The sequence below is a fragment of the Polyodon spathula genome, chromosome 13 (genome assembly GCF_017654505.1).
Source record: "Polyodon spathula isolate WHYD16114869_AA chromosome 13, ASM1765450v1, whole genome shotgun sequence".
In the NCBI taxonomy this organism is placed as follows: Eukaryota; Metazoa; Chordata; class Actinopteri; order Acipenseriformes; family Polyodontidae; genus Polyodon; species Polyodon spathula.
This window is the reverse complement of record NC_054546.1, coordinates 26,577,264-26,649,093: the sequence shown is the minus strand read 5'-3', so window position 1 is coordinate 26,649,093 and position 71,830 is coordinate 26,577,264. Positions and strand designations below refer to the sequence as shown.

The following is a 71,830-nucleotide window of genomic DNA, read 5'->3' as shown; positions in this document are numbered from 1 at the left end:
ACATGCAACCAATTTGGAGCGAACACTGCTCCTCGACGAGCCGGTTATAAAAGAAAGATAGCTGGGAAACAATATGCAGACAGTTTTCAGAAGGCAGTTCCTAGTTTTATCCAAGTTGACTACAGAGTGTTGTACAACAACCCAAACACAATAAGTTGTCTACCACATTTGAGCCACAACCGTACCTGGTCTTCAAGAGACTGGGAGCTGTGTCATCCTGGAAAAGGGGGGGGAGACAGTTGAAAAGGAATGTTTCTCAGGATAAAAAATGGATTGAATCAGAATTCAGTGGCTCAGTAAACAAACTGGAAAGTGCAGAGTTATGGGATGGATCTGAGGAGAATGTTCGCACTGAAGAGTGAACAGATAGAACCTCGGCCCAGCAGAGTCAGACAACCTCCTGTTTGTTTAAAGGATTATGTTAGATAGACACAAACTAAGTGGAGCAGAATAAACTCCGGTTCTGCCTAGGTGGCAGGGTAGTCTACCCCTAGCTATCATAGGTGAATATTAATAGTGTTCATTTATAATTGTTAATGTTAGTAAAAAAAAAAAAAAAAAAACTCCTAACATGACAATGATTATACGTTGTTTAGTATTGATAAGTTTCAGTTCTAGAAGCTTGAAGTAAAGGTTATTCATGGGGATAATATATAGGAATAATCGCAAGCTAGCAAGAGCTATAACATATGTTTCAGGTTCTAAAAGTACTGTTGCATTTTGTATTGTTTTCAAAAGATGTTAAATCTAAAAGGGGAGGGATGTAGTACTGTACTGCTGTAGTATTGTACTACCACCTACAGGTAGTGTAAGGGACATGATGTTAGGTGGGGGATGAAGATTAGCTTGGTATGGTATAGTGTCATGGCACAGGAAACAGTAACAAGCTGTGTGTGAGCAAATTGTACTACAGCAAATAAAAAGTTTAAACCTACTACCAGAGTCCCTTGAATATATTACACTGTCACGGTGCTATGGAGTCCTATTGTCATCCTAAATGTGATTACTACGTGGTTGTTCATCAGCGTGGAATACTATTCTAATATTTGAGTTCGGATGTGGTGGAGAAAAAACTCTACTATCAACAACTCAGTTGGATGCAGACAGATAACAATCTGACCATTTTATTAAAACAGCTCACACAACACTGCTCCACCTCACACACTTCCTCGTGTTGTCATTAAAGCTTAGCAATACAAATCCTTTAAATAACTTCATACAAACAATTAGAAGGCAAACACTCATACACTATTAAAGCAATACTGCACAGCAAGCTTAATGCTGTCAGGAGAGTTTAACCAACTTACTTGCTAGCCTTTTAACAGTAAGTATTTTCATTTATTATTAATATTTTATTAATGTTGTTTTAGATTAATTGTTAATTTTGTAAATATACATGTTAACCTAATTTTGAAATACTTATTGATCCTAAACAATAAAAAAATACAACAAAAATCTTGCATTTCTTCCTCCTCCTCCTTTACAAACGTCCTCATTTCAAACAAAAACTATTAAAACCTATAATCTTTAACTGTAAACAAGCGGGATGAATTAACAATACACTGTAAATGAGAACTGGAGGGTTAGTCCAAAAAACATTATTATTATTATTATTATTATTATTATTATTATTAGTTATTCATTTGTATTTTTTTTTTAAAATTTTAAGTTGAAGACTTAAAAGCGTTTTGGGGGTTTGATTTGACGTCTCTCATGATGGAATACAGAATTTCATTTGGAGCTGTAGGCCCTGAAGAGGTGGGCCAATACCCAGGTTGGCACTTGCAGGTTTAAGGAGGATCGCATGATGTTTTTAAGGCAGAACGTTCTAGTGCAAGATGATTGCTTTTGCTACTGTTTTGACTGCTTTGCTATTGCTCAAAATGTTCTAGTGCAGAGTGACTTTGTTTTGCTTTTGATGCAGCTGCGCTTGCAAAAGATTAGGGAAAGAACGTGCTCAAGGTTGCTGTATTTGTGTGAGAGTGTAGTGACATATTAGTCTGCTCAATGCTGCTCTGCTAAACATTTATTGGGTCATCTCATCTTAAAACTAAGAGAGAGTGTGTTCGTGTTACTGCTGCGGTGTGTTGATGTAACTGCTTCTCTTCCCTTGCATTCATTGTAATAAACTTCTTGAACTGCTACTGATCTCATCAGTCGTTTCATACAACAGGAGATTTTGTCCCTACTACAGAATTTGGTGATGAGGATGGGATTCACCGCAGTGTATATTCTTTCCTGTCTGATACTGGTTTGCCAAGGAGGGTGAGTATATTAAAGGAAAACACCTCCCATATTTAGTGGTTAAGCCGTTAGCAGACTTGATTGATGAAACTGCATGAGGTGAAATAAAGAATAGACTAAAGTGTGTGTGATATGACTGGTGCCTGTAGGTGAGCAGAGGTCTTGAAGTGTAGGTTGTACAGTACTCTGCTGTAGTCCAGGTTAGCTTTCCCCAGTGCTGGGCCCCAACTGGGCTGTTGTAATCCTGGTCTGCTCCTGCTCTGCTCCTGCCGGTGGAGGTGGCGGAGGCAGAGGCAGCTCCTGCTGCTCTGCTCCTGGCAGTGGAGGTGGTGGAGGCATGTAGTCTCCTGCCGGTGAAGGTGGTGAAGGCCGAGGCAGATCCTGCTGCTCTGCTCTTACCAATGGAGGTGGAGGTGGCGGAGGCGTGTAGTCTCCTGGCGACAGAGGGGGGAGCAGCGTCTAGTCTCCTGGTGGCGGAGGTGGGAACAGCGTGTAGTCTCCTGGTGGCGAAGGTGGGATCGGCGTGTAGTCTCCTCTTATTACAGGGGACTGGTGCAGCTCTCCCTCACTTGCAGGGGACTGGTGTGGCTCTGCCTCACTTGCAGGGGACTGGTGCAGCTCTCCCTCACTTGCAGGGGACTGGTGCAGCTCTCCCTCAGTTGCAGAGAAAGGTGATGGAGGCAGAGAAAGCACCTGCTCCTCGCCTCCAAGTGGTGACGGTAGGGAAAGTGATACCAGCAGGCACTCACCCTCTGCTGGTGGAGATGGGGACAGTAGGAATTCTTCCTCTGCTGGTGGAAATGGGGTCTGCAGGCATTCTTCTTCTGCTGGTGGAGGTGGCAACAGCAGTCCCTTGGGCTTTGGTTTCCCGCGGTCCCCCCGTCTGGGCGCTGGATGCTCACGGTCCCCACATCTGGGCGCTGGAAGCTCACAGTCCCCCCGTCTGGGCGCTGGACGCACGGGCTCCTCCCACACAGGCATTACTTCTGCCTCTGTATATTGCGTGGGGCAGATGGCCAACGTGTGCCATGCGCTCCACAGCCGGGGCACAGCTCCACTGCGAGGTTCTTTAAAAAAAACTCCCAAATATCATCCCCGACCTCCTCCTGCTGTTGCTGCAGATTTTTCTGCCCCTTCTCCTCACCCTCCTCTCCTGGGCCGGTTCCTCCTCCTCCTCTTGGAAGGGGCAGATAGCCACCACGTGCCCGTACACCCCGCAGGCAAGGCACCAGCCTTCGTCCTCCAGACCACTGAGGAGGTCCTCCAGGTCCGTGCAGCCATCTCTCCTCCTTTCCATATATATATATATATATATATATATATATATATATATATATATATATATATATATATATATATATATATATTTTTTTTTTTTTTTTCAAAAACTGTGGTTCCCTCTCTGGTCTGCGTCTAGGAGGCGCTGGTAATCCCACGATGACACCATGTGTCACAAAGACGGCTGGAGTGGGTGACGTCAGACCAGAAAATGGAACCAGAACAGACAGTCAGAAAATAAAAAGTTGCAAGACAAACAAAAACACAGAACACGGAACATTTGCAAAAACATAGAGATGAAACAAAATGGCCTAACACTAAACATGGTGAGCTGATATTTTTAACTATTATTATTCTTATTACTATTATCTCCGTCTCCAATCCCGTTCTCCACTCACCGAACACATAAGCCCGAGGGAGTGAAAACATGCAACTTTTATGCAGCTTTACCGAAACTCGATTGCTAATCAATCATTCAGTTGGAGTCACAGTACAACTGCACGTGAATTAATAAAGTGCAATTCCCTGTTCTCATATATTATTACTTTTTACTTGCACGTGAAGTGCTGTTCAATCCTCATGCCTAAATACACATATACATTTTAAACACTCGTGTTACACAGACCCGTTTATATCCCGTGTACCAATGACTATACACCAACATTAACACATAACATACAACACAAAATACACACAGCAGCGGTCACTTTGCCGCATTTGTGTTTATGTTTTATTGTGTTTGTGGCCGGCCATGCAAACAAGCTTGTTACAAGCTGTAACAAGCAAACAAGCTGTTGTGAAGATTATGGCATACACGTAAGACTATAGTTATATTTTAGGTAACAACAGTTGAGCGTAATATGGAGTCTCTGAACTGGGTGTTAAATATGTATGTAATGTATGTTTGTCTGTTGGCTCCGTCACAAAAGTGGATGAGGGTATTGGAATAAAACCCTAGTTAAAGTCCATGAGCGCACCAACAACGTGTAAATTTAAGGTGCAAAGGAAAACAATCCATTAATAAAACCCACAATGTAGTGTAATGCTCCGTTTTCTCTGTGTCCTATTGGAAAATTATATTGGTAAAAAGTCAGTTTAGAATGATAATTTTATTAATATTGCTTGGGTAAATTGGTTTTGCTTAAACAAAAAAGATAAAGCAACATTTTAGAAAAGGCAGGTGTTTAACACTATGTGACGTTTACATAAGTATGAGTGGGAACGCGTAAACTGTGTTCACGAATTAGCAGAGTGCAGCTCAGACTGTGAAAAGGGACATGATCTGTCACAGTTTGAGAACGCAAACCTAAGGGAGTGGATTATAATAAAATATGGATCAGAACGGCGATGCAATAGGACTGGAAGCTAGAAGTTTAGCTTGAAGAAGCAGTGAAAGATAAGATTCTGGGCGTGTTGCCAGAGAACGGGCAATATGCAGATAAGGTGCCTGGGCAGTTGTCAAGCAGCAGAGAAGTGTTAATAGTACATATTGAAGGCACAGCTCACAACTGCAAACTCACAACGAGTTTTAGAATGAATATAATGTTAGGCAATGCTCTAATTGTGGCCTTATTGATACTTAAAGAAAACTTGTTGGGAAAGTGGCAGTGGCTACAGGAAAGTCTGAAATGGCACAAGAACCGCAAGGAGATTATAGTGAATGCATAAGAATGTTGCGACAGCTGCAGGCGCAGATAGGGGAGTGACGTGCGGTGGCCTCGGTCGGAGCAAATGTTAGTTGATACAGGGGCATGTGTGACAGTCACTGATTTGGATGTGACATCCCTTTATCAAAACAATATGTAATGATTGAAGGTGTTGATGGAGGCACACAAATTGCCTTCAAAATATAGCCAATAGAAATAAAAATTGGAGATATCACTGCAACAGTAGAAATGTATCATGCAAAAAACACATGAGCAAAATATTTTAGGACTAAATGTAATGTCACAGATTAAATTAGTTATTGATAAAGGTGCATGCACTATGTCAGCAGGCATCAGCAATGAAGCGCACAGAAATGGAGCCCGGTGAAAAATATTATGATGTCTCATCTTTCCTTCTCACACTCCAGGACTTGACCGAAAAAAAGTGCCTCCTATTTTCTGTTTTGAATGCCCCTTTGTCTAATCTCCATTTGTGACCTCTGGTCTTTGTTTCTTTTTTCAGGTCGAAAAAGTCCCTTGGGTCAACATTTTAGAATTTTGAATGCTTGAATCAGGTCACTGCATAGTCTTCTTTGTTCAAGACTGAATAGATTCACTTCTTTTAGCCTGTCTGCATATGACATGCCTTTTAAACCCAGAATAATTCTGGTCGCTCTTCTTTGCACTCTTTCTTGAGTAGCAATATCATTTTTGTAGCGAGGTGACCAGAACTAACACAATATTCAAGATGAGGTCTTACTAATGCATTGTAAAGTTTTAAAATTACTTCTCTTGATTTAAATACCACACTTTTCACAATATATCCGAGCATCTTGTTGGCCTTTTTCATAGCTTCCCCACATTGTCTAGATGAAGACATTTCTGGAGTCAACAAAAACTCCTAGGTCTTTTTCAGGTCCTTCTTTAATTTCAGTATCTCCCATATGATATTTATAATGCACATTTTTGTCTCCTGAGTGCAGTACCTTACAATTTTCTCTATTAAATGTGAATCTTGTCTAGATCATTTTGAATGACCTTTGCTGCTGCAACAGTGTTTGCCGCTTCTCCTATTTTTGTGTCGTCTGCGAATTTAACAAGTTTGCTTACTATACCAGAATCTAAATCATTAATGTAGATTAGGAATAGCAGAGGACATAATATTGATCCCTGTGGTACTCCACTGGTTAGCACACTCCATTCTGAGGTTTCTCCTCTAATCAGTACTTTCTGTTTTCTACATGTTAACCACTCCCTAATCCATGTACATGTGTTTCCTTGAATCCCTACTGCTTTCAGTTTGAGAATTAATCTTTTATGTGGGACTTTGTCAGAAGCACTCTGGAAATCTAAATAAACCATGCCATATGCTTTGCAATTATGCATTATCGATGTTGCATCCTCAAAAAAATCAAGCAGGTTAGTTAGACATGATCTCCCTTTCCTAAAACCATGTTGATTGTCCCAGGACATAGTTTCCATAAGTTTGCATATAATAGAAGTCAGGCTTACTGGTCTGTAGTTATCTGGTTCAGTTTTGTTTCCCTTTTTGTGGATCGGTATTATGTTTGCGATTTTCCAGTCTGTCGGTACAAACCCTGTGTCAAGAGACTGTTGCATGATCTTGGTTAGCAGTTTGTAAATAACTTCTTTCATTTCTTTGAGTACTAATGAGAGGATCTCATCCGGCCTAGGAGATTTGTTTATTTTAAGAGCTCCTAGTCTCTTTAACACTTCTGCCTCGGTTATGCTAAAGTTATTTAAAACTGGATAGGAACTGGATGACATGTAGGGCATGTTGTCAGTATCCTCCTTTGTAAAAACTTGTGAAAAGTAATCATTTAATATATTTGCTGTTTTCTTTCTTCATCTACGATTTTGCCATTTGTATCTCTTAGACATTTAACCTCTTCTTTGAATGTTCTCTTGCTGTTGTAATATTGGAAAAACATTTTGGAATTGGTTTTAACCCCCTTAGCAATGTTCATTTCTATTTCTCTCTTGGCCTTTCGTACTCTTTCTGTGTACTTTGTTTTTGGTCCCTTTTTAAGCTCTGTAAAGTGCCTTTTTTCGCTGAATTTTTTTTTTAATTGATCTATTAAACCATTTTGTCAATTTTGTTTTACATTTAGATTTGTCTACTTTAGGGATGTAATTGTTTTGCGCCTCTAGTACTACATTTTTGAAGAACAACCATCCTTCTTCTGTGGGTGTTTTCTCTATTTTACTCCAGTCTACTTCTGTTAGTCTCTGTTTCATACCTTCATAGTTTGCTTTTCTAAAATTGTAAACCTTAGCTTTGTCATTACTTTTGGGGTTTTAAAAAGCACTTCAAATGAGACCATGTTGTGGTCTGAGTTTTCTAGTGGTTCTCTGACCTCTGTTTTACTTATTCTGTCTTCATTATTTGAAAAGACTAAATCAAAGCATTCCTTCCCTCTAGTCGGTGCCTTGACAAATTGTGTTAGGAAGCAGTCATTTGTCATTTCCACCATTTCAATTTCATCCGCCATGCTACCCATCAGGTTTTCTCATTTTATATGGGGGAAGTTGAAATCCCCCATTAACATGGTTTCTCCTTTGCTACACGCATTTCTAATCTCATTGTATAACAGATTATTTTGCTCACCGTCTAAATCTGGCGGTCTATAGCATGCTCCTATTATTATGCCCTTTGAATTTTTGTCCGTTATTCTGACCCATATTGATTCGGCTTTGTTTTCTTTGTCCAGGTTTAACAAATGGGCTTCAAGACTGTTTCTTATATATAGCGCTACCCCTCCTCCTCTTCTGTCCTGCCTGTCTTTCCTATACAGTGTATACCCACAAATATTATATTCGTCCCCATCACTCTCAGACAACCAAGTTTCTGTAACACCTATCACATCCTAGTTACTTGTTAGTGCAGCAGCTTCAAGTTCTAACATTTTGTTTCTGATACTTCTAGCATTTAGATAAATACATTTAATTGCTGTCTTACCTGAGTCCTTGTTTTGATGTGGTCTCCCTTCTGTTTTTTAGTTGATTTCTCCCTCATTCTTTCTAGTTTAAATGCTTCTGAACCTCCATGAGAATCTTTTCTCCAATTAGATTGGTTCCCTTTTTATTTAAGTGCAGTCCATCCCACCTATATAGATAGTACTTAACCACTTAAAGGCTTTGAACCAATGACACATTGGTACATCACCTCTGACTGTACACACACATCTGTAGGAGCAAGAACATGTGAAACAAATGTCTCTTATTGTATATTAGTGAACCACACAGTCACACTGGGGTCCAGAATAATACACCCATTATGGCTTCCAAAGATTGTCAAAACCTGGAGCTGGATTCGTGAGTGGAGTTTTGGTTTGGAGTTGATAATGATTCTGTTTATGTTTTGCAATATGAAATGTGCCACGAGGTGCGAACGATGTGAATGCCGTATTGCTCAAGGAGTAAGGTCGGCATTAATGATTTTAAAGAAGAGGATACCTCAAGGCAAGTACTGGTGACCTCTGCCTTGAGGTACAGAAGATGGAGAACAAATTGTACAGCCAATTTGCTTTTCTGGCTCACTGCACATGCGCAACGAAGAGATTAAGAACAGAGGATGGAAAAATGCCAGCAATTGACTTGTATTTGACTTGTACAAAGAGTGCAAGAACAATGGAAGATTATAAAGTGTGGGATGTGTGCAAAACTGTTATGGTTAAATAAAAGATACATAGATGAAGTGCTGGCATTGAGTGATGCAACCCCTGTGGAGAATGTTCAAGGTTACTGATGCAAACTGTTAATAGTGTTATTGCGAACACGGCTGCTTGCAGAATGCTACATATATTTGTTACTGATACAGACGCATAGGGTGAAGTGCTGGTAACCTCTGCCTCATGCCGTGGACCGTCTCTGTTTTGGGCTATTCGAAGGTCCAAAGGAGGGAATGAAGAGGCAGCCAATACCCAAGGTTGGCATTTGCAGGTTTAAGGAGGATCGCGTGATGTTTTCGAGGCAGAATGTTCTAGTGAAAGATGATTGCTTTTGCTACTGTTTTGACTGCTTTGCTATTGCTCAAAATGTTCTAGTGCAGAGTGACTTTGTTTTACTTTTGATGCCGTTGCGCTTGCAAAAGATTAAGAAAAGAACATGCTCAAGGTTGCTGTATTCGTGTAAGAGTGTAGTGACGTATTAGTATGCTCAATGTTGCTCTGCTAAACATGTATAAGTATTGGGTCACCTCGTCTTAAAACTAAGAGAGAGTTGTTCGTGTTACTGCTGTGGTGTGTTCATGTAATTGCCTATCTTCCTTTGCGGGCATTGTAATAAACTTCTTGAACTGCTACCGATCCAGTCATTTCATACAACAGGAGATTTTGTCCCTACTACAGTCCTCTACCTGTAACTGGGAAACAATTCAATTTAGTCCCTGGTGGTGAGTGAGTAGTCTGCTCTGATGAAACAATTGGGCAGGGGTCCCTCACTGATGGGTTTGGCTGGATCCTAGGTTTCTCAGGGACACTGCTCACAGACAGTTGTTTTGGACATCTAAAAGGCAAGGCTCCTGACAAAGTTGTTAACTGTGGCGTCTCTTTAGGGATAGATTAGTGTTCTGCCAATATCGGGGTAGACTTGGCTACATGTGGCTCAGAGCGGAACATCACATCAGCAGGCAACCTCACTTCTCTCCCATGTGTCAGAAAAAAGGAGTAAATCCAGTGCTTGAGTGAGTGCTGGTGTTATAAGCTAGAGCAACTGGGTTTAAATAGTCACTCCATTCAGCAGAATGTTCTAACAGTGTCTTTGCTAGCGGATCAATAAGAGTTTTGTTAAAACATTCAACTAAGCCATCCCCTTGTGGATGATATGGGCTTATTCTGGTCTTCTTGACACTAAGCAACTGACATAGATGGTGAACAAAGTCTGACATCCCTGGTCTGTGTGCAGACTTTCAGGAATACCAGGCTCCCTAATGTAGTTCTCAAACAAGCAATTTGCTACCGTCATAGCTCATTGGTCTGGGAGAGCAAAGAGATTCAATATTTTGTGAAATAATCTTGTACTACCAGGACATATCAGTTTCCATGATTGGTGATGGGAAGCTCTAGAATGTCAGCAGCCACTTTTTGAAATGGATCATTGGTGATTACAATACACTACACTACACTGCGATCCCCAGACTATAGGGCACATCCACGTGGAGCGCGTTTGCTGGATGCACCACTCGGGAGCCCCCCCTCTCAACATATTTCTTTTACTGAAACTTGCTTTCCTTCCCTAGGAAAAATAATTTGCTGTAGGCAGAGGTGTAAACAGTGTGCAAAACAAGAGAACCATTTGAAGGTCAAGAGACTGCAGGCATGTACAACATTGGCTCCACTGTCAGTGACAGCACATACCATTTGCTTTAAGTTAAAGCCAGCACATTTTGCAGAGAGGAAGGAGTGCTCTCCCCAGCCAATGCATTTTACAGTTAAATTCCACTCCTGGTCAACAAAGTGGCATGTCATTGCAAGAAACAGCTTTTGATTTTTAGTACAGGTCCACAGATCAAAAGTGATGGCAGCATGCAATGTAGATATTAGTTCTTGTTTTAAAGTACCCACAATGCATGCAGAGTATACACTGCTCAACAGTGTTACGGAAACTGTTTTTCTTGAGGGTGGTTGGTATAATGGACAAGGCAGGTTCAGGATCTTTCTGAGAAGATTAAAGGTTTAATCAAACACTTTCTACAAAATCTCTTATAAAAACAATGCTTTCATAAGTAACAGTAATACATTAAATATGAAGTTGATAGAATTGTTTTATGCAATATAACTAGGCTTAACAATACTGTAATTACTATTGAAAAGTTTTGGAAATTTTATTTAAAAAAGGTTAAATGTGATGAGAAAATAGTCAATAAGTGTAGTTATATCCTTCTAAAGTAAACGAAAAAGAAATAATAAACTTTAAAAAATATCTTCATTTCGGGGGGGCTCCCGAGTAGGGCATCCAGGAAAGACGCTCCATGTGGAGTGCAGGATGCACCCTATAGTCTGGACATCGCTGGTTTGAGTCCAGGCTATTCCACTGCCGACCGTGGATGGGAGCTCCCAGCGAGCGGCACACAATTGGCTGAGCACCACCCGGGGGGAAGGGCTTAGGTCGGCCAGGGTGTCCTCAGCTCACTGCACACCAGCGACCCCTGTAGTCTGGTCAAGTGCTTGTCTGTAAGCTGGCCAGAGCTGCATTGTCCTCCGATGCTATAGCTCTGAGGTGGCTGCACGGTAAGTCTACAGTGTGAAAAGAAGTAGTGGCTTGCAAAAGTATTCAGACCCCTGACCAATTCTCTCATATTACCGAATTACAAATGGTACATTGAAATTTCGTTCTGTTTGATATTTTATTTTTAAACACTGAAACTCAAGGGAAGTAATGTTAAAACTGTACAATGCACTAGTAAGACCTCATCTTGAATATTGTGTGCAGTTCTGGTCACCTCGCTATAAAAAAGATATTGCTGCTCTAGAAAGAGTGCAAATAAGAGCGACCAGAATTATTCCGGGCTTAAAAGGTATGTCATATGCAGACAGGCTAAAAGAATTGAATCTGTTCAGTCTTGAACAAAGAAGACTACGTGGCGACCTAATTCAAGCATTCAAAATTCTAAAAGGTATTGACAGTGTCGACCCAAGGGACTTTTTCTGCCTGATAAAAGAAACAAGGACCAGGGGTCACAAATGGAGTTTAGACAAAGGGGCATTCAGAACAGAAAATAGGAGGCACTTTTTTACACAGAGAATTGTGAGGGTCTGGAATCAACTCCCCAGTAATATTGTTGAAGCTGACAACCTGGGATCCTTCAAGAAGCTGCTTGATGAGATTTTGGGATCAATAAGCTACTAACAACCAAACGAGCAAGATGGGCCAAATGGCCTCCTCTCGTTTGTAAACTTTCTTATGTTCTTATATTCTTAATATAATAATTAATATTTCTTTCTATATAACAATATATATTTCTCCAAACTGGGCATATTTACTACATTAAAAAGTCTTTAACATAATAAAGCGAGATGATTTACAGTTTCTTACCTTAATAAAGGTGTTAAGCACAAAATGGTTGCAGATGAAGAGCAATCCACGCCAGTATCGCTTTTTCAACATCTCGTTGTTTTTCTGATGAAATTTACAAACTCCCAGATGGCATTCCAAAAAAAGTATTTAGTTGAGGTTGTTTTTTTTTTGTTTTTTTCTTGCTCCTGAAGAATTTTTTTGGAAATGTTTGAGTGATGTCTTTCCAGATGCCTTTTCTGATAGAAAGACTTCTCACTCGGATTCTCATGGCACAGCTTGCTTTGTGTTTTGCCCTGCTCTAATTGTTGAAAGCAACTGGCGACATCTTTATAACATTTCTCAGTATGCTCTCCCTGTGCCTCAGCTATGTTGATATGGATAATACTGAAGTGGTACTGATGCAATATGTTAAACTGGAGCATCTGGGGGTGGGGCTAATGCGATTGTCTCTCAAAAGTTGAAAAACAAGTAAACAAGTAGTGGAGTCAGGTGATTTTTGGGTTGGCCAGAAAGAGACCTTGTCTTTATTTCCTTGTAAACTTGTTTTTTTTTTTTCTGGAAGGAGAATCTGCCCATAACCAATACATCATCAGCAAGCGCATAAAAGCTGTGTGTATTATTCATTCTTGTCGCTTCTTTTTGTTTTGGCTGCTCAGTCAAGCGCTGGGAAGCCGAAACGGGAGATGACCGCTTAGAGCCTGGAGGAAGCGTTGCCCTCAGACACAGATTTCCTGAGGTTTAAACCCCTAAAAAAATAAAAAAAATATGTGAGTAGGGGGTTTTTCCTTATTTGAGTGCTGAGCAGTTCGTATTTAATAGTTCTCTGTGGTTTGAGAGGCTGGGCTCTCTCCCTCAGCTCAGTCGTGCTCTGGGGGACGGGCCATGTGTCAGCTGATGATTTTCATTAAATTCAATATTTGGGGGTGAGGTGGCAGGGTGCCTCCGTGGAGAGTATTAATTAATTATTATTATTAATTCATGGTTTGGCGGCCTTGTCTTTTTGGGGAGAGGTGGCTACAGCCACTTCTTATCTGCGGCACTGGGATGCATGTAACTGTTCATGTATTTCCAGCCAGCCTCGTGCAGGTAGCCGTCGGACACCTGAGGCCAAGACCTACAGCCAAATTTATATTTCACTCGGGCCTTGAGTGCCCCCACAGTCAACAGGCCCTGTGTACCCTTTACACCATAAATCATCTGCAATTGCAATCACTATCATCATTCATTTAGTGGCATTCATTTAAGTGGATTCTCCATGCTGAATGGACAATTCAGGTGCAGGGGGCTCCATGACTCCAGCATGTGACCTTAACTCCCTGGCAACCAAATTTTGGCCAATCAAAAGTCAGGACATCATTTCTGAAAAATGTGTGCTGTAAAATAAGGTGCACTTAGGCAGAGTAAGAGTTTGGTTAAAATGACATAATTTGAAAATACCTTCAAGAGTGTAGAGTGAAAATAGGCTTGCCGCCTTTTGCAAGTGTTTTACAAGAGCTGTGCACTGTGATGATAGAATCAGTTCTGGAACTAAGAAAGGGAAGGTGTCATAGGATTAAAATAAATAAAATTAATGTGTGATTTACTAATAGCTGGTGAGAGAACTGCATTTATTTAATCACCCCCAACACATAACCATACCTATGAAGTTGCATATTCTGTTAATTCAAGTAAACTGGACTTAATATATCAGAGTGTTTAATGTAAGGTAGGAGAGAGTGAAGCAGCTCCAGGACCTCAGATGCAGCTCCAGGTTCCTGAGTACTCTAATGATCCTGAATCCAGCTCTGCTCCAGCTCCAGCTCCAGCACTACAGCACTCCAGCTCAGCTCCGGCTCCAGCACTACAGCACTTCAGCTCTGGAGCACAACTAAAAAAAACTGGACAGCTCCGCTCTGGCTCCGGGTCTTGAAGCTGGTGCCGGGCTCTGGAGGTAGAGCACAGGCAACCCTACTCTGAACAGAATTATGTTATGAAGTAAAAAAAAAAAACTTTTATAGGACAACTTTCAAAGCTTTTTGCTCGAGTGCAAAATTTACTTTACTTTTTATAACTACAAATAAACTCCAGCTAATTTTCCCAATTTTTAAGTGAAAAAAATGAATTGCATTCCTCTGTTCTATGTTGTCTCTTACGGTACTAAATTTGCACCTTTAAACTTTTACAATTACAAAAAATCAGGAGCAAAAAGCTTTGAAAATCACACAGTTACTGTATTAGCTAAGAGTATTAGCCATCGAGATGCCAGGAAATAAAAGGCCCATTTTCTAAAGGGTAAATAATACATTTCAATCATTTTCCCTTTTCTATCAGCAAACACATTATTTTTTACAGAGTTCACTTTATCATTGATATCACTGATTTTGAATCAAGAAAAACTGGATTTACCTTCTATTCTAAAATGTTATTTGAATAATACTTGTATTATAGAATCCAGTTATTCAGGATTCTTTATTTATTGATTTAGGCACCCTATTGTTACCACCTTGGCCCCACAAATTCCGTAGTTTAATTAATTCAATCAATAATAACAAGTAGGGCTATTTCAAAGGGAATGTTTCCAGTTACCCCACCTGTACTATTTGAAAAACAAAAATCATGTCTTGTACCTTCCCCTTATTGATAAACAGGTACAAGTTTGAAAAGTGATACAGTGGTGTGTCAGACCATTCATTATTAATCCTTCCTGGATATATTCATACTAGTCTTGGCAGCTCCTTGTATTAGTTAATAGTCAAAACGCCACACAACTTCCAATATTGGTCAGCCATCAATTATCATTACTATTTCGTTTTCCAGAAACGACTTTTTCTTAATTGACCCCCTCCCCATTCTTTAAAAGTAAACATAAACAATTTTATGAACATGAACAGTCTTATTAATAAATGTCAGTACCAAACTTACCTGGAAAAAACTGAAGAGCAAGGGTAATCCTTCGAGTCCAGGGCAGGCTTGAGGCATAGAGAATTAATTGAAATGTCAAAGTCTTATATTGCACTTCATGCTTTTATCTCATCTAAGATTTCCTAATAGTTATTTTCTTTTCTGTTTAATATCCCATGTGTGATTTCAGCTCAGTTCATTATTTGCAAGGATTAATAACTGTGATGCTGGAAAGACTCCTGAAGGCTGCTTTTGGTGAAGTGAGGCATAGAAAAACATCATTGGTGGAGTTTCCATGCGTGTTTTTTTTTAGCTTGAGAGAAATGCTTTTTTTGTTTACCATTCGCTTTTCACCCGATGTCATGCAAATAAAGGGGAAAGGTGGGGGTTTATATGTAAATTAGCTATGCTTAAAATAATCATGCTGTTTTTGAAGATTACTAGTGAAATTTTGTGAAAATATGGTTTCCACGCAGAGAAGTGGTACACGAGTGAACCTAAGCTGCTGTAATAAAGCAAAATACTTTGTGCCTGGTTGGTTAATAATGTGTCTTACTGCTTGTAACAGGGCGGTAGGGAAGCCCTGTGGTTTAAATGTATTGTTTATTTTTAGAACTGGGTCTTCCCCTCCACCCTGTCATTTAAATATGACGGCGAGAGCAGTGTTTTTATACGTATTTTTATGATGGCGAGAAGCCGTGAGTTTGTTTTGTTTGCAGCGTGGTTGGGTGGCACCATCCTCGTGCAGAAGGTGGTCATCTCCCTAGGTTGATTAATTGGTTAAGTTGTTAATTGGGAGATGACCACCTAGATAAAAAAAGCCTGCTGTTTCCCCTGTTCGAGATGGGTGTTCATAGGAGCGAGAAATTTTAAATACCAAACAGGATCAGTGAAAGCAATCTGCCCAGCATGACCTGTTTGCTTGTGTGTTCGTAATTTGTTTTTGTTTACCTGTTTTATTTTTGTGCTCTATGAGCAAGTCTTTTTTGTTAAAACCTTTTAGTTATTTTTGTTATTTGAAAATAAAACAGCGCAAGCACCATTGCACCGTACCTGCAGTGCTCTATTATTCTTCCTGCATCTGGCCTGACGTCACCACTGGTCAGCCTGTCACACTGTTCTTGCCCAAATTGTTTTTTAAATGTCATTGGCAGGGTGGCATGTCATTAGTATTGGATCCATTCAACTAATTTAACTTATGATTCATTTATTAAAAATTAACTGGGATGTATAAAATTAAACTGACCAATTACAGGTATTGTAGATCACCATGGCTGAAAACTGGCTGAAAAAGCTCTGTGCCACACATCTTCCAAGTATGCTGCCAAGACTGTCCGGATTTGGAAAATTGATGTTTTCCCTTTATTTCGGGAGCTAGAACCTCCAAACACCTTCTACCAGCAAATCCTTATGCCTTGTTATCTAACGCCAATGGCTTGCGAAAGGACGGTTTGGACACATACCCGTCCATCTTGCTGATGGGAAGAGGTTGTGCTGCATCACATCTTTCACAGATCTGCAGTGGATAAGAGTCATTTTGTGTCACCAGGGCAACATTTAGCATTCTAATGGAACTGGTAAAGGAAGATATGTTGCCAAATAGAAATTCAATAATATACGGCCTCCTGTGCCAGTGGAAGAAAGAGTGGCAATTGCTGTGTATAGGCTGGCATCCTCAGCTGAGTACAGGGTAGTTGACAATGCGTTTGGGGTGCATAAAACCAGTTCATCGCTGCATTTTTAATTTTGTCAACTCCCTTGTTCAGAGGCACTGCAACACACACATAGCTATGCCAGATGTAACTGAAGTAAAAAGCATTGTTCTGCGGGACTGTCCTGCTTCTCCCGAATGGCACCTCCTTGCTCGTTCCTGCAGGTAGGACTGTTTAATTATTATTTTTTTTATTTGTCCCTAGCTTGTGGGCCTGTGCACTCTATTCTGAGCTGGCTCAACACATTCAAGTCACTAACTGTAGTTATTACTGCTCTGGGTTTCCCCCTCGCTCCAGTGATTTTGAATGGAGGGCACACGTGTTGTCTTTGAACATATCTGGGATCAAAAGCAAGGAAATTTAGTTACATTTAGTAAGCAGCTCACCTGCTCTTCGTGTTTTGCATTCCGACATAATTCACCCCGCCGGCGTTCACTGGTGTGGGTGGCAGTCAACGATGAAGTAACAACGGCGCCAGAAAGGTTCCAATACGGTGACGGCCTGCATTTCCAGCTGACCCAGAAAGCTGACAAAAAATAAATAAATACTGGCCAAACGCTTGACTTTTTAACAAAATCAGCACAGCAAGACGCACTTGTTATGTATACAGAGCCTTGTTAATTTGAGTAGTTCCGCTTTAAAGATAAATAAGCTCATTAACATTTACATGTGAAATGCGGGTTTCCATGTGAAACTGGCCATGGTTTTTCGTCATTTACACAAATGAGATATACCCAATACCTCTCTTTTGACAGTGTTTTCTGCCACAAACCTGATTTACACGAGTAATTCTCCCAAACGTGCACGCACGTCGCCATTTCACGTGTAAATAGCCTGCATAGAAGTTTCAGTACATAATGCTTTAGTTATGGGCTTAAATGCACAGTGCAATATGAATAGGATTCCCCTTACCAATTTTCAGAAGCAGTTTATTCCTGGAATAGCAGCAAACCTGGACAATGATTTGAGCAGCTACAGCAATATACAATCACACAGAACAAGCATAACAGGGTATCTAACAGGTAAGAAATGGAGAAGATATAAAGTACCTCTTCAGTAAAATCACTTTAATCAAACACAAAGAACAAACAGACAAGGAAAAAGCAGACACCGTTCTCAAATTGAATTTATTACAAAGTTTGTGTGTATCACAGAATTTTCTAGTTTGTTTTTATTATAATTTATTACTTCAACATAGATTAATAAATTCCAACTGTTTATGGTTACAATAACAAAAGCCCTATTCCATTACTTTCTAATTAAAAGACTCCTCCCCTCGGCCCCCCTAAATAAATAACTCACCCTGCCCCCCTCCCCCAAATTATACAAAAAATAAAAATCCACCACTTGAAATCTACAAATTATAAAATAGCCATTCCAAAAAAAATAAAAAGTAATGCTTTTACAAAATGTTACATTTCACTACTTTTCTTAAATAGCTAACGAATGGCACAGCTCTTTACAACACCACGCAACTTCTGTAGAGGAAAACCGACTCAAATGTCTTATTCATTCAACGAATTCCAGCCGATTCTAAAGCTCAAATCTTGGTTACAAAACAGCTTAGTGTTTAATTCCTTCCTCTCTCATGAGTTACACTAGCCCGAACGGTGGACCGCTTCACTCCATGTCTCAGAGCACAGTGGAGCGACTACGAGGACAGCGTGTATCACAGCGTAGGCACAAGGAGTTTCAGCAGCCAGGATTTCAGCAGGGAACGTAGGCATGTTGGAATTATTAAACACGCTGTTTCAATCAATTACTGGGAAGAGAAAATCAAGAAAAGGACCTACTGAATATATTAGAATAACAATTTATATTATATTAATCATATCATTGTTATGCAATATTAATAATTATGTTTTGTTGTTGGCCATAACATTAGTAATAATAATAACAACAATAATATTAATAAATCATTAGTAGAGTGTAAGACCAGAGCTAAATTAAATATAAGCTGGGTGATTTAAGCTTTCGATATTACAATTGGAAGTGCTTGTATATGGAAATCATGATTTTCTTAGTTATTATGTTTTTGCTTTTCACCATGACATGCACTTTTACTTATTACAGTGAAGCCTGCAACACCTATCAATCAAAGACATTTCACAGCAGAAATACAGCACTGCCCATGCTGCAGTAGCAGTAACCGCAAGGGGTGATAGGAGCTATAGTTCTTTATACAGAAAAAGTTAGCAGTTGCTGACACAGGTCTGTAATAATAATAGTATTTAAAATGTGCTATTTTTATGTCATGTGCGAACCAAAAAGTATAATAATTTTTAAACAAAAGAAATCTGTATAAATAAAGCAAAAAATAAAAGGGCTTTTTACTGCGGTCCACTGTGTTGTCTATGTTCTCAATGACACAATCCCCTGCAGTGCTGCAGCTGCATGTCCAGGGGTTCGTTCAACTAGGCGAGCATTCACAGCAAACTGTGTTAGGCTAGTTGAACAGTTTACTGAACACAAATATTTAAAAATGGCTCTTAGATCAATTTCAGATTTAGCTTCACTAATGGCTTCATTAGTCATATTAGACGAATTTATGCATGATAGCATCCTTAGTAGCGTTGTTGGTTGAAATTTTTAACATAACGTCACTTATAAAAGCATCCACCTAATAAATTTTGTAGCGATCTACGAAATGAGCAAAGCGAGACAGGGATTCAGAGCTAACTCAATTTTTATTTGCCAACACAGAACTGATCAAGTTGCGCTGTTATATGACTCTCCGGTTGCTATCAGCTGCAGCCACGCTCTCTAATCCAGTTCTCTATTTCTCAGCACCGGTCCGTTTGTCTCTAGTCGAGGTTACACGCCGAGAGGATACCTCCCATTTTTCAATAAGAAAACCTGACTCCTCTTTTCTAGCACCCCTCCAAACCCTTCTGCTCTTTTACTGTGTGACCCCCTATTTGGGAGAGTGCTGCTGGCCTCCCCAGACAGGATTGGCTCTCCAGTTCCTCCGTTGATACAATGTTTTATATTGAGTAGCCTAATAAAACATGAGAAACTCTACATGACTTTTGAAATAGTTTAATAATCGTATAATTCAATAGCGAAACCTACAACGCAATACATGACGGCTCAGCAGTAGCGGTGCTACACATATTCTGCCATTTAATGCCAGTTCAGTTCAAGGATGTGTTTTGAGTAGCCTATTTAAATCATCCTTAGTCACTTCATTTAAAAGTTATGGGGAAAGTATGTCAGATTATTATTTTTTTGTATTGTTATTCTTTTATTTGACTGGATGCTGAGAAATTTGGCTTTCTCTTTTCTTTCTTTTTAAATTATGTAAACGGACCCTTATACAAATTAGATATTAGCGCACTTAGCCTAATTAGTTAATATTTATCATCAGCAATATACATAGGACTATATATTTTACCATTTTTAAACATATTTTACCAATTTTATATTTAAAAAAAAACATGTTTTTAATACACATTATATTATAAACATAACATATAATATAAACATATTGTAGCGGTTTCAAGGGTTGTGTTATGGATGGATGTTATGTGCCTGCGAGGTTTCTTTGTTTTTTGGCTGCCAGGACCACGGACAGCAATGTGAAGTATTCCACAGAGGCAGGACCACAGACAGCTCAGTGGAAACTTCTAGACTGCAGCAGAACAGCCACACCTGTCTCCAGTTGTAATCAGAGCCAAACTGCAGACAGGTGATACTAATCAGTTGCTCTATTTAACCGCACCCTGGATTTCTTTCTTTGTCTTTTTGACCCTGGCAGGTGAAGGAGTAGGTGGTGTTTAGAGAGAGAGAGAGAGAGAGAGAGAGAGAGAGAGAGAAAGAAAGAAAGAAAGAAAGAAAGAAAGAAAGCGGTGCACTCAAAGAAATGAGTTAGTGTCTCCTCCAGAATGGAGGTTTTACATGAGTTTCTAAAACTTTCCTTTTTCAACAATGATGACCTCTTTGAGGTTTTACAGAGATAATTACAACAAGGATTTGAACACTCAACGACAAACTAGGACTGGACTGGAGAACTCGAACGGCACTTGGACCCACCTTCTGTATGAAAACGACCTTCGGTAACAAACCCCGGCTTGAAAAGACAACGCTTGAAGGACCTCCCACTGGCAGCGGATTATTTACTTTGGTTGTTTTGATTTTTATTTATCAAGAACGCTGTCAAAGCCTGAAAATAATAAACAGGTTTTAAAACCTTTACTTGGACTTGTGTTGTGTGGCTTTATGTGTAAACCTTGCCTTACAAAGAACCCGACCCAGAAAACGTTACAATATCTGATGTAACTCTTTCTGCTTCTTGCTTTGTCATACATTGACAAAACTTGTCCATCGCAGAGTCAAAGAAATGTTCTCTCATCCAGTAGCTATTTTTGTTCACATTAAACTGCCTCTTTAGAGTGTTCGCCACCGTTGTCAAACGTTTCCGATGAACAGACCACAAACACAAACAAGTTTGCAAACGTTCGTCTAGTTGAACGCACCCCAGGTTCACTCACAGCACTGTGACATCACAATCCCCTGCAGTGCTGGAGCTGCATGTCCAGGTTCACTCACAGCACTGTGACATCACAATCCCCTGCTGTGCTGGAGCTGTATGTCCAGGTTCACTCACAGCTTTCACAACTCTGCCACATTGCAGTTGATGTCTCTCTAGCACTTCTACACAACTACTCTGCCCTTTAAAAATTAAATTTAAATTAATGTCTTTATGTTAAGTAAATCCCTGTAATATCCTGCTGTGTGGGCCCTGTCTGTTCTCTTTGATTCTCTGATGCTGTTTCTACTCAGATAGTTAGTAGCTAGGCTTACTATCTATTCCAGCTAAATGCTTCTGAAGAGACTCGCCAGGGCTGCAGAGAAAGTCAGGGGAAGTATTTCAGTGTTGCGCTGCACACTAAGCCTGTCCAACGCCTATATGCTTCCCCACAAAACTGGAATTGTTAGTAAATTTGGAAAAGAATGACCTGAGCATAAACCTAGATCAGACAGTACATGAAGAATAATAATAAACAAGCAAGAAATGAAACATGAGCTGAAGTAAGACAATATAACCAGTTGAATCCTGGAGAAAGACAGATTGGACTTTTCTTGAAAAGGCTGTCTGAAAAAACAGCAAAAAGAAAAAAAAAAAGGCACAAAATATAAATGCAATAGTAGAAGGAAAAATGTTTTAGTACTATTAATATCAATAATAAATCATGTTGGTGACTGCAAACTGATTCATGTATCAGATGAATGGTTTCCAAACAACAATGCAGCATCTGATCTCTTAGTCCTCAGCAAATTCACTCTCAACACTGTCAGAGAGGAGGGAGGAAGGGGCTCAATTCTGTGTACCTGCAAATAAAAAAGACATGATGGAACACACACACCATCACACACCTCTTATTAGCACCAGCAGCATTATTATTGGCATCCCATCCCCCTTTTTGTATAGTTATTTTCTTGTACTTTGGAAAATGCTTGTAAAATTTGGAATATGCTTGTGCTAAAGAATGTTCTGACCCAGTTTCATCACAACTAAACAAGTGACTCTCTGAATATGCACACAGAAATTGTGACAGGAAAACAGCGCTCACCGTGGGGTTGTGTGTGCTGCACGCATCTCACCAGTCATAGCGGCGGGAGGAGGGCTGTCTGTCATCATCCTGCTGGCTGGGGAGGGCAGTGAGGGCCAGGCGCCCCCCTCCCCCCGCACTGCGCTCCCGCTGGTAGTCCAGGGAGCGGGCCCCAGGGGGGGGGTAGCGCGAGGCTGCACCCCTCCACTCTTCATCAAACGCAGCTGCTTCGCCTGTGACACACGGACAGGAAAATGGGGGACGGCTTTATCCCCCCCCCCAGTACAAAAGAAGCTCAAAGTACCCTTTCCTCTCCCCTTGAGGTTAATGAGGTCTAACCCCCTGTCCCCCTTCTCGCTCCCACTGCTGTCTCTCCTGTCCTCCCTCTTTCACTACTCCTCGCCTCACTTACTCTCCTCCAGGTTAATGAAGTCCTGCCTCTCTTCACGGTCCCCAGTCTTCCTGTTCCTCGATCGTTCCATCACGTGGCCCCTCTCTCGGATGTGGTGCCCGATGGACATGCGCTCCAGACCGCTCTCTGAGTCTCGCATCGTCTGTCTGGTTTCGCGGATCTGAACAGGGAGAGGAGAAAGAAGAGGTGACAAGGTGGCAGAGAGAGTAGAGAGAGAGAACAGGTGACAAGGTGGCAGAGAAGAGGTGATAGCGTGGCAGAGAGGGGAGAGGTGACAAAATGGAAGAGAAGAGAGAATAGGTGACAACATGGAAGAGAAGAGGTGACAACGTGGCAGCGAGAGAAGACTCAACAATGTAGCAAAGAAGAGAGGTGACAACGTGACACAGAGAAGATAAAAGAGGTGACAGCATGGCAGAGAGGAGAGAGAAGAGCGGTATGTACAAAGCAAAATGGAATAGAAACAAAGGAACAATGTAAAAAACTAAATGTAGAAAAAAAACATTAAAAGTAACCAAATAAAGAATCATAATGAATCACAACAACCAAGTTATCAAAGACAAGTGCAAAACTTAAACCTAAAAACTTACAGTCAAAGTAGCACAGCAAGGTCAGGACAGACAGGTACACAGTATACCGACACTGGAGATGCAGATCGAGTTGAAATAGACAGACAGACAGACTAACAGACAGATAAACAATGTACTGACCCCCTGGGTGCCAATCAGATCTCAAGAGGTCACACACACAGACAGTTAAACACACAGTCTCACACAGCACTGACTCCCTGGGTGCTGATCGGATCTGGGAGGTCTGCTGATACACAGAGCTCTCTCAATTCAATTCAATTTCAATTGAAAAAGCTTTATTGGCATGACAAGAATAAACAAGTTTTGCCGAAGCAATTACATTGTATGAAAACACAGAAACAACAAACGTACAAACAGACAAAATGTATAGATATAAATTCAGTGCAGGTTAGTTTTTGTCTCTCAGACTGTGGCAGACAATCACATATTCTGCAGTTAGTTGATATGTTGTCCCCACCTCTCTTAAAAATTTGTAATTTTTCTGTTTCTGTAAGGTGGGTGAAGTCATTATGTGACTTATGAATTTGGGAAAGAATGTGTCCCTGGCCAGCTTGTATCTGGGGCAGTGCAGTAGGAAGTGGAGCTCTGTCTCTATCAGGCCTGGCTCACAGTGCTCACAGTCTCCTCTCTCTGCAGTGGGAAGTGGAGCTCTACCTCTATCTGCCCTGGCTCACAGTGCTCACACACTCTCCTTTCCTTTTAATTGCTAAATTGTGGTCACTCTCTCACACGCACGCATGCACACACACACAAAACACTGACCCCCCCGGGTGCTGATCGGATCTCGGAGGTCTGCTGGTACACTTTTGGCGCGCCGCTGCCACTGCTGGAGTAGGAGATCATCGTCGAGGAGGAGAAGGTCTGGCAGTTCGGAGAGCCAGCCATCCTCTCCTGAAACACAGAAGGATGAGAAAAGCAGACACGTGAGAAAGACCATTAGACCGTCCTCAGCACAGGCTGATTCTATCAGTACAGACCCTGACAAACACAGGCTGAACTAGAGCTTTTCACAGCACTCGGGAGTGTCCCTGGACTGCATCGACCACTGACTTGGGGGCAAGACCACAATAACCGAGGCTGTAAAATGCTCCAATACAATCCAGCTGTGGCTGATCCAGGTGGGGTTTAGATTGATCAAATCAGCCCCTTGGTATGTCCTTAATTCGCTCAACATTTTTTCATAGGTTGAACACGGTAACTGCCTTCATTTTGCACCAGTCTTCACCAAACATTTATGACACAAGCCTAGCCTCCTACAGACATTTCGGATTGCATTGGGATATAATCCCATAAACCTTTGACTTGATATGAATATTTTACCCCTGAACATGCACTCATTCACTCTTACCTAAAGCATTACATCATCCCTACACGCCGTTTCAGCCTAATGTGCGTGTGCAGAAGCTGTGTGTTACCACAGGACTATGAGGACTCTGTGTGTCTGCACTGGTTCTCACTGCAAGTTCATCAGTCTAGATCAGTGGTTCTCAAAGTAATTTGGGTATGGGCATAAATTGATCTTACAGTGCAGTCAAAAAGTATTTGCCCCAAGTCTGACTTTCTGCATTTTTGCACATTTTTCACGTTGAATTTGGTCAGATCTTATTGTGGGTTGTAGTAGTATATAGACGGAGTCTGAGAGAAAAAATGTCACCAAAGTTTGGTGCTTCTTTCATTTGTTTGGTGTGCAAGGTAAATTAAACATGCAATCTTCAGGTGTGAAAAAGTTATTGCCCCCCTAGTTAACTCAACCGAATTAAAAGGATAGTTAGGGTCAGCTGTTTGAATACTTTGGTTAACAATCAGGCCTGATTTTGGCCAGCCCTGCCCGATATAAATCTGACTAACTTTGGCCTTTACCATCAGAGTGAAGTTGTCAGCACACAGGTTCTAGAGGCACATCATGCCACGATCAAAAGAAATTCCTGAAGACCTCCAGAAAAAGAATTGTTGATGCCTATCAGTCTGGAAAGGGTTATAAGCCATTTCTAAAGCTCTGGGACCAAACCACAGTCAGAGCCATATTGTCCTAATGGAGAAAGTTTGGGACAGTAGTGAATCTTCCCAGGAGTGGTAGTACTGCCAAAATTTCTCCAAGAGCAAGGTGTAAAATTGTCCAGGAAGTCACAAAGAATCCTAGAACAACATCCAGGGATCTGCAGGCCTCTCTCGTCTCGGCTAAGGTCAGTGTTCATGACTCAACCATCTGAAAGACTATAGGCAAAAATGGGATTCAAGGCAGAGTAGCAAGGTGGAAAACACTGCTCACTAAGAAGAACATGAGTGCTTGTCTCAAGTTTGCCAAAAAGCACCTGGATGATCCTCAAGAGTTCCAGAACAATGTTCTATGGACAGATGAGTCAGAAGTAGAGCATTTTGGCCAACATGGGCCCTGTTATGTCTGGTGAAAACCAAACACTGCATTCCACAGTAAGAACCTCATAACAACGGTCAAGCATGGTGGTGGTAGTGTCACGATTTGGGGATGCTTTGCTGCATTAGGACCTGGACGACTTGCCATCATTGAAGGAACCATGAATTCTGCTCTGTATCAGAGAATTCTACAGGAGAATGTCAGGCAATCCATCCATGAGCTGAAGCTGAAGTGCAGCTGGGTCACGCAGCAAGACAATGATCCGAAACACACAAGCAAGTCTACATCAGAATGGCTTAAGAACAAGAAATTTAAAGTTTTGGTATGGCCTAGTCAAAGACCTGAAACCACCTAAATGTTGTGGTAGGACCTGAAACGAGCAGTTTATGCTCAAAAACCCCCAAATGTCACTGAGTTTAAGCAATTCTGCATGAAGGAGTGGGCCAAAATTCCTCCACAGCGCCATGAGAGACTGATCAATAATTACAGGAAGCGTTTGGTTGCAGTTATTGCTGCTAAAGGTGGCATAACCAGCGAGTCTAAGGGGGCGATTAATTTTTCACTTGGGGGCATTGGGTGTTGTATAACTTTCTTTAATAAATAAATGAAACAAGTATCAAAATTTGGTGTTATTTGTTCATTCAGGGTCCCTTTTATCTAATATTAGATTATGGTTGAAGATCTGATAACATTCAGTGACAAATATGCAAAAATATAGAAAATCAGACAGGGGGCAAATACTTTTTCACGGTACTGTATATGGCTGTTTGCAGGCGCGCTTACTGTTACATAGGTTCTTATCTTAAACACTGCCTTCCTGCGACATATACAGTGCGTGTGTGTGTGTGTGTGTATATATATATATACATATACACACACACACACACACACACACACACACATATATATAGTGGTTTGCAGAAAGTCACCCCCTACCAATAACGTCACATTTTGTTGAATTACAAATAATTTATGCACAGTTTTTCAAACAAACTTTTTTTTATTCAAATCTGTAGTGGTTGAACTGAACACTTAAATGATGAGGAGGAGGTGGTGGAGGTTAAATGTCAGTAAAACTTGCAAAGAAAATGTACAAAATGAAATTTACTGGTTGCATAAGTATTCAGCCCCTTAAGTCTGTACTTTAGAAGCACCTTTTTGCATCATTTACTGCTATCTGCGGTCATCTTTTTGTCTACGTCTCTAGTAGCTTTCCACAGTAGGACACTGACATGTTTGCCTATTCTTCACAGGAAAATTGCTCCAGTTCTGATAAGTTTGTTGGGGATCGTTGATGGACTGCAATGTTCAAGTCTCGCCATAAATTTTCGATTGGATTCAAGTCAGGACTTTGACTGGGCCACTCAAGAACATTAATTATCTTCTTGTTCAACCACTCCAGTGTGACTTTGGCTTTATGATTTGGGTTACTGTCCTGCTGAAATGTGAATTTCCTCCCCAGTTTCAGAGGCTTGGATGACTCAGACAGGTTTTCCTCAAGGATTCGCCTGTACTTTGCACCATCTATTCTCCCCTCTATCCTGACAAGCTTCCCAGTCCCGGCTGAAGAGAAGCATCTCCATAACATGATGCTGCCATGTTTGACAGTTGGGATGGTGTTGACTGGGTGATGTGCAGTGTTGGGCTTGCGTCAGACGTAACGTTGGAATTTAGACCGAAAAGTTCAATTTTTGTCTCGTCTGACCATAAAGTCTTTTTCCACATGTCGGCAGTATCATCTACATGCTTTTTGCAAACTCCATACATGCTTTAAAATGAGGCTTTTTGAGTAATGGCTTCTTTTTTTCCACCTGTCCATACAGGCCAGCTTTGTTTAGGAACCGGCTTATTGCTGATGTGTGAACACTGACTCCCATATCAGGCACAGAACTTTGCAGATCTCTCAAGGTCATTGTTGGCTTCAGAGTGACATCCTGAACCAGTTTCCTGCTTGCCCGGCTGCTCAGTTTGGGACAGCGACCTTATCTGTGTGGTGTCTGGGTGGTATGATGCATCTTCCACTTCTTAATGATGGACTTCACTGTGCTGAGGGATAAGCAGCAGCTCTGAAATTTTCTTGTACCCTTTTCCTGCTCTGTGCCACTCTACCCATGACTTGTTTCCAAATGTCCTTGGTCTTCATGGCTGCTTTGTTGGTTCACTATGTAAGTTGCAGCTTGAAAGTCTTTACATACCTGAGGGAAATGATCTACAAGTTAAACCACTTTGAGTAGACACAGGCTGAAACCATTTCACCAATTTTGTGACCTTTCAAATAATTCATTTGCTCCTGAGCTCATTGAGGGGTGCAGTTGAATACTGATACAACTGAGATTAATCGTTTTTTCTCTGTAAATCTTAGTTATATGTATATTCTATATGCATGTTTTAACTTTATCAATGTGGAGTAGATTGTGTAGATTCTACATGTAAAGTCTAGAAAAGCCAACAAAATGTGAAAACTTTGCAGGGGTGTGAATACAGTGTAATATATATTAAGAGTTTTAGTGGGAGTTACTCTTTGCTCACTCTCATAAGGCCAAGTCTCCTAGGCAGTAATTGTGCGTGCTGCGCTTTTTCTTTAAATAATTTATATAAAATACACAATGCAAATATTTTTAAGTAGTATGTTTAAACAGATAACTATAAATAAACTAAGAGGGTAAATAGCATCTCACTTTGTTTAAATTGGGCAAATTTGTCAACACTACTGTTTTAAAGATATTTCATCTCCAGTACAGTTATTCAGAGAAAGTGGATTCGTAACTAAATCTTCTACTATGGCGTTTCCCTTTTCTGACAAAATTGTAATATATACACAGAGAGAGAGAAGATGGTGAAATTCAGATCTTTCACTTTCCAACTGGCTTCTCAATCGTCTTCAATTTTCATGCAGAATGCCGTGAACGGCATCTGCTTGCTTATGATTGGACAGCTGCGTAAAACTTTGCAGATATTTGACTCTTCTATTGGTTAAACTTACTGTCAGTAACTGCAACTGAAACAGACACAGTTTATGTCCCACCCAGCTAACTTATGATTAGGCTACCACAGAGAAAATGCAGGTATTCAATTTGTTGACTGTATCGCAGAGGCCCTTTAGGGAAAAAAATAAAAAAATAAAAATAAAAATGTCTAGTATGTATACAAGCACAGCACAAGCGAGCAGCACTGTCAAAACACTGCTGTGACACTTTTGTTGGAAAACGTGTTTAAAACTTTACTTATTTTCCCATGCTACGACCCGCCAGAAATATGTTCACGACCCATATAATTTAATAACAGTTGCCGTGGGCACAATAGCCTGGCTTCGCGGGCACCACTTTGAGGACCACTGGTCTAGATAACAGGAAGAGGTTGTGCACATCTACTTTGAATAAAGCTTGCTTTTGCACAGCAGGCAAGTTATAGTAGCTGTGCACTAGATGGCCATGGCTCTTTCTTCCATAATGAATATGGCTGATCTAGCCTGTGTTACACATGTCAGTGTGATATAAAATGGTAAGGAGCAAGTTAGAAAAAAAAAACAACACATTATGGTAAAAAGTAATTTGGAGCTGCTGCCTCTGTTCGAAATTAAACAGAATTGGACATAACATAGTTTAAGTACGGATATACTTACACTGCCATCTGCTGTTGGGATGTGGTAATGCTGTGAAACAAAAAAAAGACAGTTTAGAAGAGGGGTTCTCAACCTTTTTTGCTTCTGAGCCCCCCACCCCCTAAAAACACTCCATATATATATATATATATATATATATATATATATATATATATATATATATATATATATATATATATATATTTTTTTTTTTTTTTTTTTTTTTTTCATACATACTAGTGTTGGGAAAATTAATCGAGTTACTTGACTACTTGCAATTATTTTAATATAGCGACAATCTTTTTAGTACTTGAGTACTCTATGCATGCATTCCAATATGACGGTGTACATGGCAATGTATCTGCAGCGCTTGGAGAAGAATCACATGTTCATTGTAGAGTCTAAAGGCAAAATAAAATATCATCACAACACCACTGCTTTACTTCAACACCTAGAAAGAAGCACCCGACCGTGTTTCTGAACAAAGGACGAGCAGAGACAAGCAAGGAAGAGTCTTGGGAAGTAATATTTATAAGAGAAGTCGCTATAATACAATGTTGTTTTGGGAACATCTATTACAATTTTTCATTTTGATGGCAACAGGAATTACATGTTTATTTTAGCACATAGTGGGGAATATAATTTTCTGATTTAGAAACCTGAAAATAAACTATACATTTCGCTCTTACAATGTTATTGAACAAAGCACAGTAGGCTCCGCTCCTGTCATTTTAAACTCCTGAACAGAAATAAAGTCCATTAGAAGCTACGTTATCCTGTAAGTGTTAACACCAAGGACTAGTCTAATATTAAACTTTTACTACTGTGTGTTATCAAACTTGTTTTCATTGCAACAAGTGCACAGAAGTGTCTTTTTTCTAATAAAAAAAACGCTGTATCAGCCACAGATAGCTTTGTTTCAATCCTCTACACAGCCTGAAACATTTCCAAAGGGGGACCCAGCAAACCCCTTTAGAAATGTTTCAGGCTGTGATACACACACACATATATATATATATATATATATATATATATATATATACATATATATATATATATATATATATATATATATATATATATACATATTATATATATATATATATATATATATATATATATATATATATATATATATATATATATATATATATTATTTTTTTAAAATTTTTATTTACTTTAAAATTTTTATTTACTCAATGTGAAACTTGTTGCTAGTACTGAGCAACAATTCTGTGAAGATGTGGAGGTATCTTCGCCAAGCGCACACGCATGTCATGGTCAATGTTCTTTGTTTATCGATGTCATGGCTGAAAAAACGGTTACACATAGGTAGGTTGTACTGTGTGGGATCAACACTTTCAGTGCTCACTCCAAAATGTCTCCAGCTGCATTTCACTGAACTTGCTTCTGAGGGAGCTCTCTGATGAAATTTCAATGAGTTCTAACAGCTTTGAAGAGACAGAGGTGACAGTTTAGCTTCAATATTCTCAGTAATAGGGATTGTAGCCCACAGGCGTGTAGCGGCTTGTTCCGTCATGAGTTCAGATATTAAGTATTACATTTGTTGAGTAGACCAGATACATGCACTGCAAACTGTGTTTTGATTACGTCAAAGTCAATGTTTCGTTCCTGAATGAATGTAAGAACTCAAACAGATCAGTAGTCCTCCCACCACAGCCACGAACTTTCCAGAGTACTAGTTTCTTTTTGAATGCTGGGCAATAAAATGAGTGCTCCCATCTTGCATAATTTTATTCAGCTTATTCATTTCACTGAATATGTCTGCGAGGTAACCCACTTTTGCCAGCCACACGTCATCTTTCAGCACTTTGGCAAGTTCAGTTTTCTTATCAGCTAAGAAAGTACGTAACTCTTCCTTGAGATTAAATATACGGGTAAGCATTCTGCCTTGAGATAGCCATCTCACCTCTGTATGCATGAGCAGGAATGGTGCTCTGCGCCCACTTCCTCACAAAGTGCAGCAAAACACCTGGAGTTTGTTGCTCTGGATTTAATAAAATTAACAAGTGTTACCACTGTGTTTTGAACACTGTGAAGACCTGGTTGAACAACTTTCGCAGCAAGCGCCTCTCGGTGTAAAAAGCAATATGTCCAAAAAAGTGCAAGTTGCAACAGCTTTTTTGCATAACACCAGAATGTTTTCTGGTCATACAGTGGCTCTCAAAAGTATTCACCCACCTTGGACTTTTCCACATTTTATTGTGTTACAACATGGAATCAATTTAATTAGGAGTTTTTGCCACTGATCAACACAAAAAAGTCCATAATGTCAAAATGAAAAATAAAATTTACAAATTGTTCTAAATTAATTACAAATATAAAACAGAAAAGAATTGATTTCATAAGTATTCACCCCTTTTGCTAAGACACACCTAAATAAGCTCTGGTGCAACCAATTGTCTTTAGAAGTCACATAATTAGTTGAATGGAGTCCACCTGCGTGCAATTAAGGTGTTTCACATGCTTTCAGTTTAAATACACCTGTCTCTGGGAGGTCCCACAGTTGGTTAGTACACTTCCTAACAAAAACTACATCATGAAGACGAAGGAACGTTCAAAGCAAATCAGGAATAAGGTTCTTCAAAAGCACCAAATCAGGGGTAGGATATAAGAACATTTCCAAGGCATTAAATATCCCCCAGAGCACAGTAAAGTCCATTATTAAGAAATGGAGAGAATACGGCACAACTGTGAATCTGTCTAGAACAGACCGTCCTCAAAAACTGAGTGTCCGAGCGAGAAGGGCACTAGTCAGGGAGGCCACCAAGAGGCCTATGGCAACTCTAAAGGAGTTACAGTCTTCCACGGCTGAGCTGGGAGACACTGTGCATATGGCAACAATAGCACGGGTGCTTCACAAAACTGGCCTTTATGGGAGAGTGGCAAAAAGAAAGCCATTGTTGAAAAAACCTCACATCAGATCTCGGCTAGAGTTTGCCAGAAGGCATGTGGGAGACTGAGACCAAGTAGAAGAAGATTCTATGTTCTGATGAGACCAAAATAGAGCTTTTTGGCCTCAACGCTAAGCGCTATGTTTGGCGCAAACCTAACACCGCACATCATCCTGAGAACACTATCCCTACCATGAAGCATGGTGGTGGCAACATTATGCTATGGGGATGCTTCTCTGCGTCAGGGCCTGGAAAGCTTGTGAAGATAGAGGGCAAAATGGATGCAGCAAAGTACAAAAAAATCCTGGAAGAAAACCTGCTGAAGTCTGCAAGAGACTTGGGACTTGGGAGAAGATTAATCTTCCAGCAGGGCAATGACCCCAAACATACAGCCAAAGCCACACTGGAGTGGCTTAAAAACAAAAAGGTCAATGTACTGGAGTTGCCCAGTCAAAGCCCGGACCTCAATCCAATTGAGAATAAGTGGAAAGAGTTTTTTGTGTTGCTCAGTGGCAAAAACTCCTAATTAAATCCATTTTGATTCCATGTTGTTACACAAAAAAATGTGGAAAAGTCCCAGGGGAGTGAATACTTTTGAGAGCCACTGTAGCTGCAGCTCCATCAGTGCAGACCCCAATGCAATTAGTCCAGCTGATTTCATCTAACAGTTTCAAAAGTCTTTCTTTATTCCCTTAATCCACACATACCGAACACAGGTGAGTAAATGGGACATTTTAGAAATGTCTGTGGATTCTGAGTTTTGACCAAAAATCATTGTCACACAGCCGCACTGCGAAACTATGTCTTCTGACATAAAAGCGATCCGTTGTTTGACTGTGCCATTTGACTGGTATTTTTGCCAGTTCATTGGCCTTCTGCTCTCCAAACATTTCCTTTACAAACTTTTTATTATGGTATTTGTGGATTTTATTTCGGCTTCATTACGAAGCAGTTCCTTAGATTTTTGCTCAAAAAATGAATGTTGCTTGTTTTTATATATTTCATGATAATTAAATGTCTTTGTAATTTGGAAGGTTTCAAACACTCATTGGACAGTACTTGTGCACAAACTACACACTGCAATTGAGGTATATCTCCACCTCCAGTAGAAATAAAACCTAAATTCAAGTAGCTGTCTTCATATTTCCTTAATTTTGCAGGGTTAATAACAGCTTTATGTTTTTTACTCAACACCACCTCCTCGCTGTAATTCAGCCCTTACGGTTGAACGTGTTGAAGGAAGTTCTGTATCATCATTCTGTGGGTTTTTTTTTTTTTTTATGCAGATTGCCAAATAAAAAAAATGTATCTATAGTGCCTATAGTACGTATTCACTCCCCTTTGATGTTTTCAGTTTGTTTTGTTACAACCTGAAATCTTGATGCACTTAAATGGCATTTTTTTTCCTTTGATTTACATAACCTACTCAACAGTTTGAAGGGGCAAGATAATTTTTTATTGTGAAACAACAGTTAATGAAAAAAAAAAAACTGAAATGTCTGTGTTAGATAAGTATTCACCCCGAGTCAATACTTGGTATAACCACCTTTGGCAGCAATTACAGCTGCAAGTCTTTTGGGGTAAGTCTCTACCAGGTTTGCACATACGGATCGTGCAGTATTCGCCCATTATTCTTAGCAAAATTGTTAAAGCTCTGTCACGTTGGATGGGGATCGTTGCTGGACAGCAATCTTCAAGTCTTGCCATAGATTTTCAATCAGATTCAAGTCCAGACTTTGACTGGGCCACTCTAGGACATTCACTTTCTTGTTTTTAAGCCACTCAAGTGTCGCTTTGGGTGTGTGCTTGGGGTCATTGTCCTGTTGAAAAGTGAATCTCCATCCCAGTCTCAGCTCTTTTGCAGACTGAAGCAGGTTTTCCTCAAGGATTTGCCTGTATTTAGATCCATCCATTTTGTCCTCTAACCTGACAAGCCTCCCAGTCCCTGCCGATGAAAAGCATCCCCATAGCATGATGCTGCTACCACCATGCTTCACAGTAGGGATGGGGTTACCTGGGTGATGTGCTGTGTTGGGTTTGCGTCAGACATAACGCTTTGCATTTAAGCCAAATAGTTCAATTTTTGTTTCATTGGACCACAGAATTTTTTGCCACATTTCCCACATGCCTTTTTTGCAAATTCCAAGTGGGATTTTACATGGGCTTTTTTCAAAAATGGCATCCTTCTTCCACTCTTCCATACAGACCAGATTTGTGGAGTACCTCGGCTACTGTTGACACATGGACCATTTCTCCCATCTCAGCCATGGAATGCTGTAGGTCTTTCACAGTTTTCATTGGCCTCTTGGTGGCTTCTCTGGCCAACTCCCTTCTTACCCGGCAGCTCAGTTTGGGAGGATGGCCTGCTTTAAGCAGATTCAGGATGGTGCCCTATACCTTTTCTTAATGATCGACTTGACTATACTCCAAGGGATGTTCAATGACTTTGAAATCTTTTTATACCCCTCCCCTGATCTGTGTCTTTCCACAACTTTATCCCAGATTTGTTCTGAAAGCTCCTTGGTCTTCATGGTAGTACCTTTGCTTTGAATGCACTACCCAACATTGGACCCTTAGAGACAGGTGTATTTAATCTGAAATCATGTGAACCGCTTTTATTGCACACAGATGGACTCCATTTAACTTATTGTGTGAATTCTGAAGGCACTTGGTAGCACCTGAGCTTATTTAGGAGTGTCACAGCAAAGGGGGTGAACACTTATCTAATGAAGACTTTTCAGGTTTTTATTTTTAAATTTTTTTCACCCCCTCATTTTTTCACACATTGAAAGTGTTGAGTAAGTTGTGTAAATCAAAGGGAAAAAATCCCATTTAAATGCATCAAGATTTCAGGTTGTAACACAATTGTAAAAACATCCAAGGGGGGTGAATACTTACAATAGGCACTGTATATCTGGTATTTATTGTCTGTTTCCAAAAATGTTTCCTCTGCTTTGGAATTTGTCGTGCTTCCACTGAAATAGCTCTATTACACAGAGAATGTGTTATGTAACCTGAGAACATGTTCATTTCTGCGCATTCTGAAGCCAATAGGTTTCAGCGTGTTATAAGAATGCAGGGAAAATAACACATACTTGTTTTATTTTTGGAGGACCCCTTGAAACCTCCTTAAGGAATGGGAATTGGTTGATATTTGAGAGACGTAATAATTGTTGCGATTGTTCAACTGCTTTCATTTGAAGCCAATTTCATTGAGCCACTGTAAGAAGCTCATTGAACAGAATACTGCCGATTGCAATTTTGATCAGTGATGTGTTGCAATTGATTAAAAGAGAATGGGAATTGCAATTGGAAATTGATTTTAAAAAGGGACTGAAATTGAAAACCATGAGTTTACCTGACCCTGGTCCATACCACGCTCCATCAAAAAAGTGGTTCTATGGATAACCTACAACTCTGGTAAGGAAGCCGCTATGCTAATGACATGGAAGCATTGTTGTATCGCCTGGGTTTCCGCTCCTTAATAACTGACCATCAGAATTATAGAAATATAAAAAAATACTTACACTGCTATCTGCTGTGGGGAGGTGGTACTTCAAGGAAGATAAGAGATTAGAGCCAAGGTTAAAAACCTTGGGGAATTTTGTTAAACACATGATTACATCATCCATAATCTGTGAATACAGGTGAGTGTTAAAAATAGATTAAGTGGAGTGATCTCTCCTGTACTATTAGAGCTCCCTGCAGTGTTGAGTGGAGTTCTCTTTCCTACAGACCTCTATACAGCTCTGCAGTGTTGAGTACTCTTTCCTATATAGGTCTGTTTGGTGCACTTTTACAAAATACTAAACTCCAATTAAGTTATGTATACTGTTATAGGTTCCTGATGTGATTATTAGCTTGTTTTAATTTAAAAAACATAGCTCATGAATTGGACAGGATTTATTGATTGACACTTGACAGCGGCAAATAACCACTCTGGGCTCTACGCTCTGATTGGTAGATATGGGTGGCCGGGGCGGGTTTATTATCCTAGAGATCTCAACAGGTGCCGTTAGCAAGTAAAATCTAAATATTCTACAATAATTACTGCAGCAGATTGTGCAAAAGAATTTGGAAGTGATGTGGCAAACTATATTACACCACCTGCAATGTTTAGCTGGAGTGTCGAGCAACAACCCAGCACCATTTAGACTCAGACTAGAGCCACCAAAAGACAAAGTCACTGCAGAGACAGGGAATGAATAAAGAAACAGCTGTAGGGTGCTCCATGCTCACATTCAACCTGTCTTCAGTAAGCTGCTCAGTCACCTGCTCGTTAACATCAGGGCTGTTTTCAACCCTTTGCGGTCCTGTGTCGGACCAAGTCTGACACTATAATTTCCCCTTTCCTGTCCGACATCAAAAATACGTAAAGCAGAGGTCTCTAGTTGTTTGTTTTTTTCTCCAGAAAAAGCAGAGAAAACCTTTCAATGGCCGAGTGAGACCGATAGGAGCCAAAAAAAAAAAAAAAGGGCCGTATCTGAGCAATACAGTAGCCCCATACACCACACAGATAACACGGCCACAAACAAAGGAGATAGGGTTCAAAGAATATAACATATTTGCAGAGCTTTTTGAGATGTTATAGTAATAAAATAATGACTTAGATCGCATTATTGAGGAGTTTGGTTACAAAACGAGTGATCAGGAGAGGATTTATCAGTATGCACATCTATAAAGAGATAAGTGAAAAATATAGCTAACAAGGGGTGGGGCTTGGCTGGAGATACAGTACTGATGTCCTTTTACCATCCACCTTTTACACCTGTTTTACTCTGGAAAAAATATATATTTTCAACAGCACGTGTAAAAATAAATTGGACCTGACGCCCCTGACAAGCGCTGAATAAACTGACTGCAAAGGGTTACACCATCATGAAATTCAAAATTTAAATAGCTGAGACCATGAAATTCAAGATTTAAATACTGTGAATTTGGTAGAGCCCTACAGCACAGCAGTGTCAAGAGGTGATTGAGAGATTCTTGTAAATTGTAAGCAGTATCATTGTTTCTTACCATGTTTTCCATCATGCTGCTCATCATCCCAAACATGTCCATGAACCCGCCACCCCCGCCCTGCAAACATACAAGGAAACACAGCACACAGCAATCATGATCATTAGGGCTGTGACAAAGGGTACATTTTGACCTTTGAAGGTTCGGAACACATTAGCGATAATTTACTGGTGACAGCACCATAGTTTATATTTGATTGAAAATCCTATTATCATACAGGTAATCCATATAAAAATGGAATAAAACATTAACATGTAGTTTAACCATAAGTTATATAGAACAGTAATCATGTTTTAAATACAAACATACACATTGTATACATTAAACATACACAGTAGTGTTGGACAATAAATGCTTTACAGGTCTCAGCTGTGTAAGTTCACATTCCAGGGCTCGTAAAATCGCTTGCCCGACGTTCCGGGACAACCAAAAAAATCTATTGGACGATGTCTTTTTTTTTTTTTTTTTTTTTTTTTTTTTTATCGGGCAATCCGATTTTTTTACTCTATAGCAAGATAATGTTCTGCGCTTTAATCAAACGGGAGTCTGCTCACAGATCACCCCGGTAAAACATGTTTAGAGGAATCAATGTTTTTCATTGGTAATGCTTGAGTGATTTCTGGGGTGACGTACACGTAAACATTGCTTGTAACCAAATCCCGCGAGAATTTCCCCATGTAACACCCCTGAAAACTCAAGCAACCCTATCTAGCCAACGGACTGGTATATGTCACATGACTGTGTCTTCTCCAGTGAAGCTAAGGGTAAAACGGATACTACGACACCCAAAGTATATACTGAACGCTATGATTTTTTAAAAGAAGTTACAGACTGGAATTACAAGCTACTGTACTCTGCTCACCAAGATTCACATTTTGTTATCTTGTTGTTACCTTTAATAAATCATTAACGTTATCTCCCAACCCAGGAAAATAAATAATTAAATAAAATAATCGAATATGATAGTTATTATCATTGACACAGATTTAGCACCTAGCATGTTGACATCACTTTTTTTCATTTCTTTAATGCGATTAATAAATTGTACTGGTAATTTTATTTTAAATGTATGGTGCTTGCTTATAACTTATTGTACCGAGTGCAGCAACAGCCTAGGGTCCAAACCGTCAGCCGCATGTAGACACAGTACCGTGAAAAAGTATTTGCCCCCTGTCTAATTTTCTGCATTTTTTAATATTTTTGACATGGAATGTTATCAGATCTTCAACCAAAATCTAGTATTAGATAAAAGGGACCCTGAGTGAACAAATAGCACACAATTGTATTATTACTTATTGTATTTATTTATTAAAGAAAGTTATACAACCCCCAATGCCCCTGTGGGAAAAATGAATCGCCCCCTTAGACTCAATAACTGGTTACGCCACCTTCAGCAACAATAACTGCAACAAACGCTTATTGATCAGTCTCTCACAGCATAGTGAAGGAATTTTGGCCTACTCCTTCATGCAGAACTGCTTCAACTCAGTGACATTTGTGGGTTTTTGATCATAAACTGCTCGTTTCAGGTCCTGCCACAACACCTCAAGGGGGTTTAGGACTGGACTTTGATGAGGCCATTCCAAAACTTTACATTTCTTGTTCTTCAACCACTCTGATGTAGACTTGCTTGTGTGTTTCGGATCATTGTCTTGCTGCATGACCAAGCTGCACTTCAGCTTCAGCTCATGGACAGGGGCCTGACCCTGTAGAATTCTCTGATACACAGCAGAATTCATGGTTCCTTCTATGATGGCAGGTTGTCCAGGTCCTGATGCAGCAAAGCATCCCCAAATCATGATACTACCACCACCAAGCTTGACCCTTGGTAAGTTCTTACTGTGCATGCAGTGTTTGGTTTTCTCCAGACATAACGGGGCCCATGTTGGCCAAAAAGTTCTACTTTTGACTCATCTGTCAATAGAACATTGTTCCAGAACTCTTGAGGTTCATCCTAGTGGTTTTTGGCAAACCTGAGACGAGCATTTATGTTCTTCTTAGCGAGCAGCGGTTTCTGCCTACTTGCCATGAATCCCATTTTTGCCCAGTGTCTTTCTGATGGTGGAGACATGAACACTGTCCTTAGCTGAGGCGAGAGAGGCCTGCAGATCCCTGGATGTTGTTCTAGGGTTCTTTGTGACTTCCTGGACAATTTTACACCTTGCTCTTGGAGAGATTTTGGCAGGACGACCACTCCTGGGAAGATTCACTACTGTCCCAAACTTTCTCCATTTGGACAATATGGCTCTGACTGTGGTTTGGTGGAGCCTCAGAGCCTTAGAAATGGCTGTGTAACCCTTTCCAGACTGATAGGCATCAACAACTTTTCTTTCCCGGTGGTCTTCAGGAATTTATTTTGATTGTGGTATGATGTGCCTCTAGAACCTGTGTGTTGACAACTTCACACTGACGGTAAGGGCCAAAGCTAGTCAGATTTATATTGGGCAGGGCTGGCCCAAATCAGGCCTGATTGTTAACCAACATATTCAAACAGCTGACCCTAATTATTCCTTTAATTGGGTTGAGTTAACTGAGGAGGGGAGCAATAACTTTCACACCTGAAGATTGCATGTTTGATTACCTTGCACACCACACAAATGAAAGAAGCACCAAACTTTGGTGTCATTTTTTCTCTCACTCCCTTTATATACTACTATAACCCACAAAAAGGTCTGACTAAATTCAATGTGAAAAATGTGCAAAAATGCTGAAAATCATACAGTGGGGCAAATACTTTTTCACGGTACTGTATACTATTTACATCCTCGCTATATGTCCTTACTTATACGATAAAATACTGATTTAAAAAAAAATAAAACTATTGCTGATGTTGACTGGTACAGCTCTATGCAACCGGCACGGCAAAGCAACATTTTATATATTTTTTTAAACAAGGAACCAAGATTTCAATTAACTTCACGTTAGCTTTGTTTTGTTTGAAGAAACTTCTTTGATGTTTTTTTTTTTTTTTGGGGGGGGGGGGGGTGGGGGGGTGGTGGTGGTTACTGTGACACCCTTCAATGAGTAGGATATAGCCAGAATACTGGATGCAGCTGCATGCCACAGCCACATAGGTACTGTACTTGTAATTCTACTTTTATTCACAATCTCAATGCTATTATTATTATTATTATTATTATTATTATTATTATTGCTAGTAGTGACAAATACTATAATAATAAAGAAAATCAAAGAATAAAACAATACTAACATTATTAATAACTTAGCTAATGCCTTTATCCAAGGAGACTTCCTTAACTTACTCCAGCAGCTTATATTGTTCATTTTGGATTGTCCTTTTACTATAGCGAACAAAAGGCTTTGGACCCAAACGGGGTTGTTACAGTGAGGGTGTACTGTACTTAGTACTTGACTTATATGCTTAATACACGACACTTGCACATTTTAATATATAATGCGTGCACATTTGTTATTTCATTTTTGTTAGTTTTCACCACCATTCTGTTAAACATTTAACAGAGGGTATAAAGAATCCAATACCATCCTTTACAAAAAAGTAATATAACTGACCACGGAGACAGCAAAGACAAGGGCAGGGATCTGCAGGGAATGGATGCTGTGGAGAGGATTCTTGCTATTTTGAACCAATATGTAATTAACATTTGGACTGGATAGCCTGTTAGCTAGGACATCTGCCTGCGGCATAATAGCCACTCTGATTGGATGCGATTACCTGCAATTATTACAATAACAAAAACAACAACATATTTACCATTCCCATCATTCCAAAAGGTGAGAGAGCTCCAGCCTAAAACCAAAATATACAAGTGAAGTGAGTTTGACCAGCAGTAATGCAGTTTCCTGAAATCTACTAATTTTATTTTCCAAAAGATGCAGGTCATCTTTTGTTTGTTTTTCACCCTTAAATGTTGTCCCAGCATGTAAAAAGAACTTATACAAAGATAATTCACAGCTTTACATTTGCTACACACGGTTTCTGCAGGTATGGCAATAAGACTCCTACTGCATAGTTTCAAGCATTCCAAGTTTTAATATGTGCTTGATTAGCTACAGTGTGTATAGGTTACAAGCTCAAGTGTGTCTTAAAAAACTACAGTAAAACCAGTAACGTAAGACTTATTTCAACTCTGTTTCTGTTCTGAATGAATGAATGAATGCTGGCCCCACCCCTCCTCTCCCCGCTTGGGTGATTGTGAGCTTTCTCGTACCTGGATTTGGGGTCTTCTGGCTGGCTGAATTGGAGCGCTCACAGTCCTTCCATCTGTGATCCCCAGGAATGGGTCAAACCCAAATGCCCCAAACATGCTTCTCATCTGCTGCCTGTGTGTCGCAAAGGGATCCCTGCAAGAGTCAGAAAGAGTGGGGGTTAACAGAGACACACACACTGCCTGGGTCTTACTGCGTTTAGTAAATAAACCAGGAATAATTACTCGTATCAATCAAAATTAGATGACGTTCTCTTTCCTATAGACCGCTATACAGCTCTGCAGTGTTGAGTGGAGTTCTCTTTCCTATAGACCTCTATACAGATCTGCAGTGTTGAGTGGAATTCTCTTTCCTATAGACCTCTACACAGATCTGTAGTGTTGAAAGAGCTGACTGAGCGATTCTTTTAAATGCACTGGCTTGTGACTTGGTATTTTATTTTTCTTCGATGCCAGCATGCAATTGTGCCACAACAACAGCACGTTACAATGTCGTGAAGAATCCCTATGGAGACCAGTCACTAAACTAAGTTTGGCCAAAAAAAAAAAAAAAAAAAAGCAGCAGAATGGAGAATAATGTCAGCATAGTTAAAATAAGGTGAAATCATACTTGTTTCCAACTGAAGAGAAACTTGCAGAAGTTAGAATCAGTTAGAATACCTGCCCATTATTACGAAAAATGCACATATTTTAGCCTTTGAGGGAATGCTGCTCACACCTGTCCATAATTCAGGGACTGCCTCACCCACACCTGTTCATATTTCAGGGAGTGCCTCACTCACACCTGCTCATAATGAGAAACACTTTGAGAAAGGGCAGATTTTTTTTTATTTGCCCCTAAATTAAAATTAATTAAGGCATACACTTTTGCTTAATTGATATCACTGCTTAATTACAGGTAGGCAGCAATGTAATAATAATACAATAATATTGTATGAAACATGTTGATTTACATTTTCATAACGTATTAATTCTGCAACTGTTTTTGCAGTTACATGTTTTAAATGTGCTGTTCACCGCATTCTGTTAATGAACAAAACATGCCTTCTTCACACAGACTGGCACATACAAGTCAAGTACTAAGTACAGTACAGTACACCCTCACTGTAACAACCCCGTTTGGGTCATTACTTTTAAAACCCCATTACATTACTTTTAAAAACCCCAAAAGTAATGACTAAAGCTAAGGTTTACAATTTTAGAAAAGCAAACTATGAGGTATGAAACAGAGACTAACAGAAGTAGATTGGAGTAAAATAGAGAAAACACCCACAGAAGAAGGATGGTTGTTCTTCAAAAATGTAGTACTAGAGGCGCAAAACAATTACATCCCTAAAGTAGACAAATCTAAACGTAAGACTAAATTGCCAAAATGGTTTAATAGATCAATTAAAAAAAATATTCAGCGAAAAAAGGCACTTTACAGAGCTTTAAAAAAGGACCAAAAAGAAAGTACGCAGAAAGAGTACACAGAACTGCAAACGCAAGTCAAAAAGGAAGTTAGAAAGGCCAAGAGAAAAATAGAAATGAACATTGCTAAAGGAGCTAAAACCAATTCCAAAATGTTTTTCCAATATTACAACAGCAAGCGAACATTCAAAGAGGAGATTAAATGTTTAAGAGATACAAATGGCAAAATCGTAGATGAAGAAAAAAAAATAGCAAATATATTAAATGATTACTTTTCACAAGTTTTTACAAAGGAAGATACTGACAACATGCCCCACATGTCATCCAGTTCCTATCCAGTTTTAAATAACTTTAGCATAACTGAGGCAGAAGTGTTAAAGGGACTAGGAGCTCTTAAAATAAACAAATCCCCTGGGCCGGATGAGATCCTCCCAGTAGTACTCAAAGAAATGAAAGAAGTAATTTACAAACCGCTAACCAAGATCATGCAGCAGTCTCTTGACACAGGGGTGGTACCGACAGACTGGAAAATTGCAAACGTAATACCGATCCACAAAAAGGGAAACAAAACTGAACCAGGTAACTACAGACCAGTAAGCCTGACTTCTATTATATGCAAACTTATGGAAACTATAATAAGATCCAAAATGGAAAATTACCTATACGGTAACAAGGTCCTGGGAGACATCCAACATGGTTTTAGGAAAGGGAGATCGTGTTTAACTAACTTGCTTGATTTTTTTGAGGATGCAACATTGATAATGGATAATTGCAAAGCATATGACATGGTTTATTTAGATTTCCAGAAAGCTTTTGACAAAGTCCCGCACAAAAGAGTAATTCTCAAACTGAACGCAGTTGGGATTCAAGGAAACACATGTACATGGATTAGGGAGTGGTTAACATGTAGAAAACAGAAAGTACTGATTAGAGGAAAAACCTCAGAATGGAGTGTGGTAACCAGTGGTGTACCACAGGGATCAGTATTAGGTCCTCTGCTATTCCTAATCTACATTAATGATTTAGATTCTGGTATAGTAAGCAAACTTGTTAAATTTGCAGACGACACAAAAATAGGAGGAGTGGCAAACACTGTTGCAGCAGCAAAGGTCATTCAAAATGATCTAGACAAGATTCAGAACTGGGCAGACACATGGCAAATGACATTTAATAGAGAAAAGTGTAAGGTACTGCACGCAGGAAATAAAAATGTACATTATAAATATCATATGGGAGATACTGAAATTGGAGAAGGAATCTATGAAAAAGACCTAGGAGTTTTTGTTGACTTAGAAATGTCTTCATCTAGACAATGTGGGGAAGCTATAAAAAAGGCTAACAAGATGCTCGGATACATTGTGAAAAGTGTTGAATTTAAATCAAGGGAAGTAATTTTAAAACTGTACAATGCACTAGTAAGACCTCATCTTGAATATTGTGTTCAGTTCTGGTCACCTCGCTGTAAAAAAGATATTGCTGCACTAAAAAGAGTGCAAAGAAGAGCGACCAGAATTATTCCGGGCTTAAAAGGCATGTCATATGCAGACAGGCTAAAAGAATTGAATCTGTTCAGTCTTGAACAAAGAAGACTACGTGGCAACCTAATTCAAGCATTCAAAATTCTAAAAGGTATTGACAGTGTCGACCCAAGGGACTTTTTCAGCCTGAAAAAAGAAACAAGGACCAGGGGTCACAAATGGAGATTAGACAAAGGGGCATTCAGCACAGAAAATAGGAGGCACTTTTTTTTACACAGAGAATTGTAAGGGTCTGGAATCAACTCCCGAGTAATGTTGTTGAAGCTGACACCCTGGGATCCTTCAAGAAACTGCTTGATGAGATTTTGGGATCAATAAGCTACTAACAACCAAACGAGCAAGATGGGCCGAATGGCCTCCTCTCGTTTGTAAACTTTCTTATGTTCTTATGTTCTTAATCACACCATCAGGTCTGATCAGCAGATCACCGGGTCTGAGCCGACACAGACTGGCACAATCACACCAGCAGTGCTGATCAGCGGCTCACCGGGACTGAACAGAAGCAATCTGAGCAGCTGGGGTCAGCAGAGAGTAAAGCAATCCAAATAGGTTAATCAGGACAAAGTCAAACATTAACACATCTTATAACAATGAATGTTTCAGTGACTCTGTGGTTAAAGATGTATGACAACCTGTCTCACAGTTTGTAGAATAAGGGACTTGGTGTAACCCCAGTGAGAGCTCTGATGTTTCTATTAGGGATGCACCAAATCCAAGTTTTTGGGATTCGTCTGAATACAGAAACCATCTCAAAAAATTTGGCCGGATACCTAACCGAATACCAAAGATTTTACTTTGAAACATACACAATTCACTACTAGTCCCCTCCCACCCACAACAGAAAAGTAAAAAGAAAGGAGAGCTGCATGTTTGCCATAACACACTATTTTCTTTTATGACGTTTCAACCTGTGTCACCTGATCAGAGCTATGAGGAAAAAAATACCGTGAGCAACCTGAATATCTCTGTTTATTCATTTAGCAGTTGCGTGACGTGTTTAGTGCGTGCGCCGGCAGTAGTTCAAGGAGTTGAGTGCTGCGACAGAGTTCATCAAAAGGGTTCTTATTCCTGAATACCTGTTATTAAATACAACTGTTACGTTCAATACCGGATTTGCGTCTTATTTAAAAGAAGAACTGCACACATTGGAGGGATATAGTATTCGACCAAATCCGAACCCTGCTCAAAAAAAAATACGTATTCGGACCAAATCCGAAACCGAACTCGGTGCATCCCTAGTTTCTATTAACCTGAACTGGTAACCCCTGTGACAGCTCTGGTTTCTATTAAACTGAACTGGGGTAACCTCAGTCACAACTCTGGTTTCTACTAACCTGAACTGGTGCAACCCCAGTGAGAGCTCTGAAGTTTATTAACCTGAACTGGTGCAAACCCAGTGACATCTCTGAAGTTTCTATTAACCTAAACTGGTGCAACCTCAGGAGAGCTCTGAAGTTTCTATTAACCTGAACTGGTGCAACCCCAGGAGAGCTCTGAAGTTTCTATTAACCTGAACTGGTGCAACCCCAGTGACATCTCTGAAGTTTCTATTAACCTAAACTGGTGCAACCCCAGGAGAGCTCTGAAGTTTCTATTAACCTGAACTGATGTAACCACAGTGAGAGCTATGAAGTTTCTATTAACCTGAACTGGGGTAACCCCAGTGACAGCTCTGAAGTTTCTATTAACCTAAACTGGTGCAACCCCAGTGAGAGCTATGAAGTTTCTATTAACCTGAACTGGTGCAACCCCAGTGAGAGCTATGAAGTTTCTATTAACCTAAACTGGTGCAACCTCAGTGAGAGCTATGAAGTTTCTATTAACCTAAACTGGTGCAACCTCAGTGAGAGCTATGAAGTTTCTATTAACCTAAACTGGTGCAACCTCAGTGAGAGCTATGAAGTTTCTATTAACCTAAACTGGTGCAACCTCAGTGAGAGCTATGAAGTTTCTATTAACCTAAACTGGTGCAACCTCAGTGAGAGCTATGAAGTTTCTATTAACCTAAACTGGTGCAACCTCAGTGAGAGCTATGAAGTTTCTATTAACCTGAACTGGTGCAACCCCAGTGAGAGCTCTGAAGTTTCTATTAACCTGAACTGGGGTAACCCCAGTGACAGCTCTGGTTTCTATTAACCTGAACTGGTGCAACCACAGTGAGAGCTCTGAAGTTTCTATTAACCTGAACTGGTGCAACCCCAGTGACAGCTTGTTTTTATTAAGCCTGAAAGAGCCCTGTCTCAGGATCTGGCATTGGTTTTTAAATTGGTTATTTTTTTCATAATTTATAGTAATTTATATGGTAAACTACAGCAATGGAATTATGTGGGTGAAAATCAATGGGACATTTTAAATGTATACAAGTGTCATAAAACAAGACTGAATACTAAAGTCTACTTTTTAATTAAGTTTAAATTGCAAACATACATTTATAAAAAACGTTTGAATGTTTATCAGTATATTTACACTCTGAACCGTGGCCTGCTCTGCAGCCCCAGCCCTGGTTCTGGAGGGGGGGTATCGTAGAACTATACAAACTCATTATCGGATATTGGGATGAGCTCACCACAGAAATCAAGTGTTGAAAATCATTGGAGGGTCATTGCTGTGCAACAAGTGAAGAAACAGCAGCTTGTGTTGTGATGATGATTGCTGCTTTTCTTAGACTGTGGAGAACTGCAATCCACACAAACACAAGCAACTGTTTCTTCACTTGAAATGGTAAATTAGCCCAATCTGCACCAATGACCCTCATTTGTGGAGCGCTTGATCCAAATAATGGGTTCCTGCAGCACTAGCGAGCGGCACTGGAAACATGCTTGTAATCACACAATGAACCATGCAAGAAACTAAACTAAGACTGCACAGGCAGAACTCAAAGGCAAAACAACTTCAGCGTCTCAACTTGATGTTCTTTCACAGTGAGCACTGGCTGTTTCAACAGGAGGCTGAATGTCGATTCACGTATGAGATCACACCGGCAACATGTTACTGCACATCCTAACTTGCATCAATACACAAGTTGCAATAAATACATAGGATGACATTTGTAACCCTGTAATGACTATGTGTTCCTGCATTGGGAAAAGCATATATATCTGCAACATCAATAAGAATTACAGGATTAAAACAGTTTTTATTATTATTTAGTAGCAGTTTTCAGCTGGTAAAGAATCTAAAAATGAATATATATTTTTTTTTCCTAAACGTGCATTTACTAGTGGAAATGACACATCTTTCTTGCATTTTTACACAAGCATACACTGCAAATTGTATCCACTACAAACATAATTAACACTATTACACACTGCCTGGAAATAAGACTCAAATTGCACAGCAGTTTCTCTAATTCCATTTTTATTATGAGCTTGATTAGGCCCAGTGTATAAATATAACAAGCTCAGGTGTGTCTTATTAAACTTTCAGTGAAACCAGGAATGGATCCAACTGTTGTGCAATACGAGTCGTATTTCCATGTATTGCTAATTAGAAAGATGCCACACTAGCCAATGACAGTACTGGCAAAAAACATGCACCCGCATTTAGCCACACAAAATTATATTGTACACAAGAATATATACACAATATCATACATGAAAATGAATCATACCTATATACTATCAACATAACAATGAACACGAAGCACATTACTTATTTTTTCACACGAGACAGTGTCACATAAATAATTCTGAGGCAGGAGGTACCTCGCTTCACAACGGCAAAACAAATGAGTAGGAATCATGCAATTTCTGTGTTTTAATGCGCGATACATTTATATACATTACAATTATACTCACAACATATAAGGGTTTTCATCCATGTCGCGTAAATAGCGAAACATCCTCTGTTCGGGTATAATGCCTTTAATATATACACACCTTGTCTACCTAGCTTTTCTTAAAATAAATAAATGCAAACACCAATATAATGTTGCTAAATCGCTATAAAATTGCGTTTCCTGCGGTATGTAACTTATTTAATTGTTATTTTGAATCGCTTCCTTCTTTTCTTTCTCTTGCTGTTTTGTTTTTATCTTCCTTTCTTGACTTTCCTTCACCGACCGTCCACAGCAACAAAACCGGAAGTTGGGTCACAATGGAATACGAAAGAGTCAAATAAATGGAATTAGTTATACGGTGATTTCATTTTTTCACATTTTAAAACACAAGACATACTTATGGGGCTTAAACGAGTGCGTGTTGGTGTATTATTTTTAGAAAAGGAAACTGTTTGTTGAAACACAAACAAAAACGTGCTTCCAGAAATGGCGTCAGTAATAAAAATATATGTTTATCAGTTTCCAATACAAATACAGTATATATATATGTGTGTGTGTGTGTGTTTTAATTTCTTTATTCAACCATACATATTTAGTTTCATATTGTGTTCTGTATCCCCTTTCGTTAAGTTTATTATTGTTATGTTATGAAATAAGCTTCTTGTAAGTTTTTGTGCAATTAATGATATTTTGAATTGTGGGCAAAATTTCCCTAGCCTTCTGAATTCAGGCCGTTTGCTTGAATCGATTATTTTTGCCAGTACTTTATGGATGTTTGTTTATAGCATGCAAAGATAACATAATGGTAGTGCACACAATACAATTAAAATGAATTGCTTAAAATAAAAAAATAGAAAAAACTGCTTACCTCCCCTCTAAGGAAAATCTAAATGGGGCGGGGATATATTGTCATAGAAATAGAACCTCCCGTAATTTAAGCACAGAACTAAACCCGGATGGAACCAACGCCTAGCGTATGAACCCAGGAAGAGAAGGTGAGTGTTAGAAATAGAGTTTCTAAAACATATAAAATAATACATTTACTCTCGCTATTGAAAGTAGTAACGTGGTGAGTGTAATAATGAGATGTTAAGGGCTTAATATTCGTGTATGTGATTATTTTATCGGAGTTCCATACAATTCGGGTTGGGATAGCCTTCAAGTATTATGGGGGATGGGATGGTTAGGAAATACGAATACAAAATCTAGTAAATTCGTTCTGTCTGTAGTTTAAGTAATTGATATATAATCCACGTTGAATGTGTACATATAAAGACAAATGGAGTTCCACAGTTAGGAAATAAGTAAGTTACTAAGGCGTACCGGTGACGGCAAGTGTCTGTGTGTGTTTTAAGGAAGTGGATTTTGACAAGCAGAATTATAAAAAAAAAAAAAAAAACTTCGGTTCGATTGTATTTAGTTACAGTAAATGAATAAAAATAATGTATAATTTGCATAAAAACAGAGTATACTTCTCATGCTTGTCTTGAACATGATTTATCTTTTTGTGGGAGAGGCGGCGAAAAGAAGTTGAATGTGAGATAAATTATATCTACACTATGACTTATGAGCATAAGTACAGTGCTTGGAATTTACATTTAACGCAGTCTATCGGTTTTACTTCATTGGTTAAGGCTGACTTTTTTTTTTTTTTATAGCATCTTTCAGGAAATGGAGAGTTGTAAACTAGATCCAAACTTAATTAATTTCTAACTTGATCATTAATCACAGCATCAGTGTGTGTGTGTGTGTTTATTGCATGTTAGCCAATTGCTAGCATTAAGGTTAAACACAAATGTTAAGGCCAAATCAGTTGTTGATATACTGGTGCCCTCTTCTGCCACAGTACTGTATGCGGGCAAAATCACAAGTTGAACGTGACTGACACAAATAAAAAAAAGTGACTCTAGAAAGTCCACTGGCAGCAGCCTCTGGGGTTTTGATGCCAGTACTACTGACCAGCATAATGAGAATCCACCACAAACAATGCCTACCAGGAGTGTATCACCACCAGAGCTGAAGAAAGAGACATGGTTATATTAGCTGTCATTCAGTTTAGAGAACTGGAAATTAGTAGTTTCACTGCCAGTTTGTTTTGTGTGACACCGGCATCAGTGAAACCAACCGTCTTAGTGCTGGTAAAAACCTGACTCTTAACATTGCAACGTTCTGAATGGTAGCCCTTGGGCTGTTCATTTTAAACATGAGGCCAGCAGGCCAGGAGTTCCATGTGAGCCTAACGCGGGGCATGTCGTCTTGTGCTTAAACAATTTCTTGAAATAACTGAAAGTACTTTGACACAATACAGCACGTTGTTTTTCCCATTGCTTTGTATTGTGTTAGTCCCCATACAGGACAAACAGGCGGTTCCGTGTTAAATAATAATCTGATTCTACAGCGAGGCCTAGTGCAGCGGGTCCGTTGTGCTTTGCATTGCGAGTGACTTTGCATTGCAAGCACTGGAAACGAGAGGAACAATTGACAGGTTTTACAATAGTGATATTTAACTTGAAAAGTGATTTTTTTTGTTCTTGTAAATTTTTTTTTGGCATTTTATCGTGTTAAACCCTAAAACAGAACCTCCTAGATAATCTCAACGAGTCACTAAATGCATTTTAAAGTCAATTTAATGAATAAACCACACGATTATGTAGTTTGAAATTTAGTCTGTTTGCTGTAGTGGAGGTGATGAGAAGCTTTCTGTAAGATACCAGTAGTTGTGGTTTTGTATTGACCGCAGTGCAGTGTATATGCTTTACGCTGTGTCATTTGTTTTTGTACTTTCCCTGAGCAACACAGGGTTCTATATTATGGGTTGATTGAAAACCACATTGAAAGAATTGTTGTATAGAGAACAGTCGCTGTTTACAATCAATTCAGAGGCAAACATGCCCACTTTTGTATTGGTTCCTGTAACAGTTTAATTTATAAAAGGACTGAATCAAAATGGTTTCCTTTGCAGGATATCGTTATGTCAGTGAGATCTGAAATAAATAGCCCCTCCATTCCACTGCACATGAATGTTTCTCTTTGTTTAGAGGGAGTTTATTTATTGGAATATATGGTACCAATTATACATTTTATTCAGCTGTTTAAAATAAGAGAATATTGGAACACAGGCCTGTGAACAGCAAGGCTCTAAATTGGCCTTCAGTTCAGTATGTTTGTAGAGGGCACAGAGGCCGCTAAATTTAAGTCCAGGCCAAAGTGTAGTATGTTGTGTAATTTTGCTTATAATTCACATGTAAAGCTAGTTATTGGCTACAGAAAGAAAGTCCACAGTTTAACTTAACTATTTATTTACTAAGAAAATGCTGTGGCTTTTTTTGCCAATCCGCAGCCTAGACAGGGCTCCAGAAGAAAAAAAAAAAAAAAAAAAAAAAACTTTTGCTGGTTGCCAGTTTTGGAGCAAGTTGGTTTCTCCATTATTCAGCTGCATATAAATATAACAACTTGTTAACACTAGAACCGCCACATGGGTCACTTTGACCCATACATTTTTAAACTGCTTCGTTATGAAAATGAAAGACATACTAATGGATATAACTGAAAATTACAGCAGTATTCATGAACATCGCATCTAACATTTTCATTGCAGAAACACTGTATTTAAATGGAAAATTCAACATAAAATGTTTTATTTTTATAATGAGAGCATATACAGTATGACTACAAAGTGAAAAAATATAATAAAATAAACATTTCAAAAGAAACAGGTATGTACATTGGTTCACAGTATTTGATAGACAGTTGCGTGTCACACAAAAAGGGATGTTAGAAATGGAATGTATCCACCTATTTCGTTATCAAAGGATTTTACATTTATCATTTAAATCTCCTATTCAATATAGCTTTAGCTACATTCATAGAGAAGCATACTAATTTCAGTTTCATTCTCTATACAAAATTACAATTGCAAGCTTATAAAACACATCATAATACAATCAAAGGATAATATTAAAAAAGTTATTAGATGATAATATTCATGTAAAGCACAATAAACCCTCCATGTTTTTTGGGAAACTTACTTAAAATAACTATTACACTTGTGTCTACAAGTTATGTAATTAAAAATGATTCTTAAAGCATTTTAGCTAAATTTTAACACGGTAATGGTACAACTGCACTGTGGCTTGACTTGGTAAGTTTTATGAGACCTTAGGAGGCCAGACAATCCAGATAGCATTTTGGAAGGCGAGCTTCAAAGAGTTCACACTATGTTTGGCCTGTGCCTTGGTCTAATCAACAAGCTTTGAAGTAGATCTGGCTAAGAATATTCAGGAATCGATGTTAACAACCCAATCACCACAGCATGTCACACAGTGTAAATTAAATATCTGGGAAATATTTATATTAAAATTAATTTAACCATGAATTTCCTTGACAATGCGGGGGGGGGTGGTGACAATACAACTCCTATAGAATAGCAGTATCACTCACTCCAGCTTTTATTACAGGCTCGATTTAACAACAGTGTATAGTCAACACACTTAGTTATGTCTTATTAGACGTATAGTAAAACTAGGAATAGGTCAGGCTTTTGAAAAGCAAGTTAGTTACTCTGGTAAGTACGTTAGTTCTTTACAATCCACTTGCTAAGTTTTTATATCCTTTTTATTTATTTGGTTGTCTTTTTAGTTTTTGGCCACATATCATTCCTTAAAGAAGATAATGTCGTAATACTGTTTTAAACCGCTGTTTATTGGTGTGTGTGCTTGTGGTTCCCTTGCCTCTTTACAGCTTTGTTAACTTCATCATGTTTCATCTAGTTGGTTCTTTATGGGATGTACTGAAGTTTCAAAATGCAACACTGTGGATAAACTGCTGCATCCTGGTACCTGTGCTGTAGGTCACATTGTCGGATTGCAGCTCAGCCATTGGAGTGATTCTGAACAACAGCACAACAGGAAGCAAGCAGGTACCAGGAAACAACAGCCACTTTACATCTGTAGCTGCCTCTTCCAAACTGAAGTATATCCTTAAAGATAAGTTGCGAGGTTCTAAGAAAGATAGCGTTGCACGTCCCCACGTGTTGCTACAGCTATTTAAATAATGTACCTGGCATTTGTTATTTTCGTTAACATCCTGACAAGTTTTTAGACTTTTAAACATTTTAATTCTGCCTCAAAGGTGTTTTGAAGATTGCTGCCTAGTGCACATGTAGCAATTCACTTGCTTCATAAAGTGGGTGTAAGTTTCACCCACCTGCCCCTTTAATTAGGGTCAGTAGCCTGGCCAGGTTTTCTACTTTACTTTGATACTTTGGTTCCTGTAATTTTGGTTTTGTTCTTTTGTTACTTTGGATTACATGTGCATTGCTTCACTGGACTTGTTTAATGCCTAAATTTCATTTATCATCCATTGCCATCAAGACTGTCTTTGTAATTGTTTTCCCCATATAATTATTCATTCACCTTTGTCTTTGCCTGTCGGTGTGTTGGTTTTGTGTTGGTATGGTGTTTGTGTGTGTGTGTGTGTGTGTGTGTGTGTGTGTGTGTGTGTGTGTGTGTGGGGGGGGGGGGGGGGGGTTATTGGAGGCCCACCGGACACCACATTTATTTCGCTTTAGTGTTAGTTTGTTTGGATGTTTGTTTAGTTCACTTTACTTTCTTACTCACCTGTACCTTCCACTAAATGTTCTCTGCAATAAGTTGTTCTTATTTCATTTATTACATTATAGTTCACAACAATAAACTGTTTGTTCATGAAATTGACACCTCTGACGTCCCTGCTTTTGCTGTCTGTCACTCTTGCTGACTTAGTTATAGATATTGGGCCAGTAGTATCTCTTTAGGGAGGACAGTACAACTGCTTCTCAGTTGTGCAGAGTGATCGTTACACACTTGGGTTTGAGATCAGAGGTGTGTCCTCTCCGATCACTGCCTGCAGGCGTCTTCTTTATTTATTTTTCCTTCCCTTGTTAGTGATGAGGGTGTGGTAGAGAATTCACTTTTACCTGAAGCCGATCTGATGAAGATCATTTCCTTTTGTATTGTTGAAATGTAAATAAATGGGATGGTTTGATAATGTTATTTAAAAGCTTAGGTCGGTAATGTAGTTACAGACTACCACATTAACGTTTTCTTGATTGTATTATTTTTTTGTTTCAAATAGTGTGACGCAATCGGGGCTACCCTGAAGAATAATTCCAGCTCGTCTCGCTTTTACATGAAGGGATGAAAACTGAGTGAACATAGGGTAGAATTGTAGACATACAGGATCGTTTTCAGTTTCACACAATATTAACAAACAGATAAATAAATTAATTCCTACTACTTTGAATTACCAATTTAAATTGGAACTATTCTTAGGATTGCCCCAAATGTGTCAACCTAGACTACTTTGGGGAAAGAAAAAACACATAATGCGGCAATGGGTATATTGAATGTTTATGCTTTTAAATAAAATTGTTAACACCTAGTTTATTTATGTATATTATTGTATGAAACTGATGATCCTGTATGAAGAGAAGTTAAAGCCATCTTACTTTTATTAATGAGCATACGGAACTGTGTTGTATTTCGTAGGTTCATCTACTTTAACTCTTTGCAGTCCATTTATTCAGTGCTTGTCAGTTCCAGTTTATTTTACACGCGCTGTTTTAAAATATATTTTTTCATAGTAAAACAGGTTTAAAAGGCATTGAATCGCAAAAGTAAACTCAGCCCCACCCCTTGTTCGCAGTATTTTTCACATACCTCTTTATAAACATGCATACTGGTAAATCCTTTCCTGATTACTTGTTTTATCGCCAAACTCTTCAATAATGCGATCCAAGTCATTATTTTATTACTATAACATCTCAAAAAGTTCTACAAATGTCTGTGATATTCTTTGAACCCTGGATGCAGATGCAGCTACCTCCTTTGTTATGTCCGTGTTATCTTCATAGTGCATGGGACTATGAGATACGCCCTTTTTTCAGAGAAAAAATGACTCTAGATTGATGGTAAAGTAATAATTGAAGCCTGCAAAGCTTGTGATTTAAAGCGCCTGCATTAACGTTTGCTTGTCTTTTCTTTCACAGTTACACACAAGTCTTTCCTCTGGAAGACGAGCTGCAGACACACCGAGGATCCTTGCTCTTGAACTGGTCTTCCTTGATTCTGAAACCGAAGAGAAAACTGCACTTTCAAAGCAAACTAAACTGACATTTTGCTGAAAGAGTTTCTTTTTATGACGTAATCCTCATTGAGTTTGCAGATTTCTAGGCAATATTCTAACTGGTTGTAACTGACGTAGATGCACAGCGTATTTATACCGACTGACTGACGAATGTTATCTGACACGACTTGACTTTTCTACTGTAACAGGTACAAGCTCATAGCTCAATCAACTGACAGCAGGTACTGATTTTTATAAATGCACAGTCGGAGTACAGACAGCTTTTAAAGTTGTGTGTGTATCGTACTACGTCCCTTTAGATAGAGTTCCAAAGAGATTATTATCTGGAGCGTGACTGCCCACCTGTCTCGAGATGCAGACGATAAAGTGTGTTGTAGTGGGGGACGGAGCAGTGGGTAAAACCTGCCTCCTCATATCCTACACCACAAACAAGTTCCCCTCGGAGTACGTGCCAACAGTGAGTATCAGCACACTTGCAGCCGAGACAGACCTTTCATGTCATTTTAATTGCTTGCACATTTCCAGGGATGGCAATGAGACTCGTATTGTACACCGATTGTTTCACCCATTCCAGATTGCTTGACTAGCCACAGTGTATAGGTAACAAGCTCAGGTGTGTGTTATTAAACTCTTAGTAAACCCTCCTGCAGTGGGAGTCTCATTCCCAGCCCTGTTGTCTCTAGTCTTGTTCAGTGGCGTCATGTCTCTGACCGGCTGTTTCTCTGCAGGTTTTTGATAACTACGCGGTGACGGTGATGATTGGGGGAGAGCCCTACACTCTGGGGCTGTTCGACACCGCGGGTAAGTGAGGCAGAGGGGCTGGGGTCCCACCACGAACCTCACGGGGGTGCTGTGCCCTGCTGTTAAGGCATGGGACAAAGTGGGAGTCGTTTTCACTCCTTGTTTTCAAACTAGATTTATTTTTAAAGTTTCACGATTACGATAATTTTCATATTGATTTAACCTGCTGATTTTAATCTTGATTTCTCTGTGGTTTCTCTGCAGGTCAGGAGGATTATGACCGTCTGCGTCCGCTCAGCTACCCTCAGACTGACGTCTTCCTGGTCTGCTTCTCTGTCGTCTCACCCTCCTCCTTCGAGAACGTACGAGAGAAGGTACAGCGCTCCTCCCTCCCTCCCTCTTCCCATCTCTCCTAACCCCCCCTCCTTCGAGAACATCAGAGAAGGTACAGCGCTCCTCCCTCCCTCCCTCTCCTCATCTCTCCTAACCCAACTTTGAGAACATCACAGGGAAGATACAGCTTTCTCTCTTTGTGTGTTGTGCTCACCCTGCTCCTCCCTCCCCCTCCAGTGGATTCCTGAGATCTCTCATCACTGCCCCCGCACCCCCTTCCTGCTGGTGGGCACGCAGGTTGACCTTCGCGACGACCCCAACACTGTGGAGAAGCTGGCGAAGAACAAGCAGAGACCCCTTGCACCCGAGACCGCTGAGAAGCTAGCGCGGGACCTGAGGGCTGTCAAATATGTGGAGTGCTCTGCCCTCACACAGGTAAAGAACACTCCTGTCTGCATTGGAGAGTAGTTAAATGGGTGGAGCACTCCAGTAAATAAGAGATACCTGTCTCTATCTGTCTGTCTGTCCCTCTGTGTCAGGGAGTTGTCCAGCCCATGACGGGCTGTCACACAGGACTGTGCTGGGCATAATCCCCGACTCTCACTGCATAGCAGTTGAAACCATAAGTGATTTACCTGCACAGAATCTGTGAGATCCTTGCTCTGGAACACTCTTTATCTCTTTCTGTGTCTTGCAGTCTGTGCTGACTGTGTCTTTGTTCTATCTCATTTCTGACTTTGCCTCTGTGTTCTGTCTGGTTGCTGACTGTATCTCTGTGTTCTGTCTCGTTGCTGACTGTGTCTCCTATTGTGTCTCGTTGCAGCGCGGTTTGAAGAACGTTTTCGACGAGGCAATTCTTGCAGCGCTGGAGCCTCCCGAGATCAAACAGAAAAGAAAGTGCAACCTGTTGTGAGTGAGAGGGGGAGTGGGGCAAAACACGGAAATAAACTCTTATACAGGGTCTTGATCGGGAGCCAACGCAAAGGCATACAAACACTTCCTGAAAGGATTTTTCTTTTTTTTTTTTTTTTTATAAATATAGCGTTGAAAACTGAGTCCCTGTAACCACCATACTGGTTCCAATTTTTTTACAGCTGACATACAAGTAAGCCCCTCAGCGGGGTCAGACTGGCTCGAGTTTCCTCAACCCTGTATACAGAAGGGTCAGTTCATGAAAATGTAACTTCTCTTGCTTTGGGTAAGAACAGACCCATCAGAAAAATGAGCTTTCTGATATCTGCTTATCAGTGCAACAAACTAGTTACCTTCATGGACTGGCCCAATCTCTGTTTAGGGAGGGAAACTGTGTCCTAGTGTCTGAATCTTGGATCCTTCTTGTCTATAGAATACAACCAGGTTAGTGTCTGAATCTTGGATCCTTCTTGTCTATAGAATACAGACCAGGTTAGTGTCTGAATCTTGGATCCTTCTTGTCTATAGAATACAGACCAGGTCCACGATGGAGTCGAAATGGAGCCAGTTTCCTAACCACCTGCAGTCTTAGTTGCTTCCTGGTATTTTTTTGTTTTGTTTTGTTTTTATTATTGTTCCTGTATTATTGCCTTCCTTTATGTTGTGCTTCTGAATAGGGTCCATAGCTATAACAAAAAAATAAATAGAAAAAACAGTAACTAATCCTGGAGAAGCAGAGGTGGACAAATGCATCATAAAGTAGTTCACAAATGAAAGGTGTGCTACCAAGGCTAATTCTAACCCCTTACCTTTCACACTGACCAGCAGTATTGGCAGTGGCCTCTACAGTTTCCAGTGCTAATAGATGTGGATTTTAAACAAGCCTTGTTTATATTTTATTTATAGAGAGTAACAGGTTGTTATGCTTTTCTGCCTTAGCTATAAAAGGCTGAAGATGTTATTCTAATCTCCGCTATACTGCTGCAGGTAGGAATGCTATCCTGTTCTGTACTGTTGGGTTCACAGAGTGACTCGCATGTCATGGCTTGTGGCCTCAAGGGGGAGGAAGTTTGTCTCCCTAAAAGTTTGTTTCCTTTTTTCTGCACATGTTTGGGTTAACTCTGGAAGATGTAGTAAACTGACAGGCCAGGAAGAAATTGTATTGCAGAGTCCTCAGACCCCAATGTTAAAGCCAGGCTGTAAGGATGGAGTTGCACAGGAAGCAGCACATCAGTGTCTTCACTGAAGAGGTTCATTGCCAGCTGTCAATCAATTGAAATATTTAAAGTATTCAAAAAAAAAATTTAAATAATAATTATAAGCCAGTAGTGGGCTTTATCCATTTACATTTATTCAAAAGAATATCTGTTTTAAGAAGTAATTTACAAGACCGTTCATCTTTAAATTTTTTGTATGTATTTAAATAATTATCATAACCATTACCATTTATAGTTTGCAACCACATTAAATATCACTGTCGGTTTATATTTATATATATATATATAATATATATATATATATATATATATAATATATAGATATATATATAAAAAGTAAACTTCTGGTGTGGGAGCACTGGGAACATTTTCAAAACTTTAAAATAAATGCACTTTAAAAAAAAAAAAAAAAAAAAAAAAAAACACTGTTCTGGGATTTCTTCTAAAAAGTTAGAAGGCAAGGGGGTTGACTGGACAGTTTTCACTTCTATTAGTTTATAATATCGAGAAGACGGACTGCAGTCCTGTATAAGAGACAGGGAAAGGGGCTCGGTTGGAATTCTACGATATTAATGTTGTGCTTTGAAATAATAAAACACACTGTTAGACTTTTTTTTTTTTTTTTTTAAAGAGTAGTTTAAAAGTTTATTTTTCATTGTCACAGTACAGTGTTGGTCATTTCTATGTATATATTTTTACAATTAAAATAAATCTGAAAATGTATACAGCACATAAACAGGAGTGGCCTTTTATACTGTTGATTCCAGTCCACTGCAGTGCTGGGGCTGCTTGTCTTGGTTCACTCACAGCTTTCACAACTCGGCCACATTGCAGCTGATGCCTCTCAAGCATTTCTACACAACTACTCTGCCCTTCAAAACACAACCCATCAAAACATTAAACATAGTGTGCTATTGTCTAAACAGAGTCCAGTGTGGGTCTTAGTGATGGATTAGACTTGTTTCCTCCCCAGGGGCTGTTCCTAAAAACATTGCTTAAATTGTTCGTACACACAGAGTTTAGAATGTTTGCACCCACAATTAAATTCTGGTTTATTAATCTTGCGTAAGGCACCTGTGTGCAATTTCTAAAAAATATGTTAGTAAATCTCAATGTCACTAAAATTGTTTGCACATGGAAATTTGCATTTAAAACGCCTGTGTATAGCCTTGTGTGCTAAATGTAGCAGTCTGTCATGGCTCAGTTTGCTCAGCCCACACTGCTGTTCTGACAAATAAATGAATCGTGGGTTCCACCTGGCCATTTAGCCACAGCATTTCATAGATGGAGTCGGGCATCACTTATAACCAGCACATTAATGGAGAGGTACTGTCTCCTCTTCACAAAATGAAATGCATTCAATGTTGGTGCTTTAATTGCTACGTGAGTGTAGTCTAGCACCAACGGTATTGGACAACCCAGTAGTCAAATGAAAATCCCTTTTTTATTTCAATCTGCTGTCTGTCAGTATAAGGAAACTGAATGTACTGAGGACAAAGGGGCAATGATGGAGTCCAAAACCATTAGTAACAACACTAAGCCAAGAGTAGACAGGACTTGTATATGCAGGAATGGGATGTTATTTTGCAATTCACAGTGCACGACAGAAAGGCATAACAACAACAACCACGTTGTTTTATTTAGTTTGTAATACTCAGTGGTGATAATCAGTATTGATACCACTGCGTGGATAATAATTATAATATTAGGCTAAATATATGTACACGTCAAATTTCAGCCATACACGCAATTGTTTTTCATTATGCAGTGGCATGTTTACAGCATTTGAAGTCACCTACCGTTTGAGAATATGAATGTTATTTCATCCACGTTTAACACATTGTGAAATGCAGCTCAGTACAATGTTGGAGCAGCCCTGCATGCAGCCCCTGATGAAGGACTTCTCTCTGAAGCCTTGCTCGTGTTTCTACAAGATGATATTTACAGGAACAGCCCAGCAAGTCTGCTGCTTGTCAAAATACTAATATATGGAGTTCATTATTCAAGCTAACTTTGCATTCTCTGTATGCCTCAGTTATGCCCTGTTTCTGCTCAGTGTATTAGTTACCAAGGAGAGGAGCTTCCAAAAAGAACAGCTTCTTCCCCAGACTGACGGTGGGGTTATAGACAGGACACATTAACAGCATATCAAACAGATAAACAATGAAACTCTACAAACACTGAGATGAGAGAGAGCAGCCATTCAAAGAGCATTCTTTTCTGGGCGTGACATATCAGTTATCCCATCTAACATCCTGCAATCATCTTCAGATTCCCTTTGTATCATTTTCTAGTTTAGTTGTTGCATCCTGATGCATTTTTAAAAGTTTAAGCCCTGCAGACTTAACAAGAGCTCTCAGAATCATGTCTGACCCCCATGTCGTGTTCACCAGAGCGTACCTGCTAACCTGCCCTCTAGAGGTGGAATGATTCACTGTGTATCGATGAATCCGGATACTTTCATAGCATGCTACATCGTATCATTTGTATCGTGATACAAGACCAAAATCCCAGCAAGTGGTTCTTGAATGAAGAGATTAGTGTGTTATATAGCTGGTATCAATACATACTCTCCCTATCTCATTAAAATTAACAAAACAGTCCATTGTTAAATGCTAATTTGATCTTATGCATCAATACAAGCAGCCCATCAGGACCATCACCTGTATCGTGACGTCAGCATCGCTTTACCACCCCCACCCCCCTGGTTAGCGACAGGTGTGCACCTGCAGCACATTGCGGCACTGCTTGCACTGCACCGAGCAACACCAGCGGAACTTGCAGCTGCAGCGCTCCACGACCTCAGCGCGCGCTGTGTGGAATCCACGCCCACAGCACATGAGCTCGCAGCCATCCACAGCCAGCCGAGATGTGGCATTGCACTGCCGCCCCTCTGTACCGGGGATCCCCCCTCGTGGGTCCAGTTGGCAGAAGTCTGGGCTGGGGGACAGGTAGACCAGGTCCTGAGGTGAGTGTGGTTTGAAGTGGGGGTCCCGGGGCAGCAGCACCTTGCGGGACCCCACCTTTCGCAGCTGTACTTCTGTCGCCCCATCGAACTTCTCCTTCAGCATGTTCCCCACCCGGCGGAGCGGCGGCATCACCTTCCAGCACGTGCGCACCTCGCAGGACCCCGACACACCATGACACTTGCACTCCACACGCATGCTGTGCACGATCGCCTGGGGGCAAGAGACAGGTGGGAGGGGACAGGATGAGAGAGAAGCGCTTGAGAGAGTTGTGAAGAATCACCTTGAAACAGCACTGACAGCAAGGGAGGAGACTGCTGTTAAAGGGTAAATAAGGATTTGAACAAATCGGTTAATCAGTTTTAAAAATATTCCAAACAACATCATCTTGTACCTTGTCTCGTTGCAGGGAAATGCACCCGCTGCCACCCCTTCATCCCAACCACTCACCCTCCTCCCACTTCATCTTGCTCCCCCCCCCCATCACCTTGCGACCCGCCTCGTTGTTGTGCAGGTTCATGAGTGCCCGGCTTGAGGATAGGCCCCGACTCCTCTCAGGATCATCCACAAAGGACTGAGAGAATGCGACCCCAAACGAGAGATTATCAGAGCAGCCTGACCACTGGAACCCTATGACACACACAGGCAGAAGGGACAGGGGACAGTATTCAGATTCCTGAATGTTGTGAACTCTCCAGTAAAGCTCTCCATTGTTTTTTTTTTTTGCTCTCACCTTCAGGGCTGACCCCTCTGACCTTGCGGTCGCAGCCGCACTTCTCCAGCTCCCCGCGGCTGCACGCCCGAGTCACCGCAAAAGCCACCGCCGCTGCTGAAAGAGCATGAATGAAGGCAGCCTCACGGGTACCTGAGAGAGGAGAATAAAGTGAATCAATATTAGAACTGCCCTCAACTCTCACAGTCACTTACTCTCGTCCATGACCTCCACATAACCCCTCTGACCTTGCAACACGACCTTCCCGAACACGTTGACCCCTGACCCCGTGGAGCAGTTCCAGCGGCGCGCTCTGAACTGGTACTGACACTCCTCGATGGAGAGCTCCGCCCCCCGCCGCACCGACTCCATCGCGCCCCACTGCCGCTGGCACAGCACAACCTGCCCTCCCGACAGGCCCTCAAGCTCAGAGCAGGATCCACGGGACAGGGGCTGCCGCACTAGAGACCTGAGAGAGAGATAGTGAGAGTGTGCAAACGAGACAATGCGATACAGGCTCAACTGTACATATAACATTAGAAATCATTTTAAACGATGTTAAAACATTTTCACAAAACCCCGTTTTTATTTTAAATGTAACTTTTTACTTAAGAACAAGTTTAGGAACAACCAATGTGAATTTAAATGATTGTATTTCCTATTTCTCTAGTCCAGCTAATTTACTGCTTTTTGTAGGCTACTTAGGGGGAAAAGATACATTGATTACACGATGTTCAATAATGTGATAGCTGAATCTAGTAAAGTTATGTATTCTGTTAATAATGTGTATATTTGAGATTTTATAACTGAACTCAAAATTGCTAGAATAATTTAGATTAAATGTGATATTAAAGTCGGTATTCACGGCGGTTACTTTTATGTCCTATCAATGCTGGCAATGACACTTAGCTCGTGCATGACAACACAACAGCGGTCTGACGAGACCACAGACCGCTGTTTTGTTTTCAGGCACGAGCTAACTTTTCTGGCGGACACTGCCCGCCTCAACCCTCCTCGAGCTGTGTCAATTAACCCAGAGACTCTGAAATAGAGCTGAATACGACGCATGATTTCAATTAATAAATGTAAAACAATGAAGTGTCTTCAAGATAGTATAACTTATCAATACTAGCATACCTAGGTAAGTTTAACATAATATGATTTTTTTTTTTTTTTTTTTTTTTTTTTTTTTTTAACGGTCATTTGAGCCTTTTCATGTTTACCTGGGCAGTGATAAAGTAGGAAAACGTGACACAGCAGCAAACAAAAACTGTATACTAGTCTAAGGAAGTATGGAATAGCTTCGTGTATATTCTGTTCACTCGTTTTTCTTTTTCAAAACAAACACAACATAAATTGACTCGCTTTTTTTCACTTTCTAATCTTGAAAAGATAAATAAATCGAGAATCAAGTGGTTTGTGGTTTGCCGTTTTGCAACTTTAAAGTATAATGTAAAAAAAAAAAAAAAAAAAAAAAAATTCCTTGTTTATCGGTTTCCTGATACTGCTTGCTGCAATAAATGAAACAGTCAACCCCACTTACTGTCACAATGTATGTGCAGCCCCTTTGAAGTGATATTAAGCGTCGTTGACATTATCAGGAGTTGATCGATAACCAAACGACCGCGTACAAACTAAACCAATTTAACATGTTTTTCTTAAGTCCTCCAACTTTCAACAACAACTTCAATTTATATACATTCTATGTTAAACGGATTCATATAATTGTTGTCAATTTCGTACAGTTTCTTATTTACATAACAAAAAAAAACAGTCCTAACTACTGTAGCACAAACCGGGGTCAGGGGTTACAGTGCTGCACCAGGATAAGTGTGTGTGGTGAACTAAGAGTTTTTCACATTTGTGAAGAATATTCAAAATTAAAAGTTCAACTGGGTAGATATAAGGTGAGCAGTGAGGATGGTAATAAAATTGCAGTGTTACACCTTTTGAGTTGATACAGGTTAAGAGGCAGGACTGGGACAGCTGTTTAGTTAATTTATATAGCATAAACACTTCACTTGGAAACTAGTTTGTATTTGTATGTATACAAATTGCCCACAACCCACGCTTATTGTAACTGTCTCCAGGAATGGACCAGATCTCACCACTTTTATGTACATTTTACACAATTTTTTTCAATAACCTCTCCCTCGTGAGGTGGCACTCAAAAAAGAACACCAGTTGAGGGGGCCCAGAGCCGCCACTAGAGAGGGGATAAAGGAAATTGGGTAGGGGCAAAATCAACAGGACATTCTTCCAGAGTTTAGTTTCATTAAAGCTGCAGACAGACAGCATCCCACACTCATGTTCAGTTTGACAAAACAATAGACTCACTTCTTGCTGTCTATGTTAGTTTACTACATTATCCAGTGCTTTGGGGTAATTAGTTGTTATGATATAAATTCAGATATCTCCGTATACCTTTACACTAGATATATATTGTATACTTACAGCCACAATGTTGCTCGCGCATCTGGGGTCACCAGGAGCAACGCAAACAGAACGCTGAGAATGGTGCTGGCGAGGCTGCGCATTGGGACAAGCTGAAAGGAGTTTCACAGCACGCGGCTTCCTGCCCGCATAGCTCAGCAGCGGGCCACGGGCTCTGCGGCGATTGAAGAATTAAAACACAAACAAGGTCTAACCCCTTGAAAAGAAATAACACCAGCAGCAGAATACAAAGCGTGTTTTCTTTCCAAACTTTGAAGTTCAATAATTTATTTTCACTCTATTTTTAATAGGCCCCTAAGTTATGCCAGTATAAGAATGATTTTTGCAAAGGTGATCAAAGTAAAAAAAGTAAAGAAAACAAATCACAGATATACAAACAAACCAACGAGTGACGTCTGTTTTTGTTTAATTAAACAATGTTCATTTTTTTTTTCTTTTCAGTCTTCAAAGAGTGACTGCAGCTGGTCCAGTCAAACATCACCGCTCCAGATTTAATTAAACGTGTTTTAAATGGTGTCGGAAAAGGTCCACCTTCAAATGCTGGTAAATATGTAAAATAAATAAATAAATAGTCAGTTTATTATCGCAAACAAGTTTAATTTCATTAAAACTTCCAGCACCAACATTGGTTCCTGTTTAATGCTGACAGCTCTGGAATTCTGCAGTTTAAAAGTTGCTTATACAATTAAATGCGTTCAAATCCAGTGATGTTGCTGCAGGTGCGCTTTTTGTCTTTACAGGGATGAGAGAATCTTCACAAGCACACAGGGATAATGAAGCGAAGAATATTGTCGACAACAGTCACCGTTTATATCTCCACCAAAATTCTGAGATCAGTTCTCTACGATATGTTAAAATTTTAAAGAAAAGTTTAATAATGCTAAAGTCCTGTGTAAACTGCTGTAAAAAAAGTGTTCCACAGAAGAAGAAAATGAAAACAACGCGATAGATTTATGAAATCGCCTATAAGACTCAAGAGTTTCACAAATCGATCCCAAATCTCCACAAAGTATAAATAACGTTGAATTGTATTGGACTGTTTAATAGCCTATATCTACCCAAACTATTGTGAGAGTTGATATTTTCTACACGTGTGACCGGTATCAGTGGCGTTTCTAAAGGCATTGCATTGAAGTGAAACGCGCGACTCGAGCCCATCCATTACATCACAGAAGACAAGTGTTTACACAGAGCTCTGTTGAACAATAAGCGATTTACAAAGTTAAAATAAAATAAAATAAAAAATAAAAAAAAACGATTGTGTCTTATTTGAATAGCCTATCCTTAATGTCGATTACTTAAATCAATAGACAATTATTTTTTTTCTTGTATTCGTTTATCGTTAACTAATACAGTCAGTGAAACGTGAACGTTAGGTATATCGATCACTAATTGATATCCAATAGTCAGTTGGTTTATTGATCTATAATCACATTTATGATTTTTTAAATGTACTGTGAGGGGGGAGGGAGTGTCGATCGAAACGACGAAATACGTGTTTCTGTATTTCAGGCTGTGAAGCAGTAAGGTTTATAATATTATTAGTCGCTTTGCTAAACAACCTATTTGTCTCTGAAGTGCCTCACAATATATCTTTCTCAAAGAAAGAAGGAAGCCTGTGCACCTGAACCACGCTGAATGCAATATCACTGAGACACTGAGCGTGTGAGCTGCTGGGCATTTTCAAACAAGTACATGTTATTGTATTTGTTGTTTGTTAAAAAAATAACTGAAGCGCGTTTAAAAATTGACATAGCCTTTATAAAACAAATACAACACAACAATAATAATAATAATAATAATAATAATAATAATAATAATAATAATAATAATACTTGGTTTGAAAATATATGTTAATGAATATACAATATTGATAGACTCGCTTCAGTTATTATGACATGTATGATAACTTAAATATTATATTTACTAGGTGACATGTGTAAACCAGATATTATACTGGTCATCTCTGTTACACGTGCTTTAATATTGTATATTACGCATATGAAAAAGAAGTACCAGATTACACACGCACAAACTAAGAATAACTGTATACTATACAAACAATGCCTTGTATAGGCCTATCAGGTCTGTAGGCTATGGAAACGGAAATACTGATTTAGATGTTAATCGTTTTAGCAGTTATTTCGTAAGTCTGCAGTACGATGTTGCAGAGTCGGTAGTGCACGGCGGTTTGGTGAATTTCTTTCAATGCGAAAACTGCGAATATATTTCAGAATTCGAACGAGATCTATAAATATAGCTTCGCATTGAACAAAATACATATCAAGATGTATCTTCTTTTTTCGTTTTAAAAATACTAAAATAAAAACAAAAAAGAACACTTTGATAATCCCAAATTTCTGTTTTAAATAAAATAGCCTCAATGACTAATACAAAAAAAAAGATAAAGAAAAAAAACGGTAGTTTTCTTCTACGTTTTGAAATAGTATATATCCATGTGCTGTTTCTGTTTATTTTCCAAGGTGAACCCAATTTGTCGTTTCGCTGTGCAGTTTTTATAGAAACTCAAAGCTGGACTGTGTCCGGACAGGGTTGCGCTGCTCGTCCTGGACTCGCTTTGGCTGTTTTAGACGAGAGTTCCTCTTAATCATAGCGGACTGGACTGAAATGCAAATCAAAGCATTACGTATTCTCTCTCTCGCTCTCTCTCTCTCTCTCTCTCTCTCTCTCTCTCTCTCTCTCTCTCTCTCTCTCTCTCTCTCTCTCTCTCTCTCTCTCTCTCTCATTTTCTCCCTTCTCCATTTCAAATCCAAATAATGTTTTTTTAAAACAATGTTAAAAACATGCCTGTTCTGAATTATTATTGTAACAATACAAACATCACATATGTAATATGTATTTGTAAATATATATTAATACAGAACTGACATATAGTAATTTGCTGTATATAGCTAGCCAGTGTGAAGTGTACTGTCAGAGAGAGAGAGAGAGAGAGAGAGAGAGAGAGAGAGAGAGAGAGAGAGAGAGAGAAAAGAAAGCAAGCATGGACTGCAATAACAATCTCTACCCATAGGGGGCGCTCATCCTCTTTAAGGAATCTGATTGTTGACATCACTGCGTGATGGTAGACTGGACCTCATTGAATAAGCAGGATAGGTGGACACATAGTTCAAATGTGGACCCTAACCCAATCGCTGGTCTAGCTCAGGGAGACCCCGTTTTCAAAGAATAATTGCACGAGGGATGTCCCAAAGGAATCAAGCTTCATTTGCTATCAGCCCTCCCACCCCCATCCCTTCCTCTCTTTTTCTCATTTTCTTTTCTTCTTTAGAGTTTGTTTGTTTTTCCCAAATATCTTCCCCGTCGTATTTCTAAAACGTCAGTTCCCCACTCATTCAGCAAGTTGACATACAGATAAAAAAAAAACAAAAAAAAAACTGCGCCGCTCCTAGAATGTTTATTTTGGGACAATAAATTGAAGTGAACTACAGGAAAGGATGTTAATGAGGGAGAGAGAGGGGGAGAAAGACTGAAAAAAGAATGGAATGATAGAGATAGATAGAAGGATATACATTTCAGTCAAGAAAGAAAGAAAGAAAAAAGAAAGATGTTTTAAGAAATTCTATCCCACTTGTACCACACTTAGTTACAAAAATGTCTTAGTTTGGGTGCCTTAAATTTCACAGAATGTCACACTTGCGCCTCCTAGATCATTTTAACTCAGTGTCACTGTCTGTCTAGCTGCAAAGTCTGTTAATAATTAGGAGACGCAACTGGTTATTAATAACATGAGTGAGGGCTTTCTTACCTTAGTACCAGAGATCTTGCATTTTTACTATAATATAGAATATCCTATAGGGTGTTGTGATACAGTCTGATATGCACTCCACAACAGGACATACTATATGTTTGATAATATTTAGTTAAATGTATAGCTCATTTTCAACAGTATAGCTCATTTTAATGTGATGTAATTTCTATCTAATTCAAAAACATTTGAGATGGTTGTATCACATCATTATCAGTGTCTATATATTATAAAGACATTTCAGATGGCTGTATCACAGTCGCAGACAAAAGTATTGGCACTCTATGCTTAATATAGGATCAATCAAGAAAACATGTTAAATACAAGCATTTAGTGAACATTGGCCTCCAGTAATATGACAAAGACCAATTTGCACAATCTCTGGTATTAACAAACAATCTTTATATTAAAAAAGCACCAAAGCAATTTCAAATATTTGTTCATGACAAAAGTATTGATATCTTTACATTAAGTCTGTAAAAAATGTAATATAACTAATTAAAAAATATATTAATTGATTGAAATCATTACACAGTAACTAACCTGCATTATAAAGTCAATAAGCAGACATTTATAGTGCCGAGAAAAAGTTTGTGAACCTAAAATGTTATTTGATCTTAATCTAAGTCCTAATAATATATAAAGATAGCTTGATTAAACAAATGACACAAAAACATGATGCTTTTTTTTAACATTTATTTATCCACAAATGATTCAACATTCAATATCCATGTGTGAAAAAGTATGTGAACCTTTAGATTCAGTAACTGGTGGCATCCCTTTGAGCAGCAATGACTTCAACTAAGCATTTCCTGTAACTGTTGGTCAGTCTCTCACATCGGTTTTGAGGAATTTTGGTCCATTCCTCCTTATAGAACTGCTTCAACTCATTGACATTTGAGGGCTTCCTTGCATGGAGAGCTCGCTTCAGGTCCTGCCACAACATTTCGATGGGTTTTTTTTCCAGAATTTGTCTAAGCCTGTCTAAAATGTGGAATTTCTTCTTCTGCAGCTATTCTTTTGTAGACCTGTTTGTATGTTTAGGAGCATTGTCTTGCTGCATGACCTACTTTTGGTTCATCTTCAGCTCATGGACGGATGGCCTGACATTCTCCTCTAGAAACTTCTGGTAAAATGTAGAATTCATGGTTGTGTCAATGATGGCATGCTTGGTACGCCACCATGCTTGACGGTTGGGATGAGGTTCTTCTGTTGGAACAAAGTGTTTGGTTTGGTTCGCCAAACATAGCATTTCTCATTGAGGCCAAAAAGTTCTACCTTTGACTCGTCTGTCCAGAGAACATTGTTCCAGAAGTCTTGTGGATCATCTATGTGCTCTTTGGCGAACTTTGGACAGACAGCAATGTTGTTTTTAGAGAGCAGTGGTTTCCTCCTTGCTATCCTTCCATGAACACCTTTGTTGTTCAGTCTTTTTCTGATAATTGAGTCATGAACACTCACATTAGCCAAGGCGAGAGTGGCCTGCAGATCCTTGGATGTTACTCTGGGGTTCTTTGTGACCTCCTTGACGATTTTCTGGTTTGTTCTTGGAGAGATTTTGGTAGGACAACCACTCCTGGGTAGAATGATTGTGGTCTTGAACTTTCTCCATTTGTAGACTATCTGTCTGACAGTGGATTGGTGGAGCCCCAAATCCTTAGAAATGGTTTTGTAACCCTTTCTAGACTGATGAGCATCAATAACTGTTTTTCCGGCCCTCGGAGATTTCTTTTGATCGTTGCATGACGTGTTTCCACACACCTGTATGGTGAAGACCAAACTCACAAAGTTTTTGATCTTTATATAGGGTGGGGCCTCCCAAATTCACCCCTGAAGATTTACCTAATTATTTAAACTCCTGATTCTACTTATCCCCTTAATTGAGCTGATAAAACCAGGGGTTCACTTACTTTTTCACATACCCTGAATCTTAATTCAATCATGATATGGGGCATTTTAGAAGTTTTGGCACTGGAGACATTTATGTGATTGAAGATCGAATGAATGCAACTATGTATAAAAACATTCTACAAAGTATAATAAGACCATCTGCTTGTAGGCTGATTGACAGTTTATCTTCCAACACGACAACAACCCAAAGCATACGGCTAAGTCAATTCTGGAATTCTTGAAAAAAACGAAGATAAAAGTTCTGGAATGGCTTTTCCAATCATCAGATCTGGTCTGCACTGACAAAGGTTGTAGTCAAGTACTGTGTATCCAACTGAAGGAAATACACAAGATTAAATGGGCCTAGATTTCACAAAACAACAAGTAACATACTGGTTTAGGATTATTATAAACGTCTGAAAATCAAAATAAAAGTGAAAGTAGTGCTTTTTTTTTTTTTTGTAATAAACATTGTTAAATTACCCGAAATTATGCATTTTGGTCTTTGTTTTATTAATTAGTGGTCGATGTTAATAAAATTCTTGTATTTATCATGTCTTTTATTAAGTATCTTATATTAAGTATAGGGTATAGGGTTAAGTATATTTTCAGAAGGCTGTCTCCCATCAATATCAGTGTCTACTATGGTCATAGGAGGCTGTGTGGTCCAGTGGTTAAAGAAATGGGTTTATAACCAGGAGGTCTTTGGTTCAAATCCCAGCTCAGCCACTAACTCCTTGTGTGAGCCTGAGCAAGTCACTTAACATCCCTGTGCTCCATCTTTTGGGTGAGACATTGTAAGTTACTCTAAAGACATTTCAGATGTCTGTCTACCATCAATATCAGGGTCTACTATATATTCTCAAGACATTTCAGGTTGTTGTAGCAGGATGATGTCTCTGTTTAGTTCACATGATAGTGACGGAAAGCTTGTGTGCCTACCTGCAGGTAAAACTACCTCAGGGAATGGAAACAAACTGGAGTGCCAACAATGCATGCCTTGTTTTTGACGAAGTTGGTTGAAACAGGGAAGGTTAAACCAGGGAACCATTCTATTTTAGTAATCTGGACCCGAGGGGCCGCTTGCCTCTGAAAAGCAAACAGTGCATCTAATTCGAGTTTTACATTTTACGAGCACATAACTCGTCTGTCGCCAGTGTCAGCGATTTTAAACCCACGTCACCGTTTCTGAATCCCATTGTGTCCACGAGAACAGGTCGCCGTTTTACGTCCGGTTTCCCCCGGCAACACCTTAACGACGCTTCATCTCTAGGCGCGGGTTCCCCGTTGAAAAGAAAGGAAAGAAAGAATGAAAGCGAGAGAAAAACTTTTTTGTAAATATCTGTTTCAGACTTTATGATGGCGTCAATGTGTCGCCTAGCAACCTGTAAAAAAAAAAAAAAACGTCGTTTAGTTTCTCTGGTTTATTGCATCTTCCATCTTAAAAAAAAAAACTTTTAAATGTCTGTACTTGTTTGCGTGTACTCTCAATTCCCAAAAATTAGAAAAGCGGTTCTCCAGATATTTAAAATGTACA

At 39.5% G+C, this 71,830-nt stretch overlaps 3 protein-coding genes across 9 annotated transcripts; 1 reads left to right on the top strand and 2 right to left on the bottom strand.

Moving 5' to 3' along the window:
* Positions 1–17,906: 17,906 nt before the first annotated feature.
* LOC121325745 (myeloid leukemia factor 2-like) lies at positions 17,907–49,130 on the bottom strand. Of its 6 annotated transcripts, XR_005951363.1 has the most exons (11): positions 48,194–49,014; positions 41,452–41,584; positions 40,995–41,030; positions 37,262–37,321; positions 35,770–35,796; positions 29,349–29,378; positions 24,115–24,243; positions 22,763–22,922; positions 22,372–22,583; positions 20,831–22,129; positions 17,907–18,560 (listed from the first exon to the last, which is right to left on the bottom strand). XR_005951363.1 is itself a non-coding variant. In XM_041268679.1 (10 exons), exons 2-9 carry the CDS (start codon positions 41,554–41,556, stop codon positions 22,399–22,401), a joined length of 732 nt encoding a protein of 243 aa, XP_041124613.1. In that variant the 5' UTR covers positions 41,557–41,584; positions 49,043–49,130; the 3' UTR covers positions 20,746–22,129; positions 22,372–22,398. The 6 variants fall into 6 exon arrangements, 5 of the variants coding, with proteins under 5 accessions (XP_041124613.1, XP_041124609.1, XP_041124611.1 ...); XM_041268679.1 differs by lacking the exons at positions 17,907–18,560; positions 48,194–49,014 and adding an exon at positions 49,043–49,130 and having other exon boundaries at positions 20,746–22,129; XM_041268675.1 differs by lacking the exon at positions 17,907–18,560 and having other exon boundaries at positions 20,746–22,129.
* On the top strand, positions 49,094–58,630 carry LOC121325747 (cell division control protein 42 homolog). 2 transcript variants are annotated; one of them, XR_005951364.1, is made up of 7 exons: positions 49,094–49,169; positions 55,202–55,756; positions 56,028–56,100; positions 56,305–56,414; positions 56,611–56,808; positions 57,197–57,729; positions 57,778–58,630. XR_005951364.1 is itself a non-coding variant. In XM_041268681.1 (6 exons), the coding sequence occupies exons 2-6, from the start codon at positions 55,652–55,654 to the stop codon at positions 57,284–57,286; spliced, it is 576 nt and encodes a 191-aa protein (XP_041124615.1). In that variant the 5' UTR covers positions 49,094–49,169; positions 55,202–55,651; the 3' UTR covers positions 57,287–58,630. The 2 variants fall into 2 exon arrangements, 1 of the variants encoding a protein (XP_041124615.1); XM_041268681.1 differs by having other exon boundaries at positions 57,197–58,630.
* A 237-nt stretch (positions 58,631–58,867) lies between these two features.
* LOC121325744 (protein Wnt-4a-like) lies at positions 58,868–66,429 on the bottom strand. The gene is made up of 5 exons (XM_041268673.1): positions 64,635–66,429; positions 62,429–62,649; positions 62,202–62,333; positions 61,956–62,098; positions 58,868–61,681 (listed from the first exon to the last, which is right to left on the bottom strand). Exons 1-5 carry the CDS (start codon positions 64,715–64,717, stop codon positions 61,211–61,213), a joined length of 1,050 nt encoding a protein of 349 aa, XP_041124607.1. The 5' UTR covers positions 64,718–66,429; the 3' UTR covers positions 58,868–61,210.
* Positions 66,430–71,830: the final 5,401 nt, after the last annotated feature.

What these genes read in the sequence shown, in the direction of transcription:
- LOC121325745 (XM_041268675.1), bottom strand. Translation starts at nt 48,237, where the DNA reads ATGTTTCGCTATTTACGCGACATGGATGAAAACCCTTATATGTT. An exon ending in GATGAAAACCCTTATATGTT is followed by an intron (nt 41,585 to 48,193) that starts GTGAGTATAATT and finishes TGACTCTTGCAG; the next exon opens with GGATCCCTTTGCGACACACA. An exon ending in CTTCATTAACCTGGAGGAGA is followed by an intron (nt 22,584 to 22,762) that starts GTAAGTGAGGCG and finishes CGTGTGTCACAG; the next exon opens with GCGAAGCAGCTGCGTTTGAT.
- LOC121325747 (XM_041268681.1), top strand. Translation starts at nt 55,652, where the DNA reads ATGCAGACGATAAAGTGTGTTGTAGTGGGGGACGGAGCAGTGGGTAAA. An exon ending in CCTCGGAGTACGTGCCAACA is followed by an intron (nt 55,757 to 56,027) that starts GTGAGTATCAGC and finishes GTTTCTCTGCAG; the next exon opens with GTTTTTGATAACTACGCGGT. An exon ending in AGTGCTCTGCCCTCACACAG is followed by an intron (nt 56,809 to 57,196) that starts GTAAAGAACACT and finishes GTCTCGTTGCAG; the next exon opens with CGCGGTTTGAAGAACGTTTT.
- LOC121325744 (XM_041268673.1), bottom strand. Translation starts at nt 64,717, where the DNA reads ATGCGCAGCCTCGCCAGCACCATTCTCAGCGTTCTGTTTGCGTTGCTC. An exon ending in CGGGAAGGTCGTGTTGCAAG is followed by an intron (nt 62,334 to 62,428) that starts GTCAGAGGGGTT and finishes CTCCTCTCTCAG; the next exon opens with GTACCCGTGAGGCTGCCTTC. An exon ending in CAGAGGGGTCAGCCCTGAAG is followed by an intron (nt 62,099 to 62,201) that starts GTGAGAGCAAAA and finishes TGTGTGTCATAG; the next exon opens with GGTTCCAGTGGTCAGGCTGC.